The sequence below is a fragment of the Siniperca chuatsi genome, linkage group LG22 (assembly GCF_020085105.1).
Source record: "Siniperca chuatsi isolate FFG_IHB_CAS linkage group LG22, ASM2008510v1, whole genome shotgun sequence".
Classification (NCBI taxonomy): domain Eukaryota; kingdom Metazoa; phylum Chordata; class Actinopteri; order Centrarchiformes; family Sinipercidae; genus Siniperca; species Siniperca chuatsi.
In genome coordinates, this window is record NC_058063.1 from 4690530 (window position 1) to 4761528 (window position 70999).

The 70999-nt window shown below is 42.6% G+C and overlaps 3 protein-coding genes, 1 long non-coding RNA gene, 3 other non-coding genes and 1 pseudogene across 8 annotated transcripts; 7 read left to right on the forward strand and 1 right to left on the reverse strand.

The window, feature by feature from the left end:
• Nucleotides 1–5715: 5715 nt before the first annotated feature.
• On the forward strand, nucleotides 5716–5830 carry LOC122870818. The gene has a single exon (XR_006376702.1). It is a non-coding gene; the product is annotated as a U5 spliceosomal RNA (small nuclear RNA).
• Nucleotides 5831–19491: 13661 nt separating this feature from the next.
• LOC122870808 lies at nucleotides 19492–19672 on the forward strand (annotated as a pseudogene).
• Nucleotides 19673–20246: 574 nt separating this feature from the next.
• On the forward strand, nucleotides 20247–20361 carry LOC122870817. Its single transcript, XR_006376701.1, has one exon. It is a non-coding gene; the product is annotated as a U5 spliceosomal RNA (small nuclear RNA).
• Nucleotides 20362–21744: 1383 nt separating this feature from the next.
• On the forward strand, nucleotides 21745–33286 carry LOC122870579. Of its 2 annotated transcripts, XR_006376623.1 has the most exons (8): nucleotides 21745–22024; nucleotides 22158–23751; nucleotides 23993–24100; nucleotides 24581–24629; nucleotides 24870–24930; nucleotides 27558–27667; nucleotides 29429–29491; nucleotides 33122–33286. It is a non-coding gene; the product is annotated as an uncharacterized LOC122870579 (long non-coding RNA). The 2 variants fall into 2 exon arrangements; XR_006376622.1 differs by lacking the exon at nucleotides 21745–22024 and having other exon boundaries at nucleotides 22060–23751.
• A 3468-nt stretch (nucleotides 33287–36754) lies between these two features.
• grpel1 (GrpE-like 1, mitochondrial) lies at nucleotides 36755–41662 on the forward strand. The gene is made up of 4 exons (XM_044184691.1): nucleotides 36755–36910; nucleotides 39304–39451; nucleotides 39755–39836; nucleotides 40783–41662. Exons 1-4 carry the CDS (start codon nucleotides 36843–36845, stop codon nucleotides 41127–41129), a joined length of 645 nt encoding a protein of 214 aa, XP_044040626.1. The 5' UTR covers nucleotides 36755–36842; the 3' UTR covers nucleotides 41130–41662.
• A 5597-nt stretch (nucleotides 41663–47259) lies between these two features.
• On the reverse strand, nucleotides 47260–53221 carry tada2b (transcriptional adaptor 2B). Its single transcript, XM_044184672.1, has 2 exons — nucleotides 52941–53221; nucleotides 47260–51631 (listed from the first exon to the last, which is right to left on the reverse strand). Exons 1-2 carry the CDS (start codon nucleotides 53208–53210, stop codon nucleotides 50420–50422), a joined length of 1482 nt encoding a protein of 493 aa, XP_044040607.1. The 5' UTR covers nucleotides 53211–53221; the 3' UTR covers nucleotides 47260–50419.
• A 245-nt stretch (nucleotides 53222–53466) lies between these two features.
• ccdc96 (coiled-coil domain containing 96) lies at nucleotides 53467–57349 on the forward strand. Its single transcript, XM_044184673.1, has 3 exons — nucleotides 53467–54237; nucleotides 56291–56632; nucleotides 56744–57349. The coding sequence occupies exons 1-3, from the start codon at nucleotides 53467–53469 to the stop codon at nucleotides 57095–57097; spliced, it is 1467 nt and encodes a 488-aa protein (XP_044040608.1). The 3' UTR covers nucleotides 57098–57349.
• Nucleotides 57350–70675: 13326 nt separating this feature from the next.
• Nucleotides 70676–70757, forward strand: trnas-uga. The gene has a single exon. It is a non-coding gene; the product is annotated as a tRNA-Ser (tRNA).
• The last annotated feature ends 242 nt before the right edge of the window (nucleotides 70758–70999 follow it).

Genomic DNA, 70999 nt, shown 5'->3' on the forward strand with positions numbered 1-70999 from the left:
GAAGATCTTTTGGTCTACTTCACTTTGTCAGGCAGGTCCTGTTTAAGTGATTTCTTGATTGAGAACAGGTGTGGCAGTAATCAGGCCTGGATGTGGCTAGAGAAATTTAACTCAGGTGTGATAAAACACAGTTATGTTTTATGTTTCCTGATTTCTTATTTTTTTTGCATGTTTGTCACACTTAAATGTTTCAGATCATCAAACAAATTTAAATATTAGTCAAAGATAACACAAGTAAACACAAAATGCAGCTTTTAAATGAAGGTTGTTATTACTAAGGGAAAATAAAATCCAAACCTACATGGCCCTGTGTGAAATAGTGATTGCCCCCTAAACCTAATAAGTGGTTGGGCCATCCTTAGCAGCAACAACTGCAATCAAGCATTTGCGATAACTTGCAATGAGTCTTTTACAGCGCTGTGGAGGAATTTTGGCCCACTCATCTTTGCAGAATTCTTGTAATTCAGCACTTTTTCACACCACTGTATACACTGTATTTTTAATTTAGTTTGCACATAACTCCTCCAACTTGTAAATTGGTCTTTAAACAGAATTAAACTAGCTGAAATGACTTTGCACAGCTGAGCAAAGCCTGAAACCAGCTTGTTCCTGCCCGAGACTTACTTGTGGGTCGTTAGAGCTGCTTCCTTCTGTTGGCCGTGAAAAGGTTTGAACCTGAAATCGCCGCTTGTGGCTATATTTAAGCCCTATAGTTATGCTAAGGATTATTATTGCTATTAGGGCCTGAGTGGTGCGAAGGCCCTATTGTTATTCTACAGAGTAGCCCTTGCAATACGTTTCACCCATGTACAAAATTTGTGATTCACGTGACATTCCAAGACTTAAAAAAGTCTCTTGGTGCCATGACCTAAACCCAACAGGAAGTCGGCCATATTGAATTTAGTGTGGAATTTGATATAAATCCATACATGCCATACTTTAACGAACTCCTCCTAGGAGGTTAATCTGAACCCCCTCAAATCTGGTCAGAGTATATAAAACATGTTCACGATGTTAAATTGCGAAGCTTTTGAGTTTTCATTGAACAGTGTGTCTGTGGCATGGCGGGCAAATTTACATGTCTCGCCATGAAACAGGAAGTTGTTGTAACTTGAGTGTACATAGTCCAATCTGCCCCAAATTTCACATGCTGGGTAAGAGTCCAGGCCTGAGAACATCTATATGCCAATATTCAGTCATAGTCTTAGCGCCACCTACTGACAACAGGAAGTCCGATTTACACGAAATTTCAATAAAGTTGCCCCCATGGTACGTTTCTCCTAGATGTACAAAATTATTATTATTATTCCCTCTCAATAATTGCCTACTTACCTGATGATTGTGAAGATAAAGAAGGCACAGCAACCTTCACAGTCCTATCATTCTCATCTTTACTGTCCGATGCACCACAGCCATTTCCTCTGAGAAACACAGCAACCATATGGATAAAACTATTAGATAGTATATAAAGCATTTTAAGAAAGCAACATTGCACAAAAGGGCAGAGGGAGAGAAGTAGGGCTGGAGCTGGGACTGCGCTGCTAATATGAACACGTCCCTACACAATGCTAGAGGGTAGACTGTTGAATTTTAGCAGTTGATAAAATCTCTTTTGCAGCTGCCAAAAAATTCTATATGGAGGGAAACCCCTCTGTGTAAATACAATTATTTCGTTATTTACACAGGCCTTACCTTCTGGATCAATGTTGATCTCATCAAGATTCATACCTTTAAATTCAGCCAGCTGCCCCTGTTCCAGGGCCATTAAAACTTTACTTATCTTCGCCAGCTGTAATGTTCCTTCAGGCAGCCTATAATACTGGTGATGGTGAACTCTGATGTCGTGGCCCAGGATGTCAGCAAAGTCATCCATTTCATTATCCTTTAAGTTGATAACTTTTGACATAGTGGCCATGTGCTTCCTCAATTTAGTGGAGGATAATGCTTCTGGGTGGTTTGCCCCACAGCTTCGAGAAATCTGACGAATTACATCTGATCCTCTGAAGTGACAGAGTGCTTGTGGTCTCCCAAACATGAACCGATTCTCATCAGACACATCACAGTTCCGGCGAGTCTTGGCAAGTAACTCCATCAATGCCAGCATATCAGGTGTGAGGAGAATGGGGACCTTTCGTCCACTTTTGCCTTTTATCTCTATTCGCTGGAAGTGCTTACAAAGCTTCTTCTCAAGGTCAGACAAAGCAAGCTCTGCATCTGGATGAGTCAACGAGGTATCTCTCAGTGTAAAAGCACTAAGGGACATCTTGGATACTTCTCCTTCTTGTCTGCGATTGAAAAGGATAATCTCACAAAGTGTAGTTTTTGCAAGTTCTGCCCAGTGCTTCTTACTGGGATCTTCTTTGAGGTTTGTTTGGCACTCCTTCCATTGTGTGTCAAGATACTGGTGCATTTTTCTCACATCTTCAGCAAAGGGAAGAGGTTGTGAAGCATTCCATTTTACTTCACTCAAATTCCTGAGGGCCTGGGATGATACACACTCAGTCCATTTAGTGTCACAGATTTGTTTAAACACCTGCACATTGTGAATGGCATTCTCATCATCTGAGATCATTGCTTCACATTCAACAGTATTAGCTATTTTCTTGAGGTTGTGGCCTATCTTTAATGCCAAAGATGGTGTTTTGTACGTGTTTGTTTCCTCATTCAAGCTGGCCACATTCTTATCTGCTTCCGTCACATGAGGGAAGTTAGCCGGTACAAACTAATCTGACACTGTCTTCAACTGGCCATTTTTCTTTCCTTGGAGAACTAGTCACCCTGTCTCACACATCTTCTGTCTGACATATTCATGTTTTGTGACATTGTGCCCATGCTTATTGAAGAGGTGTTCCCCTAATTTCAGTATGCTTTTTTCTTTGCGGACAACATTTGTTATCTCGTCTTCATGCATGTCAAGCACCAGTTTCCAAAATTGTCTATTTACACTGTCTGGAACTGGCTGAACATATGCACAAAGGGCCTGGACTCTAGTTTTTCTGGCTTTAAACCTGTGACTTTCTTGTTTAGGTGACATCTCTGCATGTGCCTCCATAGTGATTTCCTCTTGAGGTAAGCCTCACAGTTTACACAGTGCAGGTACTCTCTGGCTTTTACAGGTACACTGGATTGTTGACGTGGTATCACCATTCCTTTTCCCTCTTTTAGAACCTCATTATTATGGGCACAGTTCCCTCTATTTCTCAATAAACTGAAATGCATTCTTCGATCTTTAGACCCCTTTGGAAATGTAATTGCTCTTGCCACTTCTGGTTTATCATTGTGTTTTAATTCCAAATGGCGTGCCATTTTGGAGAAAGGCTTAGAACAAAACACTCAGTAGAACATTTTGTCGTACAGTCTGCCACCATCTTCTTTAGCATCTTGACCGTCACATCAGAACTATCAGGTGAAGAGGATTCTCCAGTGTCATTTTGAGCCAGGTAACTAGAATGTGTCTTACACCTAGCTGAAGTTGTTTTCTGTACCTTCCTCTTCTTACCTTTTTGCTGTTTGACATCTTCTGCTGAACTGTCACTGTCTGCCTCTTCAGCAGATTGAGGAACAGTTTCGCTGAGTTCAGGACTTGATAGAGATTCTTCTGCTGTGTATCCAAGCAAGTGGAACATTCACAGTGTGCATACTTTGCAAATCACAATAATACATTTATTAATTGCCTATTAATTGCTTATATCTATGACATTTTAGTCATGGCTGATAACGAATATTCAGTTTTAGCTTTGTATCAGCCTGATATCCAATACAAGTCAGTGCATCTCTGAAAAAGAGCTACAGTGCCGCCACAGCTGTATTTAGCTGTGGCAGCGCACTCATATTAACAATCTAAAAATTATGTGTCAAGCTACTGTTTACAGACACTGATACTAATACATTCCAGTTTAAAATAAATTGTAAAATTTCTTTTCTTTTCGTATTCATACTAATGGTAAATAATAATAATGGCTATTTTTCCTTTAACAATGGAAAACTGTGGTGGTAAAAATGCAAATGTCATTTTAATGTAAACAGAAGACGTGATTTTTACATGGGTAAATTATCTTTGCCCAACAGCTTTCATGTCTCATTGAGTGTTTTCCCGCACCTTTTGAAGATGAAGGGCAGTGTGAATGGCTCTTAGTAAGGTAGGCTACTACTAAAGTATGCACTGTGCTTCAGGTGCACTGTCTGAAGGATTCAGCACCAGCAAGTAGTGCCACCATAGCAGATGTAAATGACAGAAATCCAAATATTGCAATTATTGTAATGGTATTTTTCAACACCAATTAGACTTTTGTCAAGGTGGCAAAACTTTGGCTGTTACTTTATATTCACTTTGTCCTCTATGCAGGAAAAACTGCATAGAGTGATATCAGTGATAGCAGTCAACTGACAACTATTTTAGTATGTGAAGTTTTGCAAACAAACTTACAATTACACTGTTGGTTCTTCTGAGCTCAGGTAAACTTGTGTCCTTGTCAACATCAGCTGGGGTGGGGTCAAGGATAACGGTACTGTCACTGTCACTGGAGCACTGGTGTACTTTCTGAAAAATAAACATCAGAAAATGTTTGTTTTTTTTAACAATGACAATATCTCAAGTAGGCTTGAGTGTTATCTGTTTTGCCCAGTATATGACGTTAAATAAAAACAAAAAACATAATGCAAAAGTGGAGCTGCTGGTGTTAAAAGTCATTGTAGCATGCCAGAGTGTTTCTATTTGATCCGGCGCAGCTTTTCTAGCCTTTACAGCACTGGTTTAGCGGCCCTGAATCATCTCACATGATGCTACTCAGCCAATCAAATCTGTGCATTGCGACTCGACTCAGTGAGTGAGATACACATTGCCTCTGTGACACAGGGGAGACGAGATGAGACAGTCAGAGTAATAAGTGAGTCAGAGAAATAATTTCACATGCCGTGCTCTAAAAAGAGAAAAGTAGACAGCGAAATGAGAGCTTTTATCCAGAATGGACAGACTCTTACATGTTCGTTCTTCCCACGGGCAGACCATGCCGTTTGTTAAAAGCAGCAATGTGAATCGCCACTGATGTTACGAGACAAAGCACAGAGCATCTTTTAAGGAAACATACCCACTCAAATCCGAAATGAGAGCATACAAAATTAACGATCTAAGAGCCAATATGATCGATCCACCAGAAAGAGGAGCATCTGTGTTTTTAACTGTATTTAAAATCATACCGTCAGGTTTTCTAAATACCCTGGTATACAATAATACCTTGAAACCGTCTAAGCCTAATCTGAAGTCCACTCAAAACTGCAATTGTTTAGCTACAATACTCAAATCGCAAGTTTCAAATCACTGTGTATCGGGCGCGACGCGGCGCAGAATCGACAGCCAGGCGAAGCCTCAAAATGCAGCGAGATTTGCGCTTTGGATTGGCAGACAAACTGGCAGGGGATATTGCCCCATTGCGACCGGCATACAATACCTGTTAAATGTGCCCTGCATTTTCCCTCCCTTTCTCTCACTCGTCGCCGAGGGCTTGGCTTGCAAGAGCAAGCAAGTGAGTACTTCTGATGTTAAAAGCCAGGCCCTAATTTCTCCGCAATCCGATTGGATGGAGCCTGGGATAATGCGGTTAGGGGGAATGGGCGTGGCCTGGTATTTGGGACTCCATCAGCAGAGTGAGGCTTACCGCGGAGGGTAGTGACTGGGGCCGCTAGGCTCGCCGGCTGCTCTTGAGGCGAGGCCTGCACTCACTCGGGTTTCTCTTCATAACGTACAAGTCTTTCGCCTTTTACTAAAGACTTCCGTGGAGAGGAACGCCCACGAGTTACACCTATTTTTGGCAGGGTTTGCCGTTTGGCCGAGCCTTGCGCGTCTGTGAAAAGCAAAAGATCTGTCCTAGGCGATATCGGGGCGTGGGGCGCTTGTGAGGCGGTGCTGAGAAGCATCCATTGTTATGCGCAGCAACGAAAGGCTGCACCAGGGCAAGGGAGAAGCATTCCAGGGGGTGGGCTACGGAAGCGAAGCATTGGGGCTCATCGCTTCTCGGTCTTTTGGCTAAGATCAAGTGCGTTGAGGAGGGACCACTGATGACTTTAAGATGTCAAATTCATCAGCTAATTCACAGCAGCTACTTACTGTGCTGAAAAATACTGTTAGATTTGTTTGGAAAAGTGATGAAGAACTCATGGAGAGGAAAGTGTTTGGGCAAACCATTCTTTTTGGAGCTTTGGGACTCAACACGGATGATCTTCTGTGTTTGCAGAAGAACGCAAAGGAGAAGTACTACAATGTCACATTTTTTACCATCAGCAAGATGGAGGAGGTAACAGGGCTGGCATCTCGTTTGGTTGATGGCCCGATGAAAGGCTTTCAGGTGCAAAGCCTCTGTCGCACCCGTAAGCGTATCGTTACAGTGCACATTGATAACCCTTGGGTAACAGAAGAAGCAACCAGGTATTTTCTTGCCAGGTACACAACGGTACTATCGGGTATGGGAGAAATTAGGGATACTCTAGGGATATGGACTGGTAAGCGTCAATTTCGCGTCATGGTGAAAGACGACCCAAACAGTTACGATGGTTTTTGCCATCCCCCAGCCACTTTCACCATTGGAACCAATAGAGGTTATCTGATTTATGCAGGTCAGCCGAAGTACTGCAGGCAGTGTGCTACATACGGACTCCTGGCAACATCATGCAAGCAGGTGCGGTGCAGAAACTGTGATGGATTGGGACACACTATGAGAGGCTGTGACCATCCAAAAAAGTGTAGTCTATGTGGGTCAGAGGCACATTTATTTAAGCACTGCCCTAAAGTTGTTTCATCATATGCTAATGCTGCCAGACGGGAGTCAGTGGTGACGGGAGTACAGCATATGGAAAAACCAGAGGTCGACGACTGTCACACCTCCTCGTTAAGAGCAATTGAGGATGTAATCGCTGAACTCACAAGAGACAGAGAGATTGAAGCAGCTGTGGCTGATTTGCCTGATGCAGCACCAGACCTTGTGGGGAGCGTTGACTCAGGGGAAAAGCAGGTCGAGGAGGATGAAAGTTTGGAGGAGAACTCGTTTGTCGCTAAGTGGGTAGCGGTGGCGAACAGAGGTGGAAAGGGGAAAAGAAAGAGGTTGGACGTGGGCATTCCTGTTTTGCCACCCTCACCCTCTCTCCACTGGTTAAGGCGAGCAGGTACAATGTAGGAGGTTTTGGAAGAGATGTACAAAGAAAAGGAGTCTGATAAGGTGCAAGAAGGCAATAAAGAGATTGTGATGACTGGGGAAACTGAATCTGCTGCAGCCGCAATTGAGGGAGATGGAATGGAGAATGGGGAAACTGGAGAGTTTTCGATTCAGCAGGACATTACTGCATCAGACAGTAGCAGGCTTACACCCAGCGGTGTCTCTGGAGAGTCTCCAAGGTTGGCTGCTACTCTCTCAGATCAGAAGGCAGCCCCTTACCTTCTGAGGACAGCCCTCCAGGTTCAGAGCGTTTAGAGCGTTCTCACATTTATGTTCAGTTGATTTCTCACTGTGTCTCTTGCAAGAGGTCCACTTGAAGACTGTGAAGGACTTGAATGGATTCACAAAAGAGTGGGTTAAAGGGGAATCCAGATGGAGTATTGGGGGTGTTCACTCATCTGGGGTGGGTACATTATGTGGGAATGCTCAAGTTAAAATTGTTGGGAGTTTCTCTGTGATACAGGGGAGGGTTTTGGTCACAGATGTAGCATGGAAGGGTATGGGCTTAAGAGTGGTGAATATATATGTGCATGCTAAACCAAAAGAAAGAAGTGAGCTGTTCCTCAAGTTAGATACTGTCTTTATGACTAATCGCCATGTTATAGTTGGAGATGATTTCAATTCTCCAAGTAAAGGGCAGTAAAACAGCAACCAGTTTCCAAAGTGTGATAACAAAATACAGCTTAGTAGATTCTTATAAAAAAGTTAATTCAGATGTCCCTGGTTTCACATGGTCAAATAGTAGAGGGTCAAGGAGTAGAATTGACTACATATTTTGTCCATTAGAATTTCAGGTGAGTGGGGCTCAGGTATCACCTGTGTTTTATTCAGATCACAATATGCTCACTGTTGTACTAAACTTGAATGGGATAAGGTTTGGAAAAGGATACTGGAAATTGAATAACAGCATTCTAGGAGTCCAGCTGTTGAGGATTGCTTTCAGTTGATTCTTTAAAGAGTGCGTAAAAATGAAGTCGTACTATGGCAATGTGTCTGAGTGGTGGGAAAGTACAAAGGTCTGTATTAAACATTATATGCAGGTATACTCAAAGAAATAAAAAAAAGCTGAATTAAAGGAATACTATCAACTGCAAAAATCAACAGAAAATTTAATGGCACAAAAACACACTTGTGGGCATACAGATGAGGACTTACTGAAACACTTACAAGATAAACAGAGTATTTTTTTCACAATAGAGCGGAGGCCTATAAATTTAGGTGTCTTACGGAGAAGTGGGAGAAGGATGAAAAGTGTTCTTATTTTTTCAAGCAGTCTAGAGCAAGGGTGAAGAGAAGGAGTATTGACTCCTGTAGTGGCAATTCCTTCAGAATAAAGAAACACTCAAGGCAATCACTTGTCTTTCTGTAGGTTTACTTCAAGCGTCTGCAGACAGACTCACAGCAGCAAAACATACATCAGTATAATCTGCTCTGAATGAGTACAGAGGAAAAAGAGCATCAGTTATTTATCCAGTCTTCAGGGTCAGACTCCTCAGCCCGGGGAGAAGAGTGTCCCTGAAGTCTGGACATAACAGTCAGTAGGATAATTTGTAGTTCCATGTCATCATTATCAGTGTACTGTTCTCATCTCACAGTCCAAACAATCATACACAAATGAAGTATTGACGCCAAACAATTATAATAATATCTGTATATTATTATATCAGAGAGTCCGTTTGTTCTTGCCATTACAATTCCTCCCTTTTGAGCATAAAATCATCTTAAAAATAAATGCTAATCAAAATAATTAAGAACAAACTTCAAGTAGGAAAGGAAAAAAATCAAACAACCAGACAAGTGGGGAAAACCTCAAGCGTCAGAGGAAGAAAAACCCCACATATACTTACCATTAGCTTATCCAACAAACTTCAATTCAATAGCCTGTCATTAGCAATCATTATCATTATAACTGGACACAAATAGGAATGAACTAAAAAATTTAATGAGACTAAACCAAAAAACTAAGTTATAACCAATAAGCATGCGTGAATCAGCAAAACAACAGAACTATTATTGTTATTATAACTTTAACCATTAGGTAAATAGCTCTAGCAGTAATATATGAGCATACATGAACATTTTATTCTAAACTCACATCATACTTCAAAATCCAGTGACATGCAATTTTACATGCAATTTTATTCTCCTCAAATCATCTCATTGTCAAACGGTGGAATCCATTCAACAGAGCTGGATGTTTCTATTGGCATATTCATATACTGACCCATAGATGATTTAATTGCTGTAGCAATCATTGATCTGAAGCAGGGAATTACACAGCAGGTCAAAAGGAGGAAGAGCACAATAACTAGGAGCACAGGTGCCAACACTTTCATCAACACGTTCTTCCATCCTCCCATAGTCAGCCATGACCATATGTCCCATCCTCCCACACTCTGGGAGTCCAGGCTTTTCTCCTTGTGCAGTAGATCGTTCAGATGGTCTGTGATGTCTGGAACATAGGTGCAGCAACCAGTCCCAATAATATGACAAACTCCTCCTTGACTAGCCAGCATCAAGTCCAAAGCCATTCTGTTCTGCAGGGCCATGTTTTTGATCCCCTGCATGGTAGGAGTGAGAGTGGAAAACCCTACCTCTACCAGTGCCGTCAAGTTCTCAAGATCTATGGCCAGGTGGTCTATCTTGTGTGCATTATTCACAGTCCCCCACCAGAGGAGGATGCCACTGATTCCTTTCGATCCCCTGGTGACACTCTCGTAGTGGATCGCCGTGCTCCACACGTGCTCTCTTAGGGATCCAAATCCATCCTCCGTAGGCATCAGGACGATGGGGTTGTCGCTTCCTGGGCGGTGTAAGCTGGTGGTGTCAGTCAGATTCAGCTGAGCGATGTATGGCTGAGGTCCCCTGCATTCGCTTGTTCCACCCGGTGCCGCATGTTGTAGTGACAAACTGTTTGCATGCTGAAGTCCCCAGGAAGTGATCTCTAGACGTGTAGCACTGTCTGGTGAATCCAACCGTACCGGCCTGGGATGTTGGATTGGTAGTCATGATGGGCCAATGAATTCCTTGCTGGGTTATTTGGCTCATGTTCCAAAACCTGGCTGTGGAGCCGTCGTAGTTGGTGATGCTGATGTTACATAGCTTGAGTGCAGCTCCAATGTCTCTCACTGTTCTGTTCTGCAGAGTAACCCCCCGGGTGAATGCCACCATGACTCCTAGGGTCTCAGAGACATTTAATGGCGTGGGTTTCACTGGGATGGAGTCCCCACCCCATGGGGAGCTGCACACAGGCGTAGCAGCAGCTCTGGTTAGTCACTTTTCTGGCAAGGATGTGTTGGGGAAGACGAGATGGCACCTCCTTTTGACCCTCCTCCTTCTTCTGTGGTTAGTTGTGATTTGAATGTTTCCATTAGTGAGATGACAGGACAATGATGATAGCGAGCAGCACCCCGTCTCCGTGGCCTCCCGGTCCGTCACCCCTCCTTCGCCATCTTTCTCTGGTCTCAAGTGTCATCTTATCAGTTGTGTCACCTCTGCCTACCCCCTAATCAGTGTGCCCGTGATGTTGGTTCGGGAGGGTAGTGGTTCTAGGTGGTCTCAGTGGAACCTCTGTGCTCAGAGAAACTCCCCCACGGGACCGCCACTCCCCTCCAATATCCCCTGAATGCACAAGGGGAGGAAGGTTCGGTTCACTCACTGATCTCGAACTCACTTGTCTGGTGTTTGGCTGCTGGCCCTGGCTCTGGTACTCATTTGCAGTGGGTGGCGTGGATCCACGTAGCTCTCTCTGCCACCTTTACAGCTGTTACAGTGGTGAGCAAGATCTAGTAGGGACCATTCCACCTGCAAGCCCGCCAGTTCTTCCGTCTGAAATCCTTCACCACGATCCAATCACCAGGCTCCAAGTCATGCAGTTTCCTCTCTGCAGCCTTTGGAATGGCTTCCTTCACCTGTTTGTGAATATCAGAAAGCACAGAGGACAAGTTTGTGCAATAGCGTAGCATCTCATCCTCCTCACATTGGCTGGTGTCAGGAAGTTGTCTTTTCACTGGCCCAATACCAGTGTTCAATGGCCTGCCAAATAGGATTTCAAAGGACTGAGACCCCCTGCTTCTTATCCTGGACCTCATGTACATCAAAACAATGGGAAGTGCTTTTGTCCAGGGCAGCCCTGTCTCATCACAACATTTAGCAAGCTTATTTTTCAGAGAACTGTTCTCCCTCTCCACGGCTCCTGCGCTGGCTGGGTGATAAGCACAATGATGTTTTAAATCAATACCAAGATACTCTCCTACACTCTTCAATGCTGCGCTCATGAAAGGTGTACCGTTATCACTGGAGATCTTATCTGGAATATCCCAGCAGGGGACGATATCTCGACGCATGCTGGTCCCATGCTCATAAGACTCCTTGCTACTGCTGCTGAATCCTGTTTGGCCTCTACCCATTTAGAGAACATGTCAACAATGACCAAACAATATTTCTTTCCCTCACTGGGTGTCAGCTCAATGAAATCCATCTGCATTTTTGGCAAAATAAAATTTTTGAGAGAAGTTATTAAATCCCTTTGCGAACCAGCATCTGTTCCGCTCCAGCACCATGCTCCTCTTTGACCCATGGTCTCGCCCATGGGTCAACACAACATAATTATGGAACAGATACTTCGGTAAGCATGGTCTGTCACTTGGTCCATACCACACTTTGTCTGTGACAGTGCAGCCTGCCTTTCGCCACACTGCTTTTTCCTCTGCCGTTGCTGTTGTCTGCAGTCCCTGCAGATCAGCTGTAGGTGTCAGAGGTTCATTAGTTAGTGCAACACATCAAGTGGTCGGTGTTTGTTGTTATCCGCTCTGGCATTCCCCTGTGAGATAGGATCAAGGTTGTTAGTGTGTGCTTCACATTTACAAATGGCAATCTGCTTAGGCAACAGCACAGCATCCAAGAGTTCAGCAACCAGTGTGTGATGTGCAATGGGTTTGGCTGTGGATGTAAGGAAGTTTCTGTTTGCCCAGAGTTTTCCAAAATCATGCGCCACTCCCCATGCATATCTGCTATCTGTGAAAATGTTCACAGTTTGGTCATTAGCACATTTACATGCTTCCGTTAATGCAACTAACTCTGCTGCCTGTGCTGAGTAATTTGATGGGAGTGGTTTAGCCAGAATTGTTTCATACAATGTTGTTACTGCAAACCCTGCAAGATTTTTACCAGTTGCTGGATCTCGTGATGCTGAACCATCAACAAACAGCTCCAGCTCTGGATTGATCAATGGTGTTTCCTGCAGATCTGGTCTGGGGAGCAAGTCTCTGTTATCACTGCCACACAATCGTGAGGTTCACCGTCTGCCGCTGTAGGGAGGAGAGTTGCTGGGTTAAGCACTGTACATCTCTTAACAGTGATATTAGGCATTTCAAGCAATATGGTGTTGTATCTTAACCACCTGGCTGTTGAGAGATGTGATGTTTTCTGTTCAAGCAATATCATTGAGACAGCATGTGGAACCAACAATGTCAGATCAGCGCAACCCACAATGTCACGTGAGGCTATAACAGCTTTCTCTGCAGCCGCCACAGCCTTCTCTGCTTCTGGTGTCCAGTGGACTTTGTCTTTTGCTGCAAGACCTTTCCCATGTACAATATCTGCAAGGCGATTGAGCAGAGCTAGTGTGTCTTTTACACAAGCTTCTCTTGTTTTTTGAGCAGATCATAAGGTCATCTACATATTGTAGCAGCGCACTTCCTTCTGTCAATCTCAACATTTCCAAATTGTTTTTTTTTAACGCATTGTTAAAGATTCCAGGACTCTCCAAATACCCTTGGATGAGTCTGGTGAATGTAAAACTCTTACCTTAAAAAGAAAACGCAAACCAATACTGGCTGTCAGGATCCACTGGGATGCTGAAAAAAGCATTAGCCAGGTCAATAACTGAAAACCACTTACTCCCAGGTGGCATCTGTGAGAGTATTGTGTGTGGGTTGGGAACATTGGGTGCTCTTGCATGTACTGCTGCATTTACCGCCTGCAAGTCCTGCACGAATCTCCAATGTTGTGGCTCTCCGGCGTCCCGGAGTTTCCGTCTGACGGGAAAATAGGTGTTCGGACTGGAGAATTTGCGCATGGAATAATCACTCCTGCTTTTAAAAGAGAATCAAACACCGGTTTAATACCATCAACAGCTTCCTTCTTCAAAGGACTGGTTCTGACATGGCCTGTATGAAGATTTTGGTGTGATTACTACAGGCTCAGCATCTTTGATTAATCCTACATCATACTTGTGTTGTGCCCACAAGCATGATGGTACCTGATTTAACTCAGGAATTTCTGAGACGTCTTTCACAAAAATGTTTCTGTCATGACTTATTTCATCCTCTGATGTTACCAAACTGGCCATTAAAAACTCTGAATCTGGAATGAGCTTAATGCTTCTTACCCCTGTTGCTATAGCTGAAAATCTTTTCCGAATACCTGAAGTTGGTTGTGAAAATCCACCCCTGAGTCTGATGTCTTTACCCAGCCAGCAGCTTCCTCACAACGCCTGGTCCAAGGGCCCAAGCATTCCCATGTATCCTGCTTTGCTTTGACCAGGGGACATGAGGATATGTGTTAGGGACCTGAAACAAAGCTTTACACAGTGGATCATTGAAAGCTACTGAGACAGTGCATCTTTTATCATTCCAGTACAACCAGGTCAGCTTTAGTGTGTTTCTCTCTTTGTCTTGCCTGAACCATGTGTCCTCAAAATGTTTATCAACCCCAAGATGTACATGTGATGTGCAGTGTAACTCTTGTGGCAACTTGATGTCTATTCGTGTATAGTTGTCTGGAAAGAGAGCTCTGACCTCAGCAATCAGAGTGTTATTTACAGAGCCAGCAGCTGTGTGAGGCAGTTTCCATTGATAAGAGTACATCAGCTCCCTGCTACTGTGTTTCACATATTGCGATGCAGTGTCAGAAATTCTGGCTACAATGATGCCTTCGGGAGTGGAAATCAGAATAATTCCTAATCTTATCATCATATCTCTTCAGATAATGTTGATCGGGCATCGTTTAGATAACAAGAATGAATGTTTAAAGTGTTTCTCAATTTCTTCACTGCATGGCAATGGTGTGGTATACCTTTCCACCAGGGGCGTTCCTGAAACTCCCACTGTCCTCACAAATCTGCCACTCATCTTTGGAAGGACTGCAAATTCTGACTCTCTGATGACAGAATCAGTCGCACCAGAATCCACAAGAAAAACAATATCTTTTCCAGCAACATTGATTGTGTGTTCAGGCATGCGTTTGTATGCATCATGTGTATATTCAGTGTATATCTCTGCTGGGGCTTTGTCATCAGTGGCTTGTGTGTGCTCAAGGTAAGAGATAGCCTCACTTATCAATGTCTGTGTGTGTGTCGGTGTCTCATGCAGGCAGTTGTCTGTGTCTTGTGTGTTCACATGCTCTTTCGTGTCAGTGTGGGTGCTCTTACGTAACTGATGTGAAGAATGCTCTGTCATCTCCAGTTCAGTGTTCAAGCCAGCTCCTTCCTGACCTGGCGTCGACACCCCATCTAGTCAGTCAGCCTGCTCGTGACTCTTGGGGCAATCTTTTGCCCAATGTCCCATTTTGCCACATTTGAAACAAGCGTCATTCCTTCCTCGTCCTCTTCCTCTTCCTCCACGTCCCCGTCGGCCTTGGTCTCGGCCTCTGTTCTGATTCTCATACGCCCTCAGCTGCGCCATGTGTAATCTGTCCGTCAGCTGCGTACTTTTCTTCCTTTGCTCATCTTTGAGGAATTGTTCTGCATGGATAGCGTGTCTCTCTATGGTCTCCAGGTTACCATACTCCCAGGTCACGCATATGTCCATGGAATGAAAATCAGTTGTGAGGTCCCATCTCCTGCTGCCACCTCCATCATCGGTGCAATCGCTTTTAAGGAGGTGCAGGAGTTTCATCTGGCCCGGAATTCTTTGTTGCTTCGAGTGCGATAAGGGCTGGAAGGGCGATTGGGGGTGTTTGGGCCAACCCAATGTGATTTGTAGGCCTCTTTGGGTGTTGGAGGTGCGGGAATGAATGATCCTTGTCCTCCTGTTGCCTCGTTCGGGTATATTGAGGCCGCAGTTGGTGGCTGTGCCTCTGCTGGTGCTGCTGTTGTAGCTGCTGCTTCTCGTTGTTGAGGCTGACTTCTTTTGATGGGGGCCGAGAGTCCAGATCCAGCTTGGCACACTGTGGGACATACTGAGACACAGAGGTGTTTGGCTGATCTGCCCCTGCCTTATTTATTTTTTTTATCCCTGATATGGGCTTCATGCTGCCAACAAGCATAAGCCTTCCAGTCTGCTTTAAATTTATTTTTTTCTTTTGAGTGACTTGTTCTTTCTCTTCTAATTTGCCTTTTAATATCTCTATCTGTCTGAGAGAGAAGCTGCCGGTTGATGGAAAACCAAATTCCTTTACCCAGATGTCCAGCTGGTCAATGCTGTGTTTACCATAATTGGTAATCATGTAGTTTATATTAGGGATTTCAACATAGGTGATAGCAGTTTTGATCTTTCATTCCCAGAAGTTTTGCTATTGTTAGAACCCATATTTATTCTTTAACCCGGATTCCCCAACTATAATAACTTCGTTTGGTGTTTTAAATGGCCTCTTTGTGCTTTTTAATATTTTGGCTGGATTCTTAGGAGTGCTTCTGCCACAATTAAGAGGAAAGGAAAAAAGGACCTTGAAGCTGGCTGCTAGGGGAAAGACAGTTAGATAGTTCACAGACTTTCTTGAGAACCAACCCCAAAAAAAAAATTAAGTAATATTAACCCTTCAATGCCTCTTAGAGCGGCCTGTTTTATTGTCTTCCCAGATCATCAGTTTGGCATTCACACTTTTTACTTACTCAGTTTTTAATTATTTTATGTTTTGTTTTGTTTGGTTTTTTTTTGTCTTTTTATTTTCCCTTTCACACATTCACTCCTCCTCTTTTTAAAGATGAGTTCCAAACTACGAATCTTTAAATAACCCAAGAGGGAACCAAATGTGTGTGTAGAAAAGAATTGCAGAAAAGAAACGGTCTGTAAGAAATACTTTGTCTGACAGTGAAAAGTTTGGCCAAATACTGCAATGATTCACACAGACCTGCCCTGCTGGCCCTGCTCACGCACACCCCTCACGGTAGCGAGAATCAGTATACCCCGGGCCCCTTGAATAAACTCACCAGAAAGAGAGTGCTGCCACAGCCACTAGGTTCACTGGATCACAGCGGTGAGCGAGCCTCGGACACTCAGGGCAGCAGGCCCCCTCATCTCCACCCTTCCTTGCCGGGGAGGTTGAGGTACAGAGTCCCAGACTCTAGCCGTACACGGTGTTAACCTGCCGCTCCGAGCGCCCAAGTCTCCTCACACGAGTGAAAATGCCGACAACGCCAAATTGTAGTGGAAATTCCTTCGGAATAAAGAAACACTCAAGGCAATCACTTGTCTTTCTGTAGGTTTACTTCAAGCGTCTGCAGACGGACTCACAGCAGTAAAAACATACATCAGTATAATCTGCTCTGAATGAGTACAGAGGAAAAAGAGCATCAGTTATTTATCCAGTCTTCAGGGTCAGACTCCTCAGCCCGGGGAGAAGAGTGTCCCTGAAGTCTGGACATAACAGTCAGTAGGATAATTTGTAGTTCCATGTCATCATTATCAGTGTACTGTTCTCATCTCACAGTCCAAACAATCATACACAAATGAAGTATTGACGCCAAACAATTATAATAATATCTGTATATTATTATATCAGAGAGTCCGTTTGTTCTTGCCATTACACTCCCTTCTAAATGAAATAGAAGAGGAAACTGATGATCCGGTTGGTTTAGTAGAAGTTGTTTCTTGCCATTATTCCAAGTTTTTTAGCGCAGAAACAGTAGATCATATAAAAGGCACAATATTGTTAAATAACATAGACAGCGCCGTTCCTGACTATTTAAAAATAGAGTTGGAAAGGGACATAGAACTGGAAGAAATCTTGAAAGCACTTATGTCATTGAAAAATGGTAAAGTGCCAGGAATAGATGGGCTTACAAAAGAGTTCCACTTGACTTTCTGGGATGACATTGGGCCTCAGTTGTTGGAATTATTTACTTTCATTTGCACATTGGGGATTACGGGGAGATCTATGAGAGAGGGGGTGATCTCCCTTCTACACAAAAAAGGAGATGATCGTATAATCTCTAACTATAGGCCCTTAACAATGTTGTGTGCAGATTACAAGATTTTTAGTAAGATTCTAACAAACCGATTGGTTTCCGCATTGTCTTTTATCATAGGTCCGGATCAAACATGTGCAGTACAAGGCAGACAGATACAATGGAATTTACAAATGCATAGAGATTTATTAACTTATTCCTGGGAAAGAAATCTTCCCCTTATTGTTCTCAGCCTTGACGAAGAGAAAGCTTTTGACAGGGTCAATCATGAATTTTTATTTAGGATATTGGAAAAATTTGGGCTTGGGAATAGATTCAGAAGTTGGTTAAAAATGTTATATACAGAGGTAGGAAGCAGAGTTAATGTCAATGGCAATGGTTAATGGTTAATGGTTATAGTTAATGGCAACATTGTTTAAGCAGACCAGAGGGGTTAGGCAGGGGTGCCCAGCATCAGCTCCATTGTATGTGGTATTTATTGAAATTTTGGCATGTGCAATTAGAAAAAATGCTCATATTAGAGGCATACAGCTTCCAGGTGGTGAAACTCTGACCTTATCTCAGTTTGCAGATGACACAGTATTGTATTTAGAAAATGATTTTTGTTTACAGGAAGCTATGAATGTTATTGAAGTGTTTTCAAGTGCCTCAGGGTCTAAGATCAATAAAGGGAAATCACAAATTAAATATGTGGGAAAGTGGAAGGATAGGATCGACGCAACTCTGGGTCTCTCCGTGTGTTCGGGACCATTGATTTTATTGGGCATATCTTTTGGTAATAGGGATGATGTTGAAACTAATTGGGAGATAAGATTAGGCAAAGTGTTAACAAAACTCAATATGTGGAAATTAAGAAGGCTGTCTTTCAGTGGTAAAGTTTTAGTTATAAAATCTGACATATTGCCAACATTACTCCATATGGCATATGTCTTTCCTATGCCGCCATCAATTTGTTTTAAGCTACAAAAAGCTTTGTTTGATTTCATGTGGGGAGGGTATGAACATATTAAAAGAGAAACAATGTATCAGCCAGTTGAGAGAGGAGGTAGAGACATGCCCAACTTCAGGTTGAAGTTGAATGTGTTATTTTTTTCAAATGTTTGTACAATGATTATGTCACCTCCTCAGCATAAATGTCAGTCTTTAATGAAATTTTGGCTTGCTTGTCATTTGAGACCCTTAACTGTGCCATGGGATAATAGGTTTCCCAAAGCAGAGGTCATGCCGGGGTACTATAACAGGATAATCAGGTGGGCAAAGAAGTACAAGGAGTGTTGGGACAGATGCTTAGTCCTTAATCACAAAAAGTTGTATAAAAGGTATTGATTGCCAGATTTGACCCTAGAAATACAATTCATATTCCTACCAAAACGTGGAAGAGAACACAACATAAGCAGTTAGACAATAAATTCAAGGATTTTAATTGCCAGTGCGTCACAAGAGATTGGCGGTGAGGAACACCTTATTTAATCATAATCTGACCAGAAATAAGTTCTGTCCAAGAGAGAGATGCTTGGGAACAGAAACTGTAGAACATGTATTATTTGAGTGTCCTTTTGCACAAGAAGTTTGGAAGGAATTGGGTCAAAAGTTTGTTTTTTTGAAGGATTTGACTTGGACAAGGGTTCAGTATATGGATTTTGATTTGGAGGGAAAGAAAGTGAATAAAGTCTTGGAACTTGTGTCTATTGTGAAGGCCAAGTTATGGGAGGTAAGATGTAGTGTCATTAATGGTGCGACCAAGTGGTCAGTGCGGGGCACTGCACGAAGTACTGAAGAGGCAATGCAGAGGTGTTTCCAAAGGGAGATTAATAAGTGGGGAATTGACTCAATAAAAGACAGATGGAAAATTATTTATGGACATGTATAGATGTCAAGGGAGCTTACCTCTTTTAGCTAAATTTGTTGATCTTTTTGTTTAAGTTCAAATGTTTGTGTGATTGGGTTTGGTGATGTTTTCACATGTAGACATACTGATGTAATCCGGCATTATATCATAGTGTGAAGGAAAAGGTGGAATAGATCTCATAAGGAACTAAATGGGTTTGAGTATGGGAGTCTATCCTTATTGAATATGAAGTTGACTTGGTTGTGATGTTTGTACCATAACGTGTAATAAAGTTTCCATAAAGTTTCTTTAAGAATCAAAGAAATAATATATTTCCAAAAAAAAAAAAAAAAAAAATCTGTTCTTATCAGTTTAATATCTGATATGTCCTCTATAAGGGGACGACATATTAAATGGATTTTTAGCACCAGGAGCTGAAAACGGGGCTTGCTCCGCTCACTCCACGCATCGACCCGGTACTGCAGCGCTGCCGGGAACGGTGCACCCTTCTCCTGCCTTGTGGAAACCCAAACACGGACGCGAACAGAGAGGTTCGACGCTCCGCTCGACGCTGGACCAAAAGACTCGAGTCGGGGTGGATGGCAGTTCTTAGGGCTGGGAGTGGTGGGAAAACCCTCTGTGGACTCCCAGATGTTCCTCATGGAACCTCATTGGGCCCCCAGTCTCAAATCACTGTATCGGCCGCGACGCAGCGCAGAATCGACAGCCAGGCGAAGCCTCAGAAAATGCAGCGAGATTTGTGCTTTGGATTGGCAGACAAACTGGCAGGGGTTATTGCCCCATTGCGACCAGTATACAATACCTGTTAAATGTGCCCTGCATTTTCCCTCCCTTTCTCTCACTCGTCGCCGAGGGCTTGGCTTGCAAGAGCCTGAGTACTTCTGACGTTAAAAGCCAGGCCCTAATTTCTCCGCAATCCGATTGGATGGAGCCTGGGATAATGCGGTTAGGGGGAATGGGCGTGGCCTGGTATTTGGGACTCCATCAGCAGAGTGAGGCTTACCGCGAGGGTAGTGACTGGGGCCGCTAGGCTCACCGGCTGCTCTTGAGGCGAGGCCTGCACTTACTCGGGTTTCTCTTCATAACGTACAAGTCTTTTGCCTTTTACTAAAGACTTCCGTGGAGAGGAACGGCCACGAGTTACACCTATTTTTGGCAGGCTTTGCCGTTTGGCCAAGCCTCGCGCGTCTGTGAAAAGCAACAGAGCTGCCCTAGGCGATATCGGGGCGTGGGGCGCTTGGGAGGCGGTGCTGAGAAGCATCCATTGTTATGCGCAGCAACAAAAGGCTGCACCAGGGCAAGGGAGAAGCGTTCCAGGAGGTGGGCTCCGGAAGCGAAGCGTTAGGGCTCATCACTTCTCTGCCTTTTGGCTAAGATCAAGTGGAGCAAGAAGGGAAGGAAAGCTACAAAGAGAAGGATACACGAACAACAGAAACGACATGGCTGCAAAAGCCCATAACCAGCAGATGGTCCCAAAGGTTGGGACTGCGGTTCCAGGCAGTTTCAGATGCAGAACAAGTTCTATCAAGAGCTTACTTTTGCAAGAGTGTCATTATCGGGCAGCTACATCTGAAGGTGGAAGAAGTCTATTGTATTCAGTGGAACCAGCAGGAAAAGGCTTTTGACGTCACCCTGAGGGATGAGGATCTCTACAGAAGAGTGGTTGAAGTCTGCAGCAAAGAACCTGGGGTAAGGCCCCTGTCCTGTTACCAGGTTCTGAATCTAGACCGACCAAATTTCAGAACCATCACCGTACATATGTTCAACCCTTTTGTGACTGACCTGGCGTTAGCTGCATTTTTGGAGCAGTATGGAGAGGTTGTGTCAGCTGCTAGGTACGTGAAGGATCCAATGGGGTTTTGGACTGGAAGGCGGCAGTTCCAGGTACTGCTCAACCTTGACCCTGAAGGGCCTGGTGGACTGAAGCACCCACCTGCTTTTTTTAGCCTTGGTGGGGATCGTGGTTTTCTATACTACTCCCTGCAACCACCTTTCTGTAGGCGGTGTAGGCAGTCTGGCCACACAGAGGCAAGCTGTGCTGGAGCCAGCTATCGTCTTTGCTCACAGCGGGGCCGTGAGGCCAAAGATTGCACTGCACCTAAGGCCTGTCATGGATGTGGTGGACTGGACCACCTATATGAGAGCTGTCCTAGCCGCAGGAGAACTTTTGCGGAAGTAGCCAAAACCAGTGGTGGGCTGGAGGGAGTCAAGGAGCCAGGAAAGGGACACAAACCTGCGGGGAATGTCCCAAGGAGGCCAGCGCGGGAAGAGTCGGGCGCTGTACTTTCTGAGATTACAAAAGAGGCAGCTCTCCGGTGCAGGGAGCAGACTGGGCTGACACAGAGGACAGGGAGGCCCAGGCCCCCTCGGACAACATGGAGGGGCTTTTTCCTATGCCTATTTATGGCCCAGTTTCCCCTAAGGTGAAGCAGGGGGCACGGAGAGGCTCACAGGTGTTCGGAGCAGGGCTCCCAACTGAAAGTGGAGAGAGAGAGGAGGGGGGACACAACAAAAAGACAAGGGGGGAGGGGAAAGAGGGCCAGGCAAGAGAGGCACACAGAGCAAGGGGTAGGTGGAGGGGGGGATGGGTCAGTCCAGAGGAGTTTCGGGCGACCTGCTCCCTTTAGGGTTGGGGCTGGGTTTTGATCTTTCCCCTGGCCTGCTTATGCTGACATCCCCATCAAGTGAAGATGCATATGATGGACCCAACAGGGCATCAAGCTCGCCGAACCCAGAGCCCTTTTCCTGGGCAGAACAGATGGACAGTGAGGATCTTTACTCCCCATAGGGAGGGGAACGTAGTTTTGGAAACAAAACATTTAAATTTGAGGAATTTCAATGGTTTGTTTGAATGTTTTTTTTCTTTAAATGTGAGAGGAACGAGGGACTCTGTTAAAAGAAGGTCATTTTTGATTTTGTAGACTCTCTGCATTCCTTGTTTCCTCCATTCATTGTTTCCATTTGTTTTTTGCAGGAGGTACATCTGCGGAATAAGTTTGATGTTGGAAACTTCTCAAGGGAATGGACAAAAGGGGATTCAGTTTGGAGTGTAGGGGGGGTCCACTCTACAGAGGTTGGGATTTTGTTTGAAGTTAAAGAGATCGTGGTGGAAAATGTTTTTGTTATTGTCCAGGGGAGAATAATAGGTGCGGATATCACATGGGGGACAGCCAAGTTGAGGGTTATTGTGGTGTATGGGCCACAAACACCAGCAGGAAGGCAAGAGATGGTGGAGATAGTGGAGCCGCACCTTGCCACAGATAGGCAGGTAATTGTAGGGGGTGACTTTAATGTGGAATTAGGTAAGGGGAGGGATACCAGCGAAAAATTTATCTCCCACCTTATGGCCATACATGGCCTGGTAGATGGGGGGAGGGAGGTCAGGCCGCGGGTAGACGGTCCCACATAGCGTAACTCCCGGGGAATAGTCAGACGTCTGGATTATGTGTTTTTAGCAAAATCTTTGAGTCTGTTGGCAGGCAGGCTGATCCCTGTATTCTTTTCAGATCATGATGGACTGCTGTTTGAGGTGCACTCTTGTGTGCCAGGTTTTGGGCCTGGTTACTGGCGCCTAAATATTAGTATTCTTGAGGAAGAGTTGTTTAAACAGTATTTTCTAGTGTTTTTCAATGGCCTTCTGGGACTCAGACAAATGTGTCCTGGGGTGATAGAGTGGTGGGAGGTTGCCAAGGAGCGGATGAAGACTTTTTGTATAAATTATTGTAAAAGGAAGGTGAGGTGGGTGAAGAGGGAGGTGTTCCGCCTACAGCGCCAGTGGAAAGGAGGGTTTGGTTGGATATGGTGAAATTTAGATTCAGGGTTAGGGTTAGGTTAGAAGAAAGGGTTAACTCCCTGCAGGGAGTTATAATGCACTGGCACTAGTATTTCTTTGTATTATAAGTTCATAAAATCAACAGGTGCTACTATTTGGTTTATAAAAGATTTAAAAATCAAAAGGAAAAAATTAGGGGAAACAACAAATGAATCAGTGTCTGGGACTAAAATAACTAAGAAATGGAACAAATGACCACATAGTCTAACAGGCCAAGGGGCTCAGTTAAATCTCCTGTAACGGGGAGATTTGAGACACCACCATTGATAATTCATAAAAAGTAAGCACTCAGGTATAATTCAGGAGAGCAGCGGGGTCAGAAAAAACAAACAAAACAAAAAACAAAACAAAAACAGACTGAACAGAACTGCAGCAGGGCGGTAAGTGCTGGAAAGAAAAAAAAGTAATCTGATCAATCAAAGGGAGATGCAAGAAATTATATTAATAATATTAACATGAATAAGTGCTTCAATAGAAAAAAACATGCATGTAGTAAATCATAATGTACATAATAGAAAAAATACAAACACACAACAAAAGGATAAAACAGAATAGCCCTGTTGCAGCAATGTCTGCCTAAGGTCCTGACCATTACTCAGTTTAAAAGCTTAAAACTACAAGCCGACCCCGTATTAAAACGTGTTTTTTATTAAATTTTTTTTACATCTTCTAGGTAACAGATCTCGCTGGAACCTGACTGGAAAGAAGGGGAGAAGAGAAAGAAACTCAACCAAAGGTAAGGAGGATCAAATGCCACCCAGGTAGATAAGTATGGGAAGGTAAGTAGGTAAAGGAAAACAGGTAAGTAAAAGATGGAAACTTGGGGTTAGGGTTAGGAAAAAGGAAAAGGGGAAAGGTTAGGGTTAGGGAAAAGGAAACGGGTTAGGTAGACAGCATATCAATTTTTCACTTAAACCACTGGGATCTAACGTCTTCAGTCGAGTGATCCATTTCCTCTCTGCTCGTTTGCACTGTAGGGTGGACCAGCCGTCTCTGCCCTCCAGGCCTCTATACCTGAGATGCTCCAAACCAAACATTTTAAAGTGCCCATGAAGTAAGGTGGTGGCTCTCCCTCCCCGAATACGGTAAATATGTTGAGTTACACGTGTTTTCAAGGTTTTCCTTGTTTCACCAATGTACAGTTTATCACTGGATGAGTTAAACCAAATAGGAATCTTCTGGTGTTAATTTCTGGGGGAGCGGAGCTCCACAGCCCGAATGCCCGTTGACTATGAAGGGGGAAGGTTTAAGAAGATATTTATCAGATTGTTTAATTGGCTTATTAAATGCAGTGTGAACTAAATTGTCTTTCAAACTTCTTCTATTTGCTATGATCAAACGGTACTTTTGAAGAGGTTCCACTGTTTCCTGTGTCTGTTGGAAATTGTTTCTGATCTGGGAATTAAGGGTACTCAGGTGTTGGGAGTATGTGACCACCAATGGGATGAGTGGGAGGGTTGGTCCACCCCCTCCTCCTTTTCTTCCACTGTACTCTCCCCTGTCCCTGAAGATGTTCCTGACCTCTGCCTTAATCACCCTAAGGAACCGTTTTGTGTACCCTCTAGGATGGAGTGCCGCAAAGAGGATCTTTGTAGCGTCCTCTACATCCTGAGGGTAGGTATAAATACGGTGAAATCTGATCAGTTGTGATATTATTTGACCTCTGAAAGTATGTTTGGGATGATAGCTAGTTTTGTGAAGAAGGGCATGTCTATCAGTGTCTTTGAAATAGACTTTGATGGCTAATCTTTTAGTATGCTCCCTATAATTGCAGAAAAAGACCATCGTGTCCAGAAAGTCAACTTTCTCAAACTGTAAATTGTGTTTCAATTTGATTTTTTGAATTCCTTAAAGGATTTGACTGAACTGGTCCAGATACCAAAAATATCGTCACGGTACCGGAGATACAGCAGAGGTAAGTTTTTACATTTGAGAAAGGCGGTCCTTTCCCATTCTGCGAGGTATATATCTGCATAGGCTGGGGAATACTTCTCTTTCATGTTCTTTAACTTATTGATAAATTCATAAGTATCTTTAACATAGCTTGGATGCCGTTGTGAGATGGGATTGATATAATAGTCCACTATACGATACAATTCTGAACCACAATCACTAACAATGGGCCTGCCAACAGGTATTTTATAAGGGACGGTCTAAGTCTCTGGAGTTTTATGGATTTTGGGCAGCAAATAGAATAGGCAGGGGCGAGGAGAATCTGGCCCAAATAGGTAAAGCTTCTGTTTACTGGAAATCTGTTTATCATCATATAATTTAGAGATTATTTGCCTAACCATATGTTGGGTTTCAGATTGCAACAATTGGGTCAGAGGGACATAATAGGTGGTGTCTCCCAGTTGTCTGTACGCCTCACACAGGTAATTGAACCTATCCTGGAGCACTATTTGGCCTCCCTTGTCTGCCGGTTTGATAATTATGTCTTTCCTACTGCTCAAGGACCTTAGAGCCTGTTTTTGGGCAATGCTAATATTTAACTTGCCCGACTGTAGGGGTTTAAAGTTAGACAACAGAGCTTCATCTTTATTTATTAATACTTGCAATGACTCTGGTAAAGAGTCCAGACAAGGTTCCCAATGAGAAGGGTTAGTAAAAGGCTCACTGATGTAATTATAATTATATTGAAAGTGGTTCATTAATTTGAGTCTCCTATGGTAAGCATGGAGGTCGCTGCAGAGTTGCAGCAAATCGGGTATTCCCGGTGTCGGGATAAAGGTAAGTCCTCGTTCCAAGATATCCTGTTCTAAAGGGTCAAGATAAAGCCAGAACAAAGATTAGTAATATTAGATAAATGAAGCTGGTGATTACAGCGTTGTTCCCCCTCTACATGTTTAACTGGTCGAGCCAAAACTCTTTCAGAGCCTCTGCTGTATCTCTGGTCTCTCTATCTCTTAAATCTAAGTGGACTGATCTCAGGGAGTGCATTACTTTTTTTGCTTATTAGCCGATTCAGGCCTTGCAATAAAACTTTCTGTTCTCTTTCCAATCTGTCTGAGTAATTGATAATGGGTAGGCATTGGGAAATGTCTCCTCAGCTGTCTTCAGTAGAGCATTCAGTTGTTTAGACATGGTAAGTGGTTGTTGGCATCTCAGACAATTGTTGAGACCCAAGGAGAGGATGACCTTGCTGACAGTAGTAACAGGTTGGAGTTTCTTTAGTACCTGGTCAATGTGAGGGAACTGTGCACCAGGGAAGCTGTCAATTTGAACTTCATCACTGGTGAATGGTGGAATACGAGCCAGGTTGGAGTCTCCTATTACTAGGACAGGTTTTTCAATTTCTGATCTTCTGTTCTGTTCTCTGATGGGTTGTAGGTTCCCAGACAGAGGCAAGGCTAGACATTGAAGGTGACTGTGTTTTGGAAAGTTTTGTGGAGGACTCAGATTGGGGGGTGCTGTTTTTGTTGCTGCTGCTTTGAGCTGTTATAGCTTTAGCAGTGTTCCCCATCATCACATGTCCACCATGTTCCTTTTGTTCGTTGGTTTGAGAAGTCACCTGTTTCGGTTTGCTATTGACCTTAGGACAAGTCTGGAAATCCTCTGAACGGTCACCCGTCATCCCAGGGTCCTGATGGGAAGATGTGGGAACAGAAGGAGGTGATTGGGTGAGTAAAGGAGAAAGTGAGTCAGACATTTCCACTGCCACGTTACTGAAATGGACCCTTGTAGTATCACTAAAATCTCTCTGATGTGTGCTTCCCTCTATATCCGTCACTACTGTCTTGGTCAGGACTTGGAGGGGCCTTGACAGTCCTAGGGGATGAGGTAGAAGAAGGAGGAGAGGGTGAAATCTGATGGGAATGTAACTCACGCCTCTCTGTGTCTGGCCTCTTAGAGGCTGTGGTAAGAGAGCTTTCACTGTCTCCTCCCTCGTCTTGTGAAGGAATGATAGAGAGATTGTGTACTGTTAAGGGAGTGTGATGGAGTTCTACTGTAATCTCCCTAGATGTGGGATGAGCTACAGGAGTCTGCTTAGCTTGAGGCAAAGGAGGCTCAACTGTTATGCTCTCTGGCTGTTCTATTGTGGGTTTTTGAACCGTCTGTTGAGAAAGAGCTGAAGGTGGAAGAGTTGGGAACTCGTCAGGTGGCAACTCCTTGGGTAAGCGGCTACGCGGTGGCTTACCCAGAAGGGTCATATTCCTCAGAGTTTCTATAGAGGAAGTTGTAAGTTTACGTCTGTATCTAGCCCTGGCCCACTTGATGGCTCTACTGAAAGCCTCCTCCTGAAATGGACCCAGACTGTCAAGAATGGATGCAATGACTTGATTGTAATGGTCCCTTAGAATTGCTAAATTGTTATCCATCCATTGTGCTGTGTTCAGTTTGACCCTCTCCTCAGTGACACCATTAGGTGAAGCAGGTTTAATGATAAGAACAGTTTGTTTACTTTTCTCATCATCCCCACTGGGAAAAAGTCATCCCGAACACAGTTAACCAGGATCTCAGAGTGATGGATAGCCTGCGGTAATTTAAAATAATTTTTGGTCTGATCTACTACTGGTTGCGTCACTATGGTTTCCTGTGTAGGTCTCACGGAGGAGGAGGGGGGGGCCCTTTTCCCACTCACCCAGGTTCTGTGTGGTCAACACCGTAAACCGGTTCTGGAGTGGCAGAGTCATGGTGTCATAAAAAAGCAGGTAGGTTCTTTAACAGACTACAGAGGAAAGAGAACTATGTTAAACAGGTAAGTTTTGATTAAAATGGGGTAAAACATTGAAAAAAAACCAAAATGTAATAATTAAAAATTAAAATTTAAAAATAGATAAAAAATTAATTTAAAATATTAAAAAAACAAATATAAACAACCTATGAATGATAAGAAATCTAAGAGTATAAGGTAAAAAGGTAAAAATAAACAGTTAATTGTTTAAGCCATAAAAAATCCAAATAATCAAAGAAAAAAGGAGGCGATTTGACTCACTGGGATTTCTAAACTTGTCCTGACATCTGGTGGTCTGTTACCAGAACTGCACCTTTTTAAACCACCAACTGAGAGAAGGTGTGTTAAAACAGCTTTCAGTGTCCAAACAAACTTTTAAACAAAAAAAGAGGGAAGGAGGGGGAAAAAAATGAAAATGATGGGATGGGCTTGGATGGGCTTTGCTGGCGAGTGGAGCAGTGTCATAGACATTAAAATTCCTGGTAGAATTTCTGGAGAATATTTCTCCAGGCCGTTGTGAAGTCTTCTGTGTGCACACACTCTTATGTTGGAAACCAGCTCACCATTTGCAGTTGTAGGAGCCTGATACTTGTGTGGTCACAGTCGTGATAGTAGCAGGCTGTAGCAGGCTTGAGTAGGCCTGATGCTCCTCATGGGCTTTGTTGTGTTGGTGGTTTCCAGTCCATTGTTCACTGATAAGTTTTCCTATTTTACTCAAATAAAAAGACAAGTGCTGCAAAAAAACAATAAAAACTGAGTCCTCCTGATTAAAATGGAATTTAACAATAAACAAATACTGTTTATAAGAAAAAACTGAGAAGAAAGAGTTGTCTTAACGTTTCGCCAAACGGCTTCATCAGAAGATGGGAGACAAAGGAAAGGCAGCAAACTTATAGCCTTACCCCACACAGGTGTGAGCTTAAGTGTCTCCAGCTGATAGGCTAATGGGGTGCACAAGCCCCTGGTAGGGTGTGGCATTATCCTTGTAAAGTACCCACCCTCAAGTGTGTTTGTTTGTGTTGTGGGGGAGGGGCACAAGGTTGCTGCTAAAGGAAAGGAGGTAGGAAATTAATTAAAAAAACATAACCTAATAAAATATTAAAATTATTAAGAGTATTAAAACTTCTTAAAAAGCAAGAAAAATAAAATAAAACAATAGTCTCATGAGTAACAATTCTAACCAAAGTAGTTCCAATATTTGTTGAAGGAAGAGTAGTTGATTACTAGGCTCGGGCGAGGTTAGGTGAAGAAAGGGTTAACTCCCTGCAGGGAGTTATAATGCACTGGCACTAGTATTTCTTTGTATTATAAGTTCATAAAATCAACAGGTGCTACTATTTGGTTTATAAAAGATTTAAAAATCAAAAGGAAAAAATTAGGGGAACCAACAAATTAATCAGTGTCTGGGACTAAAATAAGAAATCGAACAAATGACCACATAGTCTAAAAAGGTAAGTGCTGATAAATCAAAGGGAGATGCAAGAAATTATATTAATTATATTAACATGAATAAGTGCCTCAATAGAAAAAAAACATGCATGTAGGAAATCATAATGTACATAATAGAAAAAATACACAAACACACAACAAAAGGATAAAACAGAATAGCCCTGTTGCAGCAATGTCTGCCTAAGGTCCTGACCAATACTCAGTTTAAAAGCTTAAAACTACAAGCCGACCCCGTGTTAAAATATGTGTTTTTTATTAAATTTTTATTTTTATTTATTAAATCTTCTAGGTAACAGATCTCGCTGGAACCTGACTGGAAAGAAGGGGAGAAGAGAAAGAAACTCAACCAAAGGTAAGGAGGATCAAATGGTCACCCAGGTTAGGGTTAGGGGGTTAGGGTAGGGAATTGAACCATGGCACCACAGAGTGGCACCAGGAAGTGCACGGTCCATGGACTGACTCCCAATCGGGAGTGCGGGCCCGTCTCCCCCTGAAAAATTGGGCTCTCTCGTCCCCACACAGAAAGAGACAGACACATCATCTCATCCCGTTAAGGACTGGGTTTTCAAAATTGACTCTATTATCCAGAGGAATTGTTGTTAATGGTTCCAGCCTTTGTAGCTACGTTTCGAGACTGTTTGCTCTTCGTCAGGCTAAGGCGGAACAATGTAGGGCCTACTTGGGCCTCCTATCCATCTTACAGCGGGGCCTGTCTGGGCCTATACCAGTGATGTGCCAAAATGGGGCTCCCGTTTGGAGTTGTCCCCTGGCAAAGACAGAGCCGGACTGGGACATCTGCCTGTTACTAAGCGGGGCACTTCTAATCCCCAACTTAGCCTCTCACCATTTTGTTCTTTCTGTACTTTAGTTTAAGTTACAACATTTTATTTCCTTATCTTAGGTTTGTTTTCCCCTCTTTTAGGTTTACTTTTTATTTCCATATCTTAGGTTTGTTTTTCCTTCTCTTAGGTTTTCGTTTAGTCCTCTGTTATATTTTGTTTTATTTGTACTTTCTTTTAAATTATCGTAGAAAAGGTTTCAGTCGTAGTCATCTGGACACTTTTTTCAGAATCAAGACGTTTCGGCTCCCATCCGGAAGTCATTCTCAATTGTGAAAAAATGGGAAAATTACACAAATAAATAGGAGGGAAGTCACAAATGTCACATGGCCCACAAATTGACAGGAAGCAATCTACAAATATTCAAAACCCGTTTTACACAGTAAGTTATACATATTTGTAAATCACTCTGTATTTTTGTCGATATGACTTTACAAAACACAAATAAAAAAATACATGTTTGTGGATAGGGATATATTTGTGTATTATGGTACACATTTGTGGATTTTTTCTACAGATCGCTGCGGTACAAATTGGACAAAAATCCATAAATGTGCAAAACCCATTTTCTGTGTGAAAATGGATCCAGAGTCTTAAGGGACTTATTTGGGCAGCCTGATAATAAGGAATTGCAATAATCCAGCCTAGAAGTAACAAATGCATGGACTAGTTTTTTGGCATCCTTTCGTGACAGGATGTGTCTGATTTTTGCAATGTTACGTAGGTGAAAGAAGGCAGTCCTTGAAGTTTGTTTCATGTGGGAGTCAAAGGATAAATCCTGATCAAAGATAACTCTGAGGTTCCTTGCAGTGTTGCTGGAGGCCAGGGCAATGCCATCTTGAGTGACTATATCTTAATAATGTGTGTCAGAGGTGTACAATAACTTCAGTTTTGTCAGAGTTTAACATCAGAAAATTGCAGGCCATCCAGGTTTGTATTTAAGTTTAGCTAACTGATTAGATTCACCTGGCTTGATCGATACATATAATTGGATATCATCCGCATGATGAACAATGAAAGTTTATGGAGTGTTTCCTAATAATATTGCCAAGAGGTAGCATATATAAGGTGAATAGAATTGATCCAAGCACAGAATCTTGTGGAACTCTGACTCTGACTAACTTTGCCGTGCATGGAGGACTCACCGTTAACATGTACAAACTGAGATCGATCTGATAGATAGGAGAGGCAGCACTAAAATCTAACAAGATGGGGTCTAAGAGACAGGTTAATGGCTTAGATGAAGAACCGTTGAAGTTAGCTGAAGAAGGACGATAGGAGAAAAGCAGTCTAAATATATATCAGGTTTTACAGCTGTTTCCAAGGTTCCTGTGTTTGATGATAAATCTGTACCGTTGAGGGCATGGGGCGTGATGAATTCTTTATCTAATAGTTAAAATTTTATCATTAAAGAAACTCATGAAGTCATTACTACTGAGGGCTATAGGAGGAATACATAGCTCAATAGAGCTGTGACTCTCTGTCAGCCTGGCTAAAGTGCTCACAAGAAACCTGGGGTTGTTTTTATTTTCCTCTATTAATGATGAGTAGTAAGCTGCTCTGCCATTACGGAGAGCTTTCCTATATGTTTTAAGACTATCTTGCAAAGCTAAACGAGATTTTTCCAAACTGTTAGAACGCCATTTACTTTCAAGTTTTCACAATGTTTGCTTTAATTTGTGGGTTTGGGGGTTATACCATGGTGCTAACCTTCTTTGTTTTATTATCTTCTTTTTAAAAGGGGCGATAGAATCGAGTGTCGTTCGCAGTGAGCCTGCAGCACTATCAACAAGATGGTCAATTTGGGAGTGGCTGAAATTAGCATAGGAGTCCTCTGTTATATTGAGACATAGCATTGAATTAAATGCAGATGGGATCGCTTCCTTAAATTTAGCTACAGCACTATCAGATAGACATCTAGAGTAGGAGTTTTTGCCTAATGGCGTGTAGTCCAGTAATAGTAGTTCAAAAGTTATTAAACAATTGTCCAATAATGAAGGATTCTGTGGAAAGACTATTGAATCTTCAATTTCAATGCCATGTACCAGAACAAGGTCGAGGGTGTGGTTAAATCAGTAAGTGGGTTTATGTAAACTCTGACAAAAGCCAATCAAATCTAATAATGAGAAAAATGCAGTACTAAGGCTATCATTTTCAACGTCCACATGAATATTGAAATCACCTACCATAATTACTTTATCTGTTTTAAGGACTAAACTTGATAAAAACTCTGAGAATTCAGATAAAAATTCAGAATAAGGACCACGGTACACTATAACAAATAGAATTGTCGTGTTTTCCAGGTTGGGTGTGAAAGACTAAGAACAAGGCTTTCAAATGAGTTATAATTTAGTTTAGGTCTAGGGTTAATTAATAGGCTTGAGTCGAAGATGGCTGCAACTTCATCTCTTTGGCCGGTGCCTCGAGGAATGTATGTATTAATATGACTGGGCGGAGTGGATTCATTTAGGCTAACATATTGTTGATGACCCAGCCAGGTTTCAGTAAGACAAAATAAGTCAATATGATACTCTGATATTTTCACACATTCAGATATGGTGATACGCAGCTACAATATTATTGACCCTATGTTCATTCCATTTAGTTACAGTGCGTAACTAAAGTTCAATTTTGTATAGGCATCACCCTCTAAGGCTATCGCTAGTGGGACAAAGTTAGCAACTAGCCTACCTGGTGAAGAAAGTTGAGCATTAAGCAGGTATAGCCAGATATTTTTGAGTTGTTGACAGGACTAAAGGAAAGTAAATATTAGACTTACATTTGTCAGTTGGCCAGAGACACGACTCCAAATGAATGCTGATGTTGCACTGCGTCTGCTAGATGTGACAACAGACAAAATTCTTAAAGGTTTTTTCAACAGTTTTACATGTTGTTGTCAATAGTAATATCATAATGCAGCAGCTTTAATGCTTGTGTGTGCGCATGCGCCAACGTGCATGCTGCCTGTTGTTGTTGCTCCGTCTCCTCGTCTTACTTTTTCCAACTTTTAGCTTTCCTTTTTTTTTATAACTTGAGTAACTTTTGTATAAGTGTAATTTAAACTACGCTCTTTATGAAAATGAGAGTAGAGTGTTTTGGTATTTTTTTTTGCCATGAAACTTCTTCTCCTGCTACTCGGTCAGGGCACCGCTGTAGAACAGCTATTTGGCCACATTGTTTAAACCAGGGGACAGCTGATCACACACAAGCCGAGCGGCATGGCGCCCAGGGCAACCGATGTCCCCACTGAGATCTGGAGGCGGACACACTGAGGATGCAGAGGTGGAACAAAGCGGCAAGGAACGGGAGAGGGGTCCAGACATAAGAACAAGAGATTTAAGCCGTGTCTGCCTTCTCTCATCATGGGCAACGTGAGATCACTGGTGAATAAAATGGACGAGCTAACGCCGTTAGCCTGGAGTCAGACAGAGTTCCGTGAGTGTAGTTTGATATGCTTCTCAGAGACATGGCTACACCAGGATATCCTGGATCGTAACGTTTCCATCGACGGCTTTCAGACTGTTCGGGCCAACAGGGATCACACCGAGAGCGGTAAGCAGAAAGGCGGCAGGCTTGCTGTTCTGGTCAACAACAGATGGTGTAACTCTGGTCATGTTACTATCAAGCAGAGTATCTGTAGCCCGGACATTGAACTGTTAGCTGTGGGACTCCAGCCATATTATCTGCCACGTGAATTCTCACATGCCATTGTTGTGGCTGTTTACATTCACACCACCATAGCACAACTCCAGACTCAACACCAAGTGCACTCATATTAATCTCGGGTGACTTCAACCATGTCAGTGTTTCAACAACACCACAAACCCTGCTATGTGCCTCTGTTAAAAGGCAGCCTGTGAGCACAAGGACATTGAGGAGATGGTCAGAGGAGGATGGTCAGAGACACTTCAGGGATGTTTTGAGGTGACAAACTGGGATGCACTCTGTGAACCTCATGGAGAGGACATTGACGGGCTTACTGAGTGCATCACTGGCTTCATTAACTTTTGTGTGGACTGAAATGTCCCAACTAAGACGGTCCATTGTTATTCAAATAACAAACCGTGGGTAACAAAGGACATCAAAGACATCCTGAATGCCAAGAGGAGGGCCTTTACCGATGGTAATAGGGAGGAGGTGAGGGCAATCCAGGCTGACCTGAAGGTGAGGATCAGGGAGGCCAAGGAGAAGTACTGGAGGAAGCTGGAGTGGAAACTCCAGCAGAACAACATGAGAGAGGTCTGGAGCGGCATGAAGAGCATCACTGGCTTCAGACCGACTGGCAGCAGAGGAGTTGAAGGCAGCTTGGACAGGGCCAATGAAATTAATCTGTCAGATTAGACACACCGGCTCCTGCTCATCCCCCCTCTAACTCAACTGCTGTCTGCCCTCAGACTCCTCTGAGTCCACTGCTCCCCCCTTCTCCATCTTCCTAGGAGAGTCCTACTCCCTCCTCAACTGGCTCTCAGGCTAACGCCCCTCTCCAGACTGACGACTCCCCCCTCCCCCGCCTGTAACCTCTGCTGTGTGCCTGACTGCTGACCAGGTGAGAGGACAGCTGATGAAACTCCACTCAAACAAGGCTGAATGCCCCGATGGCATTTTCCCTGGGGTGCTAAAGGCCTGTGCCCCCCAGCTATGTGGAGTCCTTCACCATGTCTTCAACCTGATCCTGAGTCTTCAAAGCGTCCCTGTTCTGTGGAAGACATCTTGCCTCGTTCCTGTGCTGAAGACGCCACGTCCCAGTGGCTCCAAGGACTACAGACTGGTGGCACTGACCTCCCACATAATGAAGACCCTGATTGCTGGAACAGCTGCGGCCCATGGTCAGACCCCTCGTGGACCCTGTTCAGTTCGCCTACCAAGGCTGTAATTTAAACTACGCTCTTTACGATAATGAGAGTAGAGTGTTTTGGTGGGGGCATTTCGCCGTGAAACTTCTTCTCCTGCTACTCGGTCAGGGCACTACTGCTGAACAGCTGTTTGGCCGCATTGCTTACACCAGGGAACAGCTGATCACACTGAAGCCAAGCAGCATGGCGCCCAGGACAACCGATGTCCCCACTGAGATCTGGAGAAGTCAAAAAACATCTCAACTCCCAGTCAGCCTCGGCTGGGAGTTGAGGACGCCATCATCTTCCTGCTTAACTGCATCTACACCCACCTGGACAAGCCGGCAAGCACAGTGAGGATCATGTTTTTTGACTTCTCCAGTGCTTTCAACACCACCTGGCCAGCCCTGCTGGGTGAGCAGCTGGCAGCGATGCAGGTGGAGCCCCACTTGTGTCCTGGATTGTTGACTACCTGACAGGCAGACCACAGCATGTGCGTCTGCAGCACTGTGTGTCAGACAGCGTGGTCAGCAATACTGGGGCCCCACAGGGGACTGTCCTCTTTCCCTTCCTCTTCACCATCTACACCACAGACTTCAGCTACCACACAGAGTCCTGCCACCTCCAGAAGTTTTCTGATGACTCTGCTGTGGTGGGATGTAAAGTGGTGGTGATGAGACTGAGTACAGGGCTGTGGTGGGGAACTTTGTCTCATGGTGTGAGCAGAACCATCTGCAGCTCAATGTAACAAAGTCGAAGGAGCTGGTTGTAGATCTACGAAGGGCCAAGGCACCAGTGACCCCGGTTTCCATCCAGGGGGTCATTGTGGACATTGTACATGATTACAAGTACCTGGGAGTACACATGGACAATAAACTGGACTTGGCTAAGAACACTCAAGCGCTTTACAGGAAGGGCCAGAGCCGCCTCTATTTTCTCAGGAGGCTGAGGTCCTTCAACATCTGCCGGACAATGCTGAGGATGTTTTATGAGTCTGTGGTGGCCAGTGCTATCTGTATGCTGTTGCATGCTGGGGCAGCAGGCTGAGGGTAGCGGACGCTAACAGGCTCAACAAACTGATCCGTAAGGCCAGTGACATTGTGGGGGTGGAGCTGGACTCTCTGGCGGTGGTGTCAGAGAGGAGGATGCTGGCCAAACTACATGCCATCTTGGACAGTGTCTCCCACCCACTCCAGGACGTGCTGGTCAAACAAAGGAGTACCTTCAGCGAATGACTCATCCACCCAAAATGCACCACAGAGCGCCACAGGAAGTCATTCCTGTCTGTGGCCATCAACCTCTTCAACTCCTCCCTCTAACATCACTGCAATACTTGAAATATTGTGCAATATTCTCTGTTTAATACTCCTGTGCAATATATTGTGTTTTCAGTTTAATATTCCCTATTTACTGATATTTATTTATACTTCTATTACTACTGTGCAATATCCACCGTCTAATAATCTGGTTAATCTCCTACACTTAACTTGACAGTACTCATTATTGCACTATTACTACCTGTAAATCCACTTTTGTAATTACACTTATTTTAGCTTTATACTTATATCCACTTTGTATTGCTTAGTACTTCTATTCCTGTGTGCATTGGCATGATAGTGAGCAGCTATAACAAAAGAGTTTCCCCTCTTGTATCAATCAAGTATTTCTGATTCTGATTCTGATAATTAAAGCAAGTCTTATTTTGCATTTCACATTAACCATCAGAGGAATATTAAAACACTGAATCTATACTAAACTGTTTGAGTTGAATAACCAAGGGATGAGTAACCTTCTGTTTGATAAGGCTTTTTTTTTAACTGTCCTTGGTCACGTGAAAGTTTCACCTTTAACTTCAACGCAACCAAACTACAACTCGTCGTCAAACTCTTCTCTGAATCTGATTGGTCAACTGGGGGAGGTGTTCTTCTTACTGACTCCTGATTGGCTCAACCTCACGCTACTACCATCATCATTGTGCGTCCTGTTAGCGTGTCTTACAAGGTTTCACCTGCACAATATTGCACATTGAAAAATGGCGAGTTGGTGTGTACAAGCAGTAAGAAAGAGCCACTCACTTGTAGCTTTGCCTGCACTAATAAGGTAAAAGTCTTCAATATCGACTTTGTTAACTGAAATGTGCCCGTTACAGCAATGCTAGTCTTGGCTTGGCAGGGTGGTGAGCTCCTGTCGTCTCAGGAAACGGTATAGTAACTTAGTAGCTAGCTAGCAACGTTAGCTTTCGTAACCGACCTTAATTTTGATCTTTATGTGAAAAATACAGACATAAACTGACTATTGAGATGTGTGTTGAAGATAACCTGGGAAATAAAAATAAGCATAACCAGCGTGTGTCATTGTTAGTATGTCATTGGTAGAAACAGGATGATGACATAACGTGACATAGCCTAAATGATGACGAAAGGGATGTATTTTAGTATGCTAAGCTAACTTTCAAGCTGTTTATGTGGAGTTTGACTTTGGATGTGTGTGTGTTCTCAGCTATTCTTTTTATTAGCTTAACTGCGTTTTATAATGCGTTGACTTCCTGTAGTATTTCCTTGAATGGAGAGAATACCTTACCAAACTCCATTCATAAAACTGATAATTTGACGTGACCTTTTGTTGATAGCGAACGTGTACTCCATGCTTCATATGACATTAAATTAATAATCTGTGAATGTAGTTTGGCGTCATGTTCTCCACACTACTCTGTTGGCTAGAGAGATGATGACATAAGATGAAATATGCCTATAATACTACTTAAAATGATTCTGACAAAATTATACTTTTAATATTCTATATACTATATATAAGTGGTCGTTTATCATTGAATGACATAAAGGGTAGTTGCATAACATACTTAGTAAGTACTACTGGCAGTAGTGTTAATTAAGCTGTCTGATACCATCAATTAGCAGGTCTGGACAAAGAACCAAAATACCCTGACTTCTGGATAAGTAAAATAATATTTAGGCTACAGTTGTATGTTTGTTGGTGTGTTCTTGTGGATAGTTGTTGTTCTTGTTTTAATGTATTATATTTACTCATTTCAAGATTTTAAGCTATATTATGTGATTTTAATGATTGCTTGAAATCATTCAAATTAGGCTTAAACTATATACATGTGTACAGTACATCAGACACTGCTTCTGCAACTGTCAATGTCTCGCTGTACTCGGCCCTTAAAAATATACTTAACTACAGTAGTTACTGATGGGATCAAAATCCTCCTCTAAAATCTCCAATAGGTGTTCGCTTGGGTTGAGGTCTGGTGAATGACATGATTCACACCATTTTCATTGCTATCTTTCTCCACTCATTTATTCAGGGTTTTTACCTGTCTATATAATATTGTATATAATCATACAATTTAGTGAGTCATTTTGTTGAGGGCACTATTATCTTTCAGTACTGCAGTATACAAATGCAGTGTTGTTATAGTAACTGCAGTATTGAATGTCAATGCAATTTACAGTTTCTGAGACATTGCTGAAGGAGATGTGACAGACTTTGATCTTTGCAATGGATGAATAGATGAGGTGTAACTCTTGTAAATATTAGGGTGCAACTAACAATTATTTTCATGATTAGTCGATTTTAAATGGTTGGTCTATAAAATATCAGAAAATTGTAAAAGTTGATGTTGATCTCTTAATATGTTTTGTTTTGTCTAACCAGAAGTCCAAAACTCAAAGCGATTCAATTTACTATCATGGAAGACAAAGAAAAACAGAATATCTGCATTTGAGAGACTCGAACCAGTGAATTTTTGCCATTTGTGCTTAAAAAAATTACTCAAATGAATAATCAGCCATCAAAATCGCAGATTCATTTTCAGTCAATTGACTATTCGTTTCAGCTCCAGGAAATATATCTTAACAGATGTCTGCATTAATTTGGCTGCATACAGTGCATCCAGAAAGTATTCACAGTGCTTCACTTTTTCCACATTATGTTACAGCCTTATTCCAAAATGGATTAAATGCATTATTTTCCTCAGTTCTATAAACAATACCTCGTAATGACAACGTGAAAGAAGTTTGTTTGAAATCTTTGCAAATTTATTAAAAATGGAAAAAAATCACAATGTGGAAAAAGTGAAGCGCTGTGAATACTTTCCGAATGCACTGTACATTGGCATCACTGAGTATGCAACTGACAGTGTTCAAGCTTAGACACTAGACATGTTGTTTTTTGTCTCACAGATGGATAATGTAGGTATGAAGGCAAACAGTCTGTGAGGAGAAAGAATAAGGAATAAGTTGGCTGAAATAGTTAGCACACTGCAGAGAAAAGTTTGACTTTAATAATAGCACATGTAAGCCTGGATAGTGAGAGCACCTACACTAGAGGCTAATCAGTTGTTTAGTCTGAGTATTGGTCAGAACATATCTAAGTCAGGCAAGTGAGCGGGCAGCCACCAACCCTTGACAAATTACCTATTATTATTATTATTATTATTATTATTATTATTATGTGTCCTTCCCACCCAGAGTGTCTCCACGATTGTTATGCACAGCCACCCAGCAGAAGAATGGTCACAGGTCAGAGGAGGAGGCTGAACAGCCAGAGCAGAGTGCAGCAGAGAAAGTCCTGATGGAGGCGAAGACCCAGCTGGAGGAGCAGCTCAAGGACATGACAGTAAGTCAGAGTTGGCTTGCACACAGGGTCATTTCCAATGAGAGAATGCTATGTTTAAGCTAAACTAACAATATCTCAAATTGAAGGTCTTAGAATAATATCTTATATAATGTGCCTGCACACAACTAACAGTATTCGTTTGTGAATAGAGGACATGTTTACAACAGTTTGAATTTAGGAGCTCCATTTATATCAATACCATCTTTACAAAAGTACTTAACATACATGGTAACTGTAGCCCTGAGCTTCATTACATAATGTTGTGTTTTTAAGCATGGTGTACTGTTTCTACCATGTTTCCAGGGAAAGTACAAGCGGGCCTTAGCAGACACAGAGAACCTCAGGAGGAGGAGTCAGAACATGATAGAAGATGCTAAATTATACGGTAAATTATACTCTTCATTTTAGCTCTGCCGGTTTTCAACATTTCAACAGGATCCACCACCTAACATAGGCTTTACCATGAATAATTCCTGCTGAAAATATCTGTTCTAGATAAAATATTCTGCAGTTGCATGTTCCAACCACTAGATGTCACAAATGGGCAACTTTATCCTTTTTGACTAAATTGTGTGTCTTTGAGTTTTTTTGCCCTTTTTTTTGTTTGTTTTTTTCTAAATTGTTCAACACTGTTATAGCATATTAATTCTCCATTATCCCACACTTTGCTTGTCACTGAATAAGTTAGGTGGGTCTTTGTGGCTTCATACAGTACTAAATGACTGCCTAATTCTGACTTTAAAAGATACAATGTAACCTTTTGAAAGAAGAAATATCACCATCTTGAATTTATTATCAGTAAAACACACCCTTGCTAAATTCAATACACTCAGGGGTTTTGCTGTACAGCCTTACGTGGTCTGGTATGACCGGTGGCTTATGGTGGCTGTTAGCAAACTTGTTGTGTAACTGACATTACTCAGTCATTTCATTGACTTCGTGGCTTTTCTCTACCAATGCCACTGCTACACTACATGTTAGCATGTCATAGAACTTTTTTTTTCACAAAAGTAAACCAAGAAGTAAACACACCGTACCTCACTTGTCTTTAAAGCAACGGACTTAAGAAAATTGTGAAAAATTAAGGGAAATTCAATGTAACATTGTAATTGTCACTTGAGGCCACTATTTAGCAGTTTATAGTTATAGAGGGATTGGGTTGCTTAAAAGAGGGTTAGGGTTATGTAGAAGAACATATACGTTTCGTAGTCTCACTTTAAGTGTCATGTGGAAAACTGTGTGACTAGACAATATAGATGCATAATATTTATGATACAAAGTCAGTAATTTATAGTATGCTGAATAATGTTCTAACTTCCTTCCATCACCAGGGATCCAGGGCTTCTGTAAGGACCTGCTGGAGGTGGCCGACATCTTGGAGAAGGCCACAGAGAGTGTGCCCAAGGAGGAGGTGACAAGCCAGAACCCTCACCTGAAGAACCTGTACGATGGCCTGGTGATGACCGAGGTCCAGATCCAGAAGGTGTTCACCAAGCACGGCCTGGTCAAGCTCAACCCAGATGGCCAGAAGTTCGACCCCTACGAGCACGAGGCCCTCTTTCACGCCCCAGTGGAGGGCAAGGAGCCTGGTACCGTTGCCATAGTAACCAAAGTGGGCTACAAGCTTCACGGTCGCACCCTCAGGCCAGCGTTGGTGGGTGTGGCTAAAGCCCCATAGAAATGATGATGTAACTATGACAAAGTGGGATTTGTTTTGTTGCCGGGGAGATGGATGACCTCAGGTATAGCAGACTGGTCAAGGCACCCTTCCACGCTTTTCCCGCAAGCCTGTCCTTGCAGTACCCCCACCCTAAGGGGCTTCACAGAGATGGGAACCCAACTGAACTGAACTTTGTATCTGAACAATATCCACCAGTTTTTAACAGATGCATAACACTTTGCCTGGCACAGGACAGTCTTTACAGTAAAATTTCAGTTTGTCATCAGTCATGTGAGTCATTTCAGAGTCTGTTATTGTCAGAGATTGCTTAAAAAAAAAAAAAAAAAAAAAAAAAACTCACCAGATCACAGGCACAGGCTTTTATGTATCCTGTATCCTGCAGCCATAAATGTTACTGGAAGAAATTAAGGTGAAATATGATGTTTTGCAAAAACATTAACAAGTGATCATAAACTCCTCTAAATTTTTTGTGTTGTGAGCTATGATGTGAAATATATCCACAAATTGAATAGTTCTGATTCTGAACTGCTGCAGCTGCTCAGTTGTCTTTTCTTCTTAGTGAGGTTTAAATTAATTCTGTAAATAAAGCAAGAAACAGTTCTTGAGGATCTGAAGAAAGGTTGAGAACCCAAAGCCTTTATGGTAAAAACATCTTTCTCTTGTTCATTCGGATGTGATCAGGCTCCGGTAAGCCAGTTATTGTAATTTCCGTATGCCAGTAGTGCTGGACGGTGATGTAACAGCTTTATCTTTAACCATTAGAATAATTAAGAATAATTATTATGGACCTTTGTCCAAACTGTCACAGCAACAGAATAAACTGATCAACTTTGAAAGGCGTGTTTATGGAAGAATATTTGGGGACTATATTCAAATGATAATGTGAACTTGAAAATGTATGTGTTATTTGAGTAAAAATGACAGTCCTATTTTCATTTTCACATACATGGGCGTTCTATGACCATATTAAAATGAAAATGGAACAGCTGTTTGACTTTTAATTTTCAAAGTTGTAACCTGCTGTGGACAATATTCAAATATTAAATCAAATTTGAAAATGTAATATCAACAATGTGTCCTGATTTTCCATTTATGCAAGCAATATTTGAGTCAAAATGAAAATGCAATTTTCTGACAATTGATGGAAAATGAAAATGAAAAATGAAAACTGCATTTGACATTTGACTTTCAAAGACTTAACCTGCTGTACAGTGGACAATATTCAAATGCTATAAGTGAAACAGCGCCTCAGTCTGTTGCATTTACATGTCACCGCGCTCGTCTGGGGTCAGCATGAAAATGTAATCTGTCACTGCTCTCATCAAGGCGGGTCTTCAGTTAGTTCAGTCACTTGAACATCCGCTGCTTTGCTCATGTGCATAGGCCGAAAGGCGAGAAGGTGGGCCTCAATGGCTACTGGATTACTGCACAAATACACAACTTTATAACTGTATTTACTGATTTTGCTGAAACTAGCGATATGGGGCACTGAATATGATGAATTTACTGTTCATCAGGCCACAAATGAGACAAGAATTGGGTTTAAAAAAACTATAGACGCCGCAGCGTTTCCGGGGGACGAGCCTCACAGATTACAAAAACAACTTTAGTCACTGATTTTGGTGAGACTGGATAATGATACTTTGGCAGAGCGAGTCTGATATGTTTCTTGCATCACAGCAGCTCCATTTGCAACGTCACAGAGATCATATTTTATGGAGAAAATATGTTCTGGTTTTCCCTCTGCTGTCCTCCAGCTGCTCTGCCTCAACTCTCGGTGATTTGCGGAGTTTCCTGATGGACAGATGACGGATGACTCACTTGTTGCTAAGTAACCGCTAACTGCAGCTTAACTAGTTAACGGTTCAATTAGCTGACTCTGCCCTGATTGGGAGCACACCGCTAGCTCAGGAGCTTTGGATCGCCAAGAGGATGTTTTCAGGGCCGACATGGAATACAGTACTGAAGTGATTTACAGCGGCTCCGACCAGTACTCTGACTCTGGGGACAACGAAGACACGGCGGGGACAAGTGGGGCGTCAAGCAGTAGAGGAACGAGAGAGAGGTCGGGCATCAGTCATGGTACGTGTACACAGGATCCATTATTTGCACGGTTTCCATTCATTGTTCATGTAGAAAGCCCTGCAGTGCATTCTGGCAGCGTCACGTTGGCCGTTCCTCATTTGCATAAAGTTGAATCTAGGCTACTTTATGCAAATCTGGGGCGTCCAGCACGACTCACCGCCTCTGGAAAACTCCCGAAAAACTTTTAAACTAACCACTGTCGATCTAAAATGAAGACAGATTCAGCAACTACATGGCTTATTTCTCGCCTCAAATGTTTTCTGAAACACATTTCGGTTAACAATTTTCATAATATAAGAGAATGTTTCCAAACGAGCCGCCATGTTGGTCCGGTTTGAAATCTGGGAGCAGACAGCGCAGTGAAGCGTTCGTCCAATCAGGTGCAGCCAGGTAGTGTTTCCTGTTGTGTTTCAGGGAAGCAGAGCACTTGTCTATCATTTATTGTAACATCTAGTGGCACGCCTATCAAGCGACCAATGTTGGAAGGCGGCGCGACACCTCGCGTCCAAAAACGCCCCTGTGGACACGTACCATCAGTGCCCACCTCCGGAGTTCTGAGCGGGGGTTATAGTGTGGTCAGACCCGGGGTGCCAGGAGTAAAACCCGGCAAGAAAAGCACCTCGGTAACGTTATCTTGTCCTTGTCGTCCCCAGAGTCAGAGTCCTAGCGGTCTAAACAACATCACTCAGCTGGGGCTCTGTGCTCCCAGTCCGGGCAGAATCAGCTAACAGAGCCTCTAACTAGATAAGCAGCAGTTAGCGGTTACTTAGCAACAAGAGAAGCTATCTGTCCATCAGGAAACTCCGCAAATCACCGAGAGTTGAGGCAGAGCAGCCGGAGGACAGCAGAGGGAAAACCCGAACATATTTTCTCCATAAAATATTATCTCTGTGACGTTGCAAATGGATCGATCTGCCAATAAAGTATTATTATCATCCAGTTTCACCAAAATCAGTGAACAAAGTTTTACAGTAATCTGTAAGGCTCGGCCTCCAGAAACCTAATTCTTGTCTCATTTGTGGTCTGACGAACTATACATTTATCAAATTCAGTGCCCCATATCGCTAGTTTCACCAAAATCAGTGAATACAGTTATAAAGTTGTGTTTTTCTACAGTAAGCCTGTAGTCAGTGAGGCCCATCCGTCTTCCAGGACTATGCACCTGAACAAAGCAACAGATGTTCAACCAAGTGACATCCTAATAGAAGACCCGCCTTGATGAGAGCACTGACAGATTACGTTTTAATTTTCTTGCTGACCCCAAAAGAGCTTGGTGACATGTAAATACAAAGACTGGGGGCCCTGTTTCGCTTATTGCTTTTCAATATTGTCCACAGTACAGCAGGTGAAGTCTTGGAAAATGAAATGTCAAATGCAGTTTTAATTTGACATTTTGACTTAAATATTGCTTGTAAAATTGATAAATCAGGTTACATTGCTTATATTGCATTCACATTTTCAAATTTGAATTAACATTTAAATATTGTCCACTGTACAGCGGGTTACAACTTTCAAAATTAAATGTCAAACAGCGTTTCCATTTTCATTTTAAAATGGTCATATAAGTATCTGAAAATGAAAATTGGATTATTTCATTTTCAATTTTACTCAAATAACACATACATATGTGGAAAATTTGTGATGCTGTTGTGTAAGTACATTTTCATTTTCAAGTTTACATTATCATTTGAATATAGTTCCGTATATGCTTCCATACGTGTTGGTTTAGTGTTTGTGTTTTACACATCTTGAAATAAAACATTTTTTAAAAACATTTTCCCACTAACCCTAGTGCAGAGGTTTGCAAACTGTAAGCCACGAAGGGAGAGACATGAGGCAAATGTACTGCGTGAGCTGAAAGAGACACCTAAGTTCATGCTGGTGTTCTGAAAAAAAAAGAAAATTGGTTATTGTAGTTTGGTTCGCTCACCAACACGGTCAACAATAGCAGCTGCAGCAGTGACTGTGACACAGCTCATGGAGGCAATAAAGGTACTTAAGCTACTCCTTTTCTGTGTCATAACCCACCTTATATATGCTTCCTTTAGGCAATATTATTAGGAAACACTCCAGAAACTTTCATTGTTATGTGGATGATACCCAATTATATCTATCGATCAAGCCAGATGAAACTAATGAGTTAGCTAAACTTTAAGCATGCCTTAAGGACATAAAAACTTGGATGACCTGCAATTTTCTAATGTTAAACTCAGACAAAACTGAAGTTAGTATACTTGGCCCCAAACACCTCCGAAACTCATTATCTAAAGATATAGTTACTCTAGATAGCATTGCCCTGGCCTCCAGCACCACCGTAAGGAACCTCGGAGTCATCTTTGATCAGGATTTGTCCCACATAAAACAAACTTCAAGGACTGCCTTTTTTCACCTACGTAACATTGCAAAAGTCAGGCACATCCTGTCTCAAAATGATGCAGAAAAACTAGTCCATGCTTTTGTTAATTCTAGGCGGGATTATTGCAATTCCTTATTATCAGGCTGCCCCAGTAAGTTCCTTAATACTCTCCAGTTGATCCAGAATGCTGCGGCACGTGTACTCACAAGAACTAGGAAAAGAGATCATATTTCTCCAATATTAGCTTCTCTGCACTGGCTCCATGTAAAATCCAGAATAGAATTTAAAATCCTTCTCCTTACCTACAAAGTTCTTAATGGTCAGGTACCATCATATCTTTAAGAGCTCATAATACCTACCATTAGAACACTGTGCTCCCAGAATGCAGGGTTGCAGGGTAGGTTCCTCTCCTCTCTCCTTCTGTCACTTTCAGGACGCACTTCTGCCGTCAGAGCTGCAGAGTCTGGATCTATGATTGCATGCCACCTACTGCCTCCATGTTCCTGCTTAACACCCACTACAACAATTATTATTATTAGTCTTATTATTATAATTAATATTCCTATCATTATTATTACTATTATTTTATTAATATTAATATTAGCACTACCAATTTGCATTGTGCTACTGTATGCTCTCTTTTCTCGTGCTCTCTCTCTCTCATTCTCTTTCAACCCAATCAGCAGTGGACGATGGCCACCCACCCTGAGTCCGGTTCTGCTTGAGGTTTCTGCCTCTTAAAAGGAAGTTCTTGGTGGGATTTGTTGGGTCTCTGTAACTAATATAATAAAGACTATGGTCTAGACCTGCTCTATAGGAAAAGTGCAATGAGATAACTTCTGTCATGAACTGGCGCTAAATAAATCAAATTTTAAAAAGTTTTAAAGACAGTTAACGTGTGATATCTAATAGTTAAGGATTAATATAAGAATAAACTAAGACCTACGCTTAGCCCCTTTGTCTTGTTCTCAAACATCCATTCTGGAGCATGCTATTGTTAAATACTGTACCTTCAATTTCTTCAATGAAACTATATATTTGTGCGCCGTTTCAAAAGATTTACGTCTTCAGCAGGAACCAATGGGCTAGGGAAGTCAGAAGGTATTATATTGTTGGTTTTGGTCTTTTTTTCACCCTTTTGTTTATCTGGTTTTGCAACAAACGTCTATAGTGATACAGTGTTTGTCACCATCATGTTTTGGTCTTTTCATGGAATTTGTTTTTAAAATGCAATTATTCATTTGTTTCGAATGGGTCGTGTCTACTTGTATTTCTTACCAACTGAAACTAAATGAAAACAGAAAATGGAATTTTAATTTTCATAATTCTTGTTCTTTACCATTGTAATTTTTCACTTTTACTTTTTTTCACTTTTTATTTTTGTCACAGGTTTTCAAATTGCTATTTTAATCTGTTCCATTTCTTACTTTCTTAAATTCTGTAGTTTTTTCCATTTATAATAATATTGAATGAAAACATTGTAAACAATGTAACCTCATTATCATGCTGCTCTTGTGTAACTCTTCAGACTTCGTCCACATTTGCATCTTGAGTAACAAGCCCTCTCATTGTCACTCTTATTGACAACAAAAGCTGACATTTTGTGTTTTGATATGGTTAATTTTTCCCTTTAAAGTTCACAAGTTCTGCAAATTATTGAAGAGGAAACAGGACTATTTAGAATGATAACGTATTTGCACTTTTAATACATCTCGATACATACCTTGTCATGTGCAACAACAAAGTATCGGGACAACAAAACAGCTCAACAGAATCAGACCAGTAACAAGATTAAAGACAGCATGCCATCACTACACCCAAATCTTCAGAAAATGCTTCTTTGTAATCCAAAATCAGTTTCTTTTATTACAAAAGCTATAAAAATTTCCATGACACAAAATACTGTACATTTCACAAGTCAGTAATTATAGTTTTTTTTCCAATTTATCTTACAAAATTATTTACATTTGGTGATATAAAGTAAACAAAATCCCCCTTACAAAAAACACCCCACCCCCCCACTGGGAAAAAAAACAAAACAATTGGCATATTTTCCTTTGAGACATTTACACCGAAACACAACATTTTGAAACAATGTATTTAATAATGACGCCACAAAATCTGAAATAAATCCTTGAAAAAGAAATCACAATCCATATCTATCTAAAGGAATAAACAAAAGGTGATATTCAAACAAAGGAGAACCATCAAATTCAACTGAAAGTTCTATGTCATCGCTGTTTGGTCTGTAGCCTGGAAATTAGCGATGCCTTTCTACCCCATTCTGGTTCTGATGGCATTTTGGCCTTCTGAGCTGACTGTTGACCTGAAAAATGCTTATCTATTTTACAATACCAATAAGATGCTCATAGAAACTAATCTATGTACTGGAGGTGATGCACTATAAATGTTGGAAAGATGATCATAAATGTTTTCCACATAATTTAGGTCAGCAGTTCTCTAAATCATGTATCACTAAGGCCTAGAGTCAAGAAACAAAACAAAAGCTGAATTCACTGAAAAACACTTAGATGAAGGGGTACTAAAAGATAAGGCTGGTAATATTAAATATTTTTCTTATTGTCAACAAATCCCATGAAAAGAAAAGTTAGTCCACCTCCTAATACTTTCCAACTTCCCCTCTCTGTCTGTGGCCCCAAGCCCATTGGTTCCTATGGAAGACGTAAATCTAGAAGAATGAATAAATAGTTATATTTTGAATGAATGAATATATAGTATAGTATATAGAATGAATATATAGTTATATACTTATTTTTTAAAAATATATAGTTATATTTTTAAAAAGGCTCATTAATTTCCTAAAACAGCTGGTCACTGTAGTTTTTAACCAAACATTACTCAAACAGGAGGAAAAAGTGCATTTGTTAGGGACTATTTTCAGCCACAGATTAATCCACATTTGGTGCTCTAGCGAGCAGGGTGGTGTATCTGGGATTGAGTCAAAATAAACTACATGTGTTCATGGTATTGAAGTAACATGTCACCCAGTGCAACAGTGTTTTTAATAGTTTTTAGACAACAACAGAGCTCTATGGCACAGAAGAATACTAGATATCAGGCTCTGGATAACCAGACAATATTTTATAGTAAAATCAATTCATTGTTGGTTTTGGTCTTTTGATGGGATTTTCTTGACAATAAGAGAATTATAGAATATAGCCAGTTATCCTTTAAATCAGCTGTAGTGTTTGACTAGAATGGTACATGGCTTGGAGCACCACGTTGATGAAATATAACTAAGAAAGACTGATTTTGACCATAACAGAACATTTACACCCTCCACAGTTGATCCACAATCTACAATGAAGAGGAGGCCATTCCTCTTCGATGACCACAAAAAAGGGGCAAAGCTCTACTTTTAAGGCAACGCCTACCACTGCACAACCAGTGCCACTTATGACTTGCATTTCCCCCCCAAAAAGGCCAATTTTCAACACTTATAGATGCAATGAAGAGGAAAAGAATATGAATCAAGTACATATTCCACTTTGGTAACATCCACACATTCACATGCCTTTCTTCTCTGTGATTGTAGAGCTCCTGCCGTGAAATGACAGCCAATTCAATAACTTAATTTACATATAAATAATCCGATGGCCACTGCTCAGCTTGGCTTGCAGAAAAAGCAAGAAAATGAGAAGGAGTGATCAGTGCTGCTGTTATATTTCAGCCTTCAAGACAAAGTGAAGTTACCTTTGAAAAACGATAAGTAACGAAAAATGATAAGCTGCCAAAAGGGGCAGGTAGCATCTGGTTTGCCAGCGCTCTCTGGTGGACAGACAATGTAATGGAAACACTTATTTTAAATGATCTCTTAACATATTCTTTGGCATTTCTGTACCGACATTTCTTTTTACTTATTGGCCAAAATATGTGCCAATACTGATATATCAGTGATAAGCTAACATCAGCAAATATATCTGCCTGGCTGATTTATCGGTCTCGCTCTATGTCAACCTATACATTTCTGTCGGACTCTGGTAGAAATTGCCTTCAGGCAGCAGGAAGTGCTCAGTCCAGAGAAAGCAAGAAGATGCTTGAACCCTGCTGCCTTCTTCTTTTCCTTCCCTTGTAGGCAGTAAGAAGGAAAAAATAGGTCACAGAATTCAGAGTTTACTGATGGTGCATGACAATTTCCAGGAAATGAAAGCTTTAAAATGTTAGAATATTCAAATAGCTAGCTCTTGCTGGCTACTAAATCCAGCTTTAACTGATGAAACACCTAACAAAGTTGACCACATTAGGTTTTGAGTTTGAGAAATCCTTAAAAACATCTACAACCACAACAATGATCATTTCTGTCACCCATCAGTGCCATGCTGTCAAGCATTCACCCAAAAAAATACTACTCTTAAACATTTCCAGGAAATGTAATGTTCTTATTTCCCCTTCCTTTCAGCATGAAATGGCTTTTGCCTTGTTTCTGTCTGGATTTAAAATAGTATTTCTCCATAGACATCTTCAATTAACCTGTTGCAATAACACTAAAATCTCTCTGCAACTATGTAATACTTGTTCGCATTGTAGTTATCATCATGTAGTAACAATATAGATACAAAGTTCTTTGAACCCACAGAGTTGTTTTTCACCCTTGTCCCTTTCCAAATGTAAAAATATAGGCTTATTTTTGTTCCTAACCCTGGTATGAAAATAAACTATTTTCCAACAGGTCAGTCTTCTTTCTTTGCAATGTACATATTTCACAAGGTCACCTTTGAACTAGTAGTTTTGCCCTACTGCCTACGGAGCTTATAGCAAATCAGCTATTAGCGATCACCAACTTACTTATTATCAACTTAATTACTTCCTGACCAAAGATGGATCGCTAAGAGGCGTCTCGGGATATCCAGCCACTTTCTGTGAGGAAGGTAAGAATGCGCTTCTTGAGGACCTTGTCTAGGTAGCTGGGCAGCCGGCTCTTGGCCGGGATGCCCTGCCTTTTCTGCAGGTGATCTTTGATGATGATGGTTTTGACAGTCAGGTAGCGTGCTGGGCTGAGGTTCAGAGAGTTACACAGCACCTTCTCCCTGTCTGACAGCAGCTCAAAGCCCATCAGATTCTCGATGGCGGCAAACTCACCATCTTTGCTCTCTTCTTTGATCCCACCTCCAACCCCCAACCCTCCAGCAACGCCTCCTCCCCCTCCAGATCCACCACCTCCTCCCATCCCAGAGCCAAGCCCGCCCCCTCCTCCGCTGCCCCGTTTGGAGGTGACCACACTTTTGTTCTCCTTGCGTTTCTCCCGTTTGTGTCGTGCTGCTTCATATTCAGCAGACTCTTCCAGGCGGGTGATGCCATTGCGGCGGTAGCGCTGCAGCTCACGCACCTTGGCCCTCAGCACACGCTCTTTATGCATGTTCTCAAAAAAGTCTTCAAATTCCCGATGGGCCATGAACTGGCAGAGCCCCCGCAGCCTGACCCGCTGCTCCTTCTCTTCCTTGGTGATCTTTCTTTTGGGTGTACTTGGAACAGCACCTGATCCTGCTGCTGTCGTGGAACCTGATCCAACGATGCCACTGCCAGCTCCAGCCCCACCCACACCACCAGCAGTGCCTAAGACTCCCAGCGCTCCTGGTTTGTCCTTTTCCTTGTCTTTCTTGTCTCGGCCCAGGAATGCAAGCACCAGGTTGTAGTCTCGGGCAATGTTCTTACGTCGCTGGCGTTCTCGGAGCTTGCGCACATACATGTCCACGTGGGCACGTTTCATTTCAATTTCCACATCCTCGTCGTCATAGTTCACAGACAACCCGCTGATGAGCTTTTCCGCATCCTGGTCATATTCAATCTCATAGTCGTCACGTAGCGGCATGTAGCCCAGCTGCTGCTGCTCAGCGAGGCTGATATCCAGTGGAGGGAGAGGGGTGGTGAGGCTGGGCGACAGGGGCCCCCCGCTTGGGCAGGTGTGGTCAGTCACCCGGTTGGGAATGCTGTCAGGGATGCAGGCCTTACCCAGGTTTCCGTGGATGTACATAGTGACATAGTGTTCCATGACTTCATGAGGAGTTCGGGATGCTCCCACGTGAGCAGCCATGTCCTCCTGAAAGACAACACGAATAGGAAGTTGTTACTAATGAGCAAAGTGGAAGAAATACAACAGTATGCTGTTCATAATGTTATTTACTGGACTAAAAACCAGAGTAGTGTTGAAACAAATCATCAATTAGCCAATCAAAAGAAAATTGACAACATTTTTGATATCATTCATTAAGCAAAAATGCCAAACATTTTCTGGTCCCAGCTTCTCAAATGTGAGGATTTTCTGCTTTTCTGTCTTTAATATCTTTGCATTTTATTTTATTGGTCCGTAATTTACAAATCATTTTCAAGTAAGTTTCCAGGAAGGAAATATGCAATTTAATACCAACAATAAGGAAAGAGACAGTATTCAGTGGCAAGTATTCAAGGAATTTTTATATATTTTTTAAACAGACCTATAAAATAAAGCATTACCCTACCTACAGTGATCATGTGTAAAACAAATTATATCTAAAACAATTGTTGAATTTTTATTTTTTTTTTTAATTATAAAATACCGGATTCTTCAGAAAATAAAATAATTGTTAGTTGCAACCCTAAACCAGACTTAAAATGAAAAGACACTGTTTTCATAAAGCTTACATTAGTCTTGTGCTACAGAATGTGATGTATGCCATACATTTAATTTACAGTGATTGATCTTGGTTTGTGGTGTATATAAAATGGTAGGGTTACCCTCCACTAAGGTAACAGGTTACAACTACCTAACCACACTAACACTATAACTGACTGTACAGCATTTTACCAATCATTATTAGAAATTGCATACATTTAGAGTAGGCCTGTGGTTTAGTTTAAGTTTAGATGAGTTCCTAGTAAAATAATTTAGTTTGTTACTCCTTACATTTTTCAAATATTATTTATTATGTTTCTCCTGGAGTGTCCATATGTTGACTGATGTGAGTTGGCTGCTGTAACGCATTTTCCCATGTATTAGGCTAATAACTAACTGTCTATTTGAAGACTTAAAGTCACTATGCACTCATATTTTTGGTTACTACCGTACTTTTATTCTTATTGTGACATACCATTAACGCCTTGTCGTGCCTTTAATATAAAATGTAATATTGTAAAAAAATATATATATATTTTGTGGGACTGTCACATAGCTTATATCCCACTCGTATTTAATGCTCAGTCCTCCAACTTTTACACAGCAGGCTACGAAAAAAAAACTGATTGTCATAAAGGTAATTAACGTTACCAGCCACATTTTACGCTTTGCATTTTCTAAGTACTTTAAACGAAATTCTTGTAAGCGTATATGGTGTAGAGATACATTAAGTTAAGTAACTTAAAAAGTGATGTACCCAGTTTCCAAATCCATATTGCTCGATAGCATCGAGTAGCGACTGCTCTTCCCTGCTAGTCCATCCTCCCTCTGCCTCGGGACCCCAGAGAGAGAACCGACCGCCGTCGACCTGCTGGTAGCCGTGCCATCTCCGGTGGTTACCTATTTCTGCGCCCGCCGAGAAGCACTCCGGGCACAGCTCGATATCGGGGCAGTCAGTGCAGCGAAGCCGCAGGTTTGTAACATCTGCAAGGCAGTTCACGCAGTACTTCTTCCCCAGGTCGGCCATGTTGCCTGGCTCCTGCTTCTTGTTGTTGCAGGCAGAACTGTGCGCCTGCGCACCTGGAGCCTCGCAGCGCGACCTACTCACATCCTGCTTGTTAATATTAATGAGTAGGAGTTAGGGCGCCTCTGATTGGCTCCCGATTCCAGTTTCCAGGACAACCGAAACAAAACGAACAGTTTCATTGACTAGAGAAGTGCACGAACCTTATAGCTATAGTCAAATTGAATAATACTTCTGGGTTTTATGTTTCTATTGAAAAATGGACAGAGAACCAGAAAATGAAGAAAATGAGGAGAAGAATGACACAGAGAGGGTGGTGTCAGCAGATTCCTCCGATGAGGAGGACAATTATCCTATTACTGTTCATGAAAATGAAAAAGAAGGTGTCCCAGCTGAAATAGTTGCATCAGATCATGATGAAGAAAACTCTGAAAGTATGAAATCCACTGAAGAGGCCCCTGTTGAAGAAGCAGCCACCTCTGAGGCAGAAGAGATCGGTAGAAATGAGCTCCCTGGTGTGGATAACATCGCCACAAGTGAAGACTTGGATGTAAAGATAAATGAAGTCAATGAACCAATATTCTATGAGGAGAGTGTTGTTTTTGAGATAAACAGCAATGATGACAATGGACCTTCCAGACTGCATCTTGAGACTCCGGAGAGAGTGAACACCAGTCGAACACAAGAGGAGGACAATGAGGCTGAAGAAGAGGAATCCACTGCTGCTCCTGCAGACAAAGACATCAACTACGAAGAATACTTGCAGCTCCTCCAGGAGCGGTGTGAGGAGAGAGATAAAGCCAGCCAACACAGCAGCCAGCTGCAGATGAGACTGGCAGAATATTTCCACAAGAAGGCCGGAGACGAAGCCCAGCTGGAGAGGGAGATGCCGGTGTCAGAGCAGCTGCAGGAGTATAAGAAGTACAATCATTTCCTGACTGACCTGAAGCAGCAGCTCGCCGCTGACTCAGAGGCTGCTCAGCAGCAGGCAGAGACGCTGAGGTTACAGTCCCAAGAGAAGTTGGACATGGTTGGTCTTATTGTTAGAGCCTGTGAAGGTTTTCTACATTGTTCTACAAATTTGCTTAAAAGAATTGGATAATTTCCTATTTAAAAATGTTGGAAAGTGCACAAAAGTTTTGTTAAAATATATAAAATATAATGAAAAATTATAAAACAAGATAAAATAGAACAAGCTAAAGAAATAAAACAGATAAGCAGTATTGGAACTGGAGAAATAAAATTAGGGCTAGCATTAATAAAAGTTTTTTTTAAGACTAATAACCTAAGAGGCGATATATTAGTATATCAATGCAGTATTGCCAACTAAAGTGACTATAACAATCTTTCTGAAGTATATGCATAGCTTACAAGAGGCAACATTTGGCAGAAGTGTAATTTAAAAAAATTCTATAGGGGGCGGTTATGGCTTAGATTAGTGTCCACTAATCGGAAGATCAGCGGTTCGATCCTCAGCTTCCCCCAGCCCGCATGTCGAAGTGTTATTGGACAAGATACTGAACCCCAAAGTGGTCCCGAAGGCTGTGCCATCTGTGTGTGTGTGTGTGTGTGTGTGAATGTGCATTAGTTATTTTTTCTGATGAGCAGTTGGCACCGTGCATGGCAGCCTCTACCATCAGTGTATTAATGTGTGTGTGAATGGGTGAATGTTGACATGAAGTGTAAAGTGCTTTGAGTGGTCAGAAGACTAGAAAGGTGCTATACAAATGCAGTCCATTTACCATAGCAAAATTGAGTACACTCACAGTCACTATCCCTACTGAAAAAAATGCTGAGTGTGCTGTTGATGGACACCACTATACCACAATGCAACAGATAAAGGAAATGGAGGCAGTACTCACAGTTGCAAAAAAATTAAATCAATTGCAGATGGTTTTGAGACAGCTGCAGAAATATCTCAGGGGACAAAAAATGGTGTCCTACATGAACACACTACTTTCTGCCCAGACAGTTTTGGTTATTTCACATGAGAGATTTCTGTATTTCTGATCTTGATTTTGCTCTTCTACTGGTTTGAAGTGGGTGGGGCTCCGTTGGAAAAAGATGATAACCAAGCAGCAACCTCTGGGGCTTAAAAATGAAGCCAACGCAGCCAAAGTGCCAAAAACTGCAGTTCCTCGAAAGGGCCACTTGAGGCTGGCTTCAAAAGCGATCAGTCCCCATAGAGCCCCATGTTAAAATGCCCAAAAACGATTTTGGTCTCTATAGCTTATTTCCCCCTTCATGATAACTGTTATGGGGGTGAATTTTTTTATAACTCACCCGTTTAAATTATATTAAGGCACGCATAACTAAGTACGTGGCCATTTTGAGCTTCACACTGGCTCTTCAGAAACCTATGGGTGACATCACAGACACTACGTCCATGATTTATACAGTCTGTGGTGATGACACATATTCTGTGCAGCAATCAGAGTTTAGCAACATTTGAATCTAAATCTGATGACAGTGGGGTCGTTTGCATATGTTGCCAGCACTATCAATCAAATCTGATCAAACCACACCCACACAGTCCTGATGAAGTAGATTAGCAGGGTTTTTAAGTGTTAAAATGTTAATAAATAATTACTTAGGATGTATTGTTTTTCACTTTAACTTTGGTTGTTTCTTATTTAGTAAATAATAGTTTATGTTATAGAGAAATACTTAAGATTTGAAACAAAGTTTTCAGTGGCTGTACGTGGTCTTCTATCTAAGAAAAAGGAGTACAAGGGGTGTACACATGCTGCTATGCAGTGAGCTTGGTGGATGTGACATGCATACTGAACCATGTAAACACTGCTCTCAGCACTATGCAAACAGGGGGATGCTTTAGGAACAAACTATTTTTTGCAATATACAACAAAAATTTCTGGAAAAAATTGTGAAATTTCAAACCATGTCGGAACCCATTGTACCCTTATTAGAAAATACAATTGAAACATTTAGCAAGTATATGCCATTGATCCTTGCATGCCTTTTCATATGACATCCAAAAAACCCTACAGTTTCCCAATAAGTGTTGATTGTGTGTGTTATGGTGTACTGGTCAGTGGGCTCAACTGTCTCATCTTCGTCTACAGGTGGAAAATGAATGGCGAGCATTTGTGACACTGAAGCGTGATTTAGCTGTGACAGTGCTAAGCCTGGGTAAACAAGCTGCTCAGGCCAAAGTGGAGTCAACCCTGGCAGCAGAGCAGCTTCGGCAGGACGAACTGATCAAGCTGCGCCTCGAGCATATCAAGCTGAGGATCAAGATTCACAGGGTGGAGGCAGAGCTCCGTGATGGGGAGGAACACACCAGGGACCCCCTAAAGCTCCAGTTTAAGCAGTTGCAGGCTGAGAGGCTGGAGCTGAAAAAACACACTGAAAAGCAAAATGAGGAATCATTAAAGATGCAGAAAAAGATCAGCAGTAGCTTGGAGGTAGGTTAAAGAATCCACAGGTACAGATTGCATCAAAGTAATTTCAGTAGTTGTTTCACAAAATATGATTTTCAGTTAATAAGTAATAGAGTCAGTATTGTATTTTATCAGCTCCTGTCAAACATAAAGGAGAAGCTGTTCTGGAGCCAAATGGAGGTCCAGGCCAAGCGAGAGCAGCTGGCCTTGGTGGAGGCCACGGTGGCCAGGAAGAGGGACCTCCTGACCAGAACTAAGCAGGCACGCAACGGCCTGCAGAGAGACAACCTGAGGTTGAAGGAGTGTCGTGGACTGCTTGGGAACAGGGTCCTGCTGCAGGACTTTGAGAACACTGTGGATGACTCCGACCACCTGGAGGAACAACTGGAGAATCTGAAGGGCCGGCAGGCTGAGATTGTCTTCAGCTGTGGCAGATGGAAGAAGAAGCTGGAGACAGATTCAACAGGGAGCCATCAGGAACGAAAATGAGCATCAGGCCTTACAATTTGTATTTTTATCCTGTGTACGACCAATTCTGCATTTAGGGCATTTCATAAGTCTGTAACTGACAAGCTTTGTGACACTTTGAAAGGTCAGGGTTCTACATGTCCGCTTAAAATTATTGTAAAATCTATGATGTTGAAGTCATTGTTAAAAGCCTATAGAATCATGATTTGTGATTTAAAAGGGATTACAGCAAACATGGGAAAAGTCAAAATAAAAATGTCGGTCAATATTTTATCTTTTTGTGCAAAAGTTCAGCCTTTGTTTTTCTTCTTTGGATGTTTACTACTTTGGACAATACAATGATTAACAGAGAGTTTTATGAAAAGATTGATACCACTCTTATGTTTGTGCACTAAGATGGAGCTGGAGCCCAGAAGAAATTAGCTTAGCTTAACTTAAAGACTGGAAGCAGGGGGAAACAGCTAGCCTAGCTCTGTCCAAAGTTCCAAAAACTCCTACTAGCACCTCTAAAGCACACTAATTAGCATGTTGTATGTCTTTTGTTTAATCTTTACACAAAAAGAAATGTAAAAATGACAACTTGTGGTTTTATGGGGAGTTACATGCTATAACTATTTCATGGCGAATAATGGCCAGGCGCAGTGTCTTCCTGGAGTCCTCTTATCACCATGAGGTTATTTGCTGCAGATTTATATTGTGCAATCAATCCTGCTATGGCTCCAATGGCTGCCATGGCTAGATCCTTTCAATTCAACTTTATTTATATAGCACCAAATCATAACATAAGTTATCTCAGGGCCCCTTTCATATAGAGCAGGTCAAGACTGTACTCTTCATAATATTGTTAACAGAGACCTAACAATTCCCACCATGAGCAAGCACTAAGCAACAGTGGCAAGGAAAAACTCCCTTTTAACAGGCAGAAACCTCAAGCAGAAACAGGCTGTGAGTGGAAGGCCATCTGCCTGAACCAGTTGGGTTGAGAGAGAAAGAGAGAGGGAGCGAGAGAGAGATTTGTTCTTTTTTTTGTAGTTTTTATTTCACACTTGCTTTGGCAATGGAAATGAGAGAGAATGAAAGAGCAGGAGGAAAGAGAACGTACAGTAGCACAATGCAAGTTCCACATGTAAAGTAATAGTAATAATAGTGATAATAATATTAATAGTAATAAAAATAATAATGGTAATAATAATGATAGCAATAATAATAATGAGACTAATAATAATAATTTTAGCAGCCGGTAGTAAGCAGGAACATGGGGGCAGTAGGTGGTTTGAATTCATAGATCCAGACTCTACAGCTCCGGAGGCAGAAATACCTGCTGAAAGCGACAGGAGAGAGACAAGAAAGCACAAAACTACGGGAGAGAGAAGATATCGAGTTAGTAACATGCATTAATGGGATAAGAATGCGTACAGACGGAGAGGAGGACAGAGGAGCTCAGTGCATCATGGCAAGTCTCCCAGCAATCTAGGCCTATAGCAGCATAACTAAGGGATGGTTCAGGGCTCAACTAACTCTTAAATGTGGAGAGGGTGTCTGCCTCCCGAACTCAAACTGGGAGCTGGTTCCGCAGGAGATCAGTGTCAGAGAGAATGGCTGCATTGACCCCTGGAGGTTTTATAACATGCAGGCCAAGGAGTTTCTCTCCAGTACCTCAGTCATATTCCCCAATTGACTTTTTTTTTTTATAGATGGCACTCTTATCCCAAAGGTGACATCCACTAAATATCATGGACTTGTTATCTCTGATCACGCCCCTCTCAGTGTAGACATTCAGCTATCTGCTCGGCTTCACTGCTTATTGCCCTGGAGGTTTAGCTCTCCCCTTTTGTCTGACGATTACTTTGTCTGACTTCATTAGCTTTGTTTCAACCTCAAATGACAACTTTATAGCTTTCAATCAGGATGACTTTCCTGTTCATTGCTGTGGGAAAAGTTGAAGGCATACCTGCAAGGACAAGTAATTTCACATTCTTCTCATTCAAAAAAGCTTCATGCAGCCAAGTTGCAGGAGCTTACTTCTGAAATTCGTAATACTGACCTAGAGTATGCCAACCGTCCAACATCAGAATTAAGTATGTGAAAATGAAAATTGGATTATTGCATTTTCATTTTCATTTTTATATTGATATTGGCTAAAGTTTTAGCTTCTCCTTTGGAAAAAATAATTCCTAACAAACTGGAACAAACCAGGCAGATAGGCAGGCAGCTGTTCTTCAATGTCAGCTGTTCTTCAATGTCCACACTCTCTTAAACATAATTTACTCCAACCAAACTGCAGTTACACCAGAGGTGGTGACTCAATGCTGAAAAAGCCTTTTTGCAGTACTTTTTTATTATTATGCTCTATATTTGAAGGTATTGTTCAGTCAGATATTGTATTTGAATTGTCACTCTATGCAGACGACTTATTACTGTATGTTTCTAATCTGGTTTCCAGTATTACCGCAATCATATCCTTGTTGAAAAATTGTGGTTCATTTTCTGGTTATAAAATAAATCTTTTTAAGAGTAAATGCTATCCCATCAACACATCAGCTCTACAACTACAGCAGTCCTATACTCCGTTCAAATTAAGTAGGTCTGGATTCAAGTATCTCAGGATCAGTGTCACCAGAACCTTACCAATTTCTCTCCACTTCTTGCTCAAACTCAATCTGATTTTCAGAGATGGAGCAATTTACTCCCATCACTGATGGGAAGAATCAATGTTGTGAAAATGAATATCCTACCTAATTTTCTTCTTTTTTCCCCCCAATGTATTCCTTTGTTTTTGTCCACGCACTTTTTAAAATCTATTCACCAAATAGTTATCCTGTTTATATGTAATAATAAAGTGCCCAAAATTAGGAAGATATTGCTCCAAAAATGGAAATTCAATGGCGGTTTTTCAGTTATACTATTGGTCAACAAATATTCATAAGTTAACGTATTGGCTCAACGTATCCAGTGCTCTATGGTGTAAATTAAAGGCTAGTGCTTATATACCTACTTCTTCATCGGCTTTACTGACCTCACCCCGACCTGAAGGTGAAAATCAGGGAGGCCAAGGAAAAGTACAGGAGGAAGCTGGAGCAGAAACTCCAGCAGAACAACATGAGAGAGGTCTGGAGCGGCATGAAGACCATCACTGGCTTCAGACCGACTGGCAGCAGAGGAGTTGAAGGCAGCTTGGACAGGGCCAATGAACTTAATCTGTTCTTTAACAGATTCGACACACCGGCTCCTGCTCATCCCCCCTCTTACTCAGCTTCTGTCGACCCTCAAGCTCCTCTGAGTACTCTGCTCCCCCCTACCCATCAGGCTAACAGCCCTCTTCACACTAATGACTCCCCTCCTCCCCCACCTGTAACTTCTGCTGTGTGCCTGACTGCTGACCAGGTGAGAGGACAGCTGATGAAACTCCACTCAAACAAGGCTGCAGGCCCTGATGGCGTTAGCCCCGGGGTGCTAAAAGCCTGTGCCCCCCAGCTATGTGGAGTCCTTCAACATGTCTTCAACCTGAGCCTGTTCTGAGGAAGACATCTTGCCTCGTTCCTGTGCCGAAGATGCCGCGTCCCAGTGGCTCCAAGGACTACAGACCATTCATAGGCAGGGCTCTTGTAAGCCTTGCCGTATTTTGTTTTAATGGAACTCTGGAGTGTATTACTCCTTTGGTGTGGTTCATTTGGATAGGTGAGTACAGAAATACATTAGTCCCACTCCCCAGTCATGCCTGCTGGAATTTATCAAGCTCCCCTCCTGTGGAATCAGATCCCATTTCCACATTTAAGAGTAGGCTTAAGACTTTCCTCTTTGATAAAGCTTATAGTTAGGGCTGGCTCAGGTGAGTCCTGAACCATCCCTTAGTAATGCTGCTATAGGCCTAGACTGTCGGGAGACTTCCCATGGTGTACCTCTGTCCTCTCTCCCCCTCTCCATCTGTATGCATTCTTATCCCATTAATGCATGTTACTAACTTGACATCTTCTCTCTCCCATAGTTTTGTGCTTTCTTGTTTCTCTCCTCTTGACTTCTGTCGCTTTGAGCAGGTATTTCTGCCTCCGGAGATGCAAAGTCTGGATCTATGATTGTGGGCCTCCTACTGCCCCCAAGGTTCCTCAACACCCACTGATACAATAACTATTATAAGTCTTATTACTATTATTTGGCATGCAAGGAATTATTATTCTTTGTCAACCCCAAATTAATTGCATTTTTGTGGGCCTAAAGGTGCTTGAAAACTCACGAAACTTTGCACACTTGTCAGAAGTGATATGGGTCTCGTGGTAGTCAGCCACCTTATCCTCCACAGCCCTGTGTTCTCTGTTGTATTCTCCTTTCCTGGTGTGTGTTGTATGTCCCCGACTCGTCTTTGCATGTGTGTGTGTATGTGTGTATGTCTCCTGGTCTGGCTCCGTGGTTTCCCGCCTGCTGCTGATCCTGTCTCCAATCATCCATCAGTCTCCACAGCTTAAATACCAGGCTCTCCCACAACACCAACGCCAGATCGTCCACGTACACTTGTACGACCACAACGTCAAGGCTCCTAAAACTTACAAGTTAAGTACCATTGCTAAGTGTGTTTTGTTACCTTGTTTTTTGATCCTGTTTTGCTCTGCTGAAGGATTATCCTGTGCCGGTGATCGCAGTTTCTCTGCCTCTGTCTGGATTCCTGTCAGCCTCCCTGCCTGCCTCTCCAGCCACTCCACCTTGCCAGTCTCCGCCAACTCCATCACAGAGCCAGACTCTTGGGATCCGACCTGCTCCTTGCACTTGGTTCCATTGACGGTCAGTCTCCACACTCCACCTCCAACTCCACCTCGTGGCCCACCAAGGTCCACACTGCACCACCTGCTCCTCGCCTCACGGACCAGTCTGCCTGTCCAGATCCACACGGTCTCCAACCAAGTCACCAGCTCCTCGCCTCACGGAACCAGTCTACTGGTCCAGATCCACGCAACCTCTACCCGGGCCAAATGGGTGACCGCTGCTTCAGTCTCCTGAACCATCGCTACCTGAGTTACAGAGGACGACGCTGACGGCTTTGCTCCGAAGAACTACACCCCTTCCCACTATTCCACGGACATTTAAATAAAGAGTGACTTACTTGCAAAAGACTTCTAGTGTGTTCTGCATCTGTGGGTTCGAATAGATCATACATTATGACAGAACGATCTGGCCAACATGAACCCAGCAAACACCAACCCAGAACTAGCACCCTACCATCAAGCGCTGACTAACCAAGGGATTCTTCTTGGTCAGCATGAACAGCTGATCCGGGCTCTGACAGACAGCAACCAGGCCATGGTCACCCAGATCACGCAATTAACCCTCCAGGTCTCCAGATTCACCACCCAGTTCTCGGCTCCAGTGACGTCACCACCACCACAGAAACTATTCTGCCTCCCACCTGCGTGGTAGCCGCCCTTACGTGGGAGATAGAAACCATGGTGAGGGAGGCCCAGAGCGATCAGCCAGACCCAGGCAATGGTCCTCCTAACCACATGACGCCACTCGCTCCCAAGTGCTGCAATGGGTCCACAACTCCCGCCCTGTCACCCTGGAGTCACCCGAACTCTCTCTCTCCTCCGACAGCACTTTTGCTGGTCCACCATGGAGGCTGATACCTGGGCCTTTGTGGCCACCTGTACCATCTGTGCTTGAGGGAAGTCATCTCATTCTGCTGCTACCACTCCCGGGTCCCAGTCGCCCATGGTCCCACATCGCCCTAGACTTTGTCACCGGACTGCCTCCATCACTGAGTAACACCACCATACTTACCATCATGGATCGGTTTTCCAAGGCGGTGGCCTTACCTAAGCTCCCTTCCGCGCTGGAGACGGTAGAGCTCCTGACCCACCAAGTGTTCCGGCTCCACGGGATCCCATTGGACATCGTCTCGGATTGGGGCCCCCAGTTCATCTCTCAGGTTTGGAAATCCTTTGGCCAAGCTCTGGGAGCCACCATCAGCCTTTCCTCCGGCTTCCACCCACAGTCTAATGGTCAGACGGAGAGGGCGAACCAGTACCACGAAGCAGCCCTTTGCTGCGTAGCCGCCTCCAATCCTCTTGGAGTTCCCAACTCCCCTGGGTGGAATATGCACACAATTCTGACCTGCGCAGCTTCTGGTCTCTCCCCATTTGAGTCCTCGCTAGGGTATCAGCCACCCCTGTTTCCAGCTCAGGAGAGTGAGCTCACTTCCGTGCAGCACCACCTTCGCCGTTGTCCGAAAGTCTGGAGGGAGACCCGAGCAGCTCTCCTCCGGTCAACCGAGAGGAACCGCAAGATTGCAGATCAACACCAGATACCAGCACCCACTTACGAACCAGGTCAGAGTGTTTGGTTATCTTCTAAAAAATATCCCTTTAAGGACCGAGTCAAAAAAACTGTCTCCCCACTACATCAGTCCATTTGTCATTGATCGCATCATTAACCCATTTGCTGTCAGACTGAAATTATCCCACCAACTCAAGCCAGTCTCTTGGCTCTTGGCCAGGCTCACCAGGAGAAACCTGGTGGGTCACCAGGAGGCTCCCGTTAAGGGGGGGTACTGTGGTAGTCAGCCACCTTATCCTCCCCAGCCCTGTGTTCTCTGTTGTATTCTACTTTCCTGGTGTGTCTTGTATGTCCCAGACTCGTCTTTGGATAGCTCGCAGATGGGAGGCGTCAATAAGAAGAACTTACTGAAACAACAAAAGGGTTTTATTCACAATTAAAAACACTACCTAAAAACACTACTTATTCATCAGATCAAGTATTTTGTTCAGAAATTCTAAAACAGTAATATCTTCTTATTCGGAGCCTCAGCTAGAATGACCAATTCGTGGCTTCGTCCAGTCAATGATGAAATTAGCCATTGTTGAAGTGCATGCTGGTAACCAGTTCCACGGCCTATATAAAACAGACGAGGTTCCACAACCTCAGTATGTCGCTCCGCATTACTCCTTTTGGCTACCTGGGAGTGACAATAGGACTTTCCATGTGGCATCTGTATACAAGCAGAATTTATTATAATGATGACATTACCAGAAACTTTTAGCCTACAATAATAGGACAATTACATTTTAAATACATATATAACCAAGCAACAAATCATTTTTGACCATAAGTTATATCTAGGCTAAGTTTCTCATTTTTGTGGTGAAGCTTTCCTAAAGATACTTTTTAAATTCAATATTAACTTAATCAGTCAGTCAGTCTCATTGAGATTTAGATCCATTTTCAGAGAGACTTGACAACAACAAACATTCACAAAAACAATATCAGCAAAAGAAAAACAACACAACTACACAATAGGCAAGGAATAACAAACATCAGCTAATGCAGCTTTAATTTGTGCAAGGGAAATGTAAGACTCAGGTTTTAGGTCAGTTCATTCCATTTAAGAAGGTGCATACTACCAGTGATGTTGATAGGTACTCGTCCTGCGTCTGACGCATTCAAATCTGAAAGGACGCAGTGAACTCACTATCGGTGGCTCCTGGGACGCACAGTATTTTTTCTCTGATGATGTTAATTTGTGAACAACAGATCTGGTGGTGAGCAGCAGAGTCCTGCACTTTGTGTGTGTGCCTGCATGACTGTTTAGAGCTGAACTTTAGTCGGACAACCTACTTGTATTTATTCCTGTCACTTGCTTCAAAGCGCTGACGAGCAGTGGTTCTCTTCATGAAGTTGAAATGGGGAATTATACCTTCTCATTCAACTACAAAAACCTAAATAAGCTGTCAGATGGCTGGAGGGAGATCGACAGGGAGCTGGAAGTTTCTTTTACTGGAGTGGTTACATCTCCAGTCTGATTAAAGCGCACACCAATAGGTGCTTTGTTTACATGACAGAACATTTGAGCTAGTAAAGCTAACAGCTAACTAGACTCTGCTCCGAGGTACATGAAATGTTCAACAGTAGTTGCAGTTTAATGTGACAACACAGGTTTACAGTAATAAATGAACTAAAGTACTTAAGATGAGTTTGGAGTACATACATTTTACATCAGTTTTTAACCAAACTACTGTCACAGATCAAAGTAACAAGATATATTTACTCCAGGTCTGTACTGAAGTACACTCTTACAAAGTGCTTCATAAACTAATTCAACAAGAAACAGCAGTTAACTCAAATATAATCTGTATTATTTTAAAATCAGTCCTGTTAATCCTGTATCGTTTAGTGTTATATTTTGCCCTAACAAATAGATTATAATAACCATCCATTTTCTATCCATCCATTTTCTATACCGGTTTGTTACGGAAGAACAGGCAGGGGACACTGAGATGGTGGGAATATCCTTTATTAGACGACAGCCTGATGTGTGAGGGATAGGATAGGGGAAACGAGTATAGGTAAGTCACTGGAGGTCTGGTGAGGCCACGGAAGACTGGTGAAGCCACAGAAGACTGGTGAAGTAACACAGGAAAACAGGGGAAAGTACTGGAAATGGGGGAAATCGCTGAGAACAGATTCAATAGATACTGGTATAGTCTGGTGCATTGAGTCCTAAACACGAACGAGGTCGGACACTGAGTGTGGAGAGTTGAGTGGTTTTATACTGGGTGTGATTGGGGCTGATTGAGGGCAGGAGTGTAATTAGGAGCAGGTGTGGGTGATTACGGGCTGGTGAGGACATGACAGACTGTGACACGGTTATCCTCCAGCGATATAGAAAATGGTTCTCCAGATCCCAGCTGATAATAACAACGTAAAAAAAAAAAAACCCTTTTGATTTTGGGACATTTTACATTCATTTTGGAACGGTTAAAATTGATTTTTTTTTGGGATGGTGGTGAAAAAAGTTAGTCTGGAGCCCTGATGAATATAAATAACCCTAATTATAACCATATAACATCAAACACGAGTTAAAAACTACAATTTGTCAAGAAACACACATTTTATTGGGGACTCACTCACATGACCACCTGTGGGTTCCGGGACTCACTACTTCGAAAACCTATCAACATCACTGTAGTACATGAAACCCACATTACTGTGTACACGAGGTGTTTATGGTTAATATGATGCTGGCTGGTATTCATTAGAACTGCATCACCTCCAAAACACTAATCTGAGTGAAATAAAAACTTGTAACTTGTAAAAAATTGTAACTATTAGAGAAAAAATTCATCAAGTCCTGCCTTCAACCGGTGCCGACTTGTCTTCAAACACAGGAACCTTGGAAACAGCTGTTGAGCCTGATGTATGTTTCGGCTGCTTTGCTCCTGTCGATCTTCTTCAGCTGACTTTGACGATTAATTCATCTAAGCCATCAACCTGTCTCTTAGACCCCATTCCAACTAAGCTGCTTAAAGATGTTTTACCCTTAGTTGGCACCTCTTTACTGGATATGATCAATCTGTCTTTATTAACAGGATATGTACCGCAATCCTTTAAAGTAGCTGTAATTAAACCGCTTCTTAAAAAGCCCACCCTTGATCCAGGGGTTTCAGCCAACTATAGACCTATATCTAACCTTCCCTTGAGATCCTTGAGAAAGCAGTCGCCAATCAGTTGTGTGACTTTCTAAATAACAATAGTTTATTTGAGGATTTTCAGTCAGGATTTAGAGTGCATCATAGCACAGAGACAGCACTGGTGAAAATTACAAATGACCTTTTAATTGCATCAGACAATGGACTTGTCTCTGTGCTTGTCTTGTTAGATCTTAGTGCTGCATTCGACACCATTGACCATCACATCCTATTACAGAGACTGGAACATGTAATTGGCATTAAAGGAGCCGCACTAAGCTGGTTTAAATCCTATCTATCAGATCGATCTCAGTTTGTACATGTTAACGGTGAGTCCTCCGTGCACGCCAAAGTTAGTCACGGAGTTCCACAAGGTTCTGTGCTTGGACAGATTCTATTCACCTTATATATGCTTCCTTTAGACAATATTATTAGGAAACACTCCATAAACCTTCATTGCTATGCAGATGATACCCAATTATATCTATCGATCAAGCCAGATGAAACCAACCAGTTAACTAAACTTCAAGCATGCCTTAAGGACATAGACCTGGATGACCTGCAACTTTCTGATGTTAAACTCAGACAAAACCTCCGAGACACATTATCTAAAGATATAGTTACTCTAGATGGCATTGTCCTGGCCTCCAACACCACCATAAGGAACCTCGGAGTCATCTTTGATCAGGATTTATCCTTTAACTCCCACACGAAACAAACTTCAAGGACTGCCTTTTTTCACCTACGTAACATTGCAAAAATCAGGCACATCCTGTCTCAAAATGATGGCGATAAATTAGTCCATGCAATTGTTACTTCTAGTCTGGACTACTGCAATTCCTTATTATCCGGCTGCCCAAAGAAGTCCCTTAAGACTCTCCAGTTGATCCAGAATGCTGAGGCACGTGTACTAACAAAAACAAGGAAAAGAGATCATATTTCTCCAATATTAGCTTCTCTGCACTGGCTCCCTGTAAAATCCAGAATAGAATTTAAAATCCTTCTCCTCACCTACAAAGCTCTTAATGGTCAGGCACCATCGTATTTTAAAGATCTCATAATACTTTGTTATCTGACTAGAACACTGTGCTCCCAGAATGCAGGGTTACTTGTGGTTCCTAGAGTCTCCAAAAGTAGAATGGGAGCCAGAGCCTTCAGTTATCAAGCTCTAGCTCACAGTCATCATCCAAAATAGCCCATTACAACTATGCTTTAATTCACCACAGTTTATCATCCACCACCAGCCATGCCAACCATTGATTCTGGCACTTCCTCAATCATTTTGTCACCACAGTTTTACTCCTACATTATTGCACAACTCATGCCCTTCTCGGGCTCAGTGGAGGACTGTGATACATTTTTGTCACCCCGACGAGCTCTCCAAGGTGGCCCTCGTAATCTACCTGCTCGAAGGACCGGCGCTCCGATGGGCAGTGGATAGATGGACTTGAGATGGACATCCCCAGATCATTTCACAGTCTCACACTCCTCCAGTTTGGCCCTCTAGTCGTCAATTCGTCAGCCAGTCCTCAGCCTGCATCTCTACTAGCCAGTCTTCTGTCTTCCAACCCACAAGTTGCCTGCACCGGACTTACACCGTCCAGCGGCTCGCCAGCTTCACCACCCAGCGGCTCGCCAGTGGCCGTTTCCAGTTCCGGCGCCACGGCCGTCCCCAGTCCCAGCGCCATCACTCCCTGTTGGATCGCAGCAGCCTTCACTCCCTGTTCGATTGCAGCAACCTTCACTCCCTACCCCATCCCCGCCTTCGCCGCCAGGTTCCAGAGGGTCCCCGCCTTCGCCTCAAGGTTCCAGAGGGTCCCCGCCTTCGCCACCACTGATATATGCCACCTCAGCAGAGTCATCAGAAAACTTCATCATCCTACATTAAAAACTAGCAGGACTCTGTGTGGTAGCGGAAGTCTGTGGTGTAGATGGTGAAGAGGAAGGGAGAGAGGACATTCCCCTGAGGGGCCCCAGTGTTGCTGACTGCGCTGTCCAACACACAGTGCTGCAGACGCATGTGCTGTGGTCTGCCAGTCAGGTAGTCAACAATCCAGGACACGAGGGTGACATCCACCTGCATTGCTGCCAGCTTCTCACCTAGCAGGGCTGTCCAGATGGTGGACTGGAGAAGTCAGAAAACATGATCCTCACAGTGCTTGCCAGCTTGTCCAGGTGGGTGTAGATGTGGTTCAGCAGGAAGATGATGGCATCCTCAACTCATGGCGGGCTGGTAGGCGAACTGAAGGAGGTCCAGGGGGGGTCTGACCATGGGCCGCAGCTGTTCCAGCACCAGTCTCTCCAGGGTCTTCATTATGTGGGAGGTCAGTGCCACCGGTCTGTAGTCCTTGGAGCCACTGGGATGCAGCGTCTTCGGCACAGGAATGAGGCAAGATGTCTTCCACAGAATAGGCTCAGGTTGAAGACATGTTGAAGGACTCCACATAGCTGGGGAGCAAATGCTTTTAGCACAAAATGCAAATGATATTTTGCACATAAAATTTAAGTCAGAAAAATATGAAGAGCCATCTTAAAAGTTTCAGACAAAGGAATAGTTTTCGGCAAAAGCCTTCCTCCACACCCAAAACTCCTCCTCCTTTGGCAAGCTGACAAAATGAGTTTCAGCTCCAGGCTGGTCCTCACCATTGAGCTTGACGGCTGGTTTATTTTACCGTTAATAGTTTTAGCAGTATAGTCTTTTCCTCGTCTAAAGTCCATTCACAGTTTAACCTTTTTCCAAGTAAGTTTTATTAATGCCACTGAAGAATTGTCTCTTTTTACTTACGTTTTGTAACGTTAACAACAACATTATTTCTTTTTTTAAGTTACCGAAACCTTGCTGAAGAAGTTAGTGTAGCCAGAGATATTTTATTCAACAAGTCACGACATTACAGACTCGACAGAAACTGAGTCGCTGGAAGCCAGCCAACTTTGAAAGCGAAGCCCATCTGAAAGCTCATTGGGTTTCCCATCCTTGTTATTTCTCCTAATTTCTGACCTCCAACTGCCAACTACCCTGCTGTTCTCCCAGGGTCATCTGTCAGATGTCTCTGATTGTTTTGTTGCAACATTTTAACCATATATTCATGCCAAACCCAGGTAGCTTACAGCCTCTGTTCAACTGTATGGTTTTTGAGTGACTTTCTCTCCTTAGTATCCAGATTATACGTAAATCACATTCTCCTTAAACCTCTCCCCTTAAAATTTCAATTCAATTCAATTCAATTTTATTTATATAGCGCCAATTCATAACAGAAGTTATCTCATTGCACTTTTCCTATGGAGCAGGTCTAGACCGTATTCTTTATAATATTATTTACAAATCTCACCATGAGCAAGCACTTGGCGACAGTGGCAAGAAAAAAAACGTCCTTTTAACAGGCAGAAACCTCAGGCAGAACCAGACTCAATGGTGGCCGGCCATCTGCCGCTGACTGTAAGGGGAGATATCCTGTGCAAAGTTAGCAGCACACTCAGAATGAAATCCCTGCAACATTCAGCATCTCTCTGCAGAATCAAAGCAGAATTTCACAAGCAGCTGGACACTTAACAATCGGACATTACAGAATCTTAGGAGATGAGTGTAAAGACTTCTCTATAAGATAACTCTTAGTAGAAATAGCTCTACATGGGCATTTTAAAAGAGAAAGGATTTTAGAGATACAAAAGCAACTACAATGATTTGACATAGGTCTCACCAAAGCTAGATTTCATTTCATTCAGCATTTTTACATGTGGTGGGAAGATAAGCTTCCATAAGAAACAACTCTGATTTACACATGCTATGGAATTACATTCTGGACAGACAGGCAATGGAGCTGAACTGCAGATTGAGTTATTTGTATGGTTTGATGAAGGCTGCAGCTGCCATTGTGCCAAGGTTGAACACATTTGAAAGGCCACAATACAGGCCCTAAACAACCACAAAGAGTGTTTAATCCAGCAGCCCTGCGCTTGGGGGGAGATATCTTATTGCCTGTTGAGTGTCCGATTTTCTCTACATTTAGAATAAAAGCCTTGTGGATATCTAAACCCAGAAATCATTGCTTTTAAATCATATACTTGATCTTCTATATGTGAAGTTGACTTGTGAAGAGTGACTCTCATGAAGAGTCAAATTAGTATATAAATCGTTGCCTAACAGTTATTAGCTGCGATGGCCGAGTGGTTAAGGCGTTGGACTTGAAATCCAATGGGATCTTCCCGCGCAGGTTCGAACCCTGCTCGCAGCGTTGTTTTATGAGACGGCGATGACAAACGTGAGTAAGACTCTGAGAACCCCGGGAGAAACAAACACGGGAAGTAGAAAAGGTTTCAGTCGTAGTCATCTGGACACTGTTTTCGGAATCAAGACGTTTCGGCTCCCATCCGGAAGTCATTCTCAATTGTGGAAAAACGGCCCAAACACGGGAAGGTAATTTGAGATTCCCTCTTGTAATGTTAATACAGTGAGTATGACACATAAAATAGATGT

What these genes read in the sequence shown, in the direction of transcription:
- grpel1 (XM_044184691.1), top strand. Translation starts at nt 36,843, where the DNA reads ATGGCGAGTTGGTGTGTACAAGCAGTAAGAAAGAGCCACTCACTTGTA. An exon ending in AGCAGCTCAAGGACATGACA is followed by an intron (nt 39,452 to 39,754) that starts GTAAGTCAGAGT and finishes CCATGTTTCCAG; the next exon opens with GGAAAGTACAAGCGGGCCTT. An exon ending in AGAAGATGCTAAATTATACG is followed by an intron (nt 39,837 to 40,782) that starts GTAAATTATACT and finishes TTCCATCACCAG; the next exon opens with GGATCCAGGGCTTCTGTAAG.
- tada2b (XM_044184672.1), bottom strand. Translation starts at nt 53,210, where the DNA reads ATGGCCGACCTGGGGAAGAAGTACTGCGTGAACTGCCTTGCAGATGTT. An exon ending in AATATGGATTTGGAAACTGG is followed by an intron (nt 51,632 to 52,940) that starts GTACATCACTTT and finishes GTTGTCTTTCAG; the next exon opens with GAGGACATGGCTGCTCACGT.
- ccdc96 (XM_044184673.1), top strand. Translation starts at nt 53,467, where the DNA reads ATGGACAGAGAACCAGAAAATGAAGAAAATGAGGAGAAGAATGACACA. An exon ending in CCCAAGAGAAGTTGGACATG is followed by an intron (nt 54,238 to 56,290) that starts GTTGGTCTTATT and finishes CTTCGTCTACAG; the next exon opens with GTGGAAAATGAATGGCGAGC. An exon ending in AGATCAGCAGTAGCTTGGAG is followed by an intron (nt 56,633 to 56,743) that starts GTAGGTTAAAGA and finishes GTATTTTATCAG; the next exon opens with CTCCTGTCAAACATAAAGGA.